The 62,332-nt window shown below is 42.5% G+C and overlaps 2 protein-coding genes across 2 annotated transcripts in view; both read right to left on the reverse strand.

The window, feature by feature from the left end:
* The window catches only part of NAE1 (NEDD8 activating enzyme E1 subunit 1), a 77,591-nt gene extending 73,129 nt beyond the window's left edge, over positions 1-4,462 (reverse strand). Inside the window, exons 1-2 of the mRNA XM_085894907.1 lie at positions 4,319-4,462; positions 3,984-4,131 (exon numbers count right to left, since the gene is read on the reverse strand). Coding sequence (XP_085751033.1) covers positions 3,984-4,048 — 65 coding nt within the window. The 5' untranslated portion in view covers positions 4,049-4,131; positions 4,319-4,462. The remainder of the gene's footprint in view (positions 1-3,983; positions 4,132-4,318) is intronic.
* An 8,478-nt stretch (positions 4,463-12,940) lies between these two features.
* On the reverse strand, positions 12,941-60,535 carry LOC147020001 (protein-glutamine gamma-glutamyltransferase K-like; the record flags this gene model as incomplete). The annotated part of the gene is made up of 13 exons (XM_085894910.1): positions 12,941-13,773; positions 14,164-14,300; positions 14,409-14,569; positions 15,656-16,048; positions 16,214-16,367; positions 20,565-20,653; positions 21,703-21,806; positions 22,649-22,787; positions 25,424-25,604; positions 28,367-28,468; positions 55,691-55,809; positions 58,753-59,001; positions 60,286-60,535. Coding segments are annotated over 13 exons (2,226 nt in total), but the record flags the coding sequence as incomplete, so codon positions are not given.
* Between the last annotated feature and the right edge of the window lie 1,797 nt (positions 60,536-62,332).

Raw genomic sequence — 62,332 nt, forward strand, 5'->3', positions numbered from 1 at the left:
ATTATTGAAATCTTTCTCCTTTACTGATCAAAACAAGTTTTCATGTTTTTCACAGAAAATTTTGTTCAGAAATGTTAGAGGCAAACATGGTGTTCACACACATTACAATGGCAGAAACACCGCAACAAAACTTTTTTTCAAGAACTTTGGTCTCTATAGAATCATATGAACTAAAAATTCACAATTCTAAAATTTGACGTCATGTCCACTTGATCATGGAATTGTTCATCTACGCAGGGGTCGCCAACCTGCGGCCCGCGGGCCACATGCGGCACCTTAGACGGATTTATGTGGCCCGCGGTGCCATATTAAGTTTACATTACAATGCGGCCCGCGATACTGCCAATTTGTCAAGGTCAATGATCAAAGCGTTCTGTAATTTTTATGATTTTGATTCATATTAGACACGTGTTTTTAACACGATTATTCATGTATCATATTCGTTGGCAAGAAAAATATATTCAGCACTAATTTTTGTTTAAATTTCCACATATTAATTATATATTTTTTTCTTCGGAATTTAGCGTCCTTTTTTGGGGTGCGGCCCTCCGCCCCTCACCACTTTGGTTTTGTGGCCCTCCGCCCAAAAGGTTGGAGACTCCTCTACAGAGACCAAGGAAATGACACCCAAGGAGTGACGAATCCTTAGTCTCATCATACGCTCGTTGACCGGTGTTACCTCAATAATTATTGGAGTCAGCTTATTGGACACAGCTACAACTCCTTGGGCATGGTAACCATCAGAGCGACCAGACCAATAGTAGGTGTAACCACCCACCATAATCTCACCGCAATCCGGTCTCCGAATCTCAGAGAGTGCTGCAATACCGATATTCAAGGGCTTGAGCTCAGATGATAACAGAGACAGGTGATCATCCTCTGTTAGGGATGGGACATTCCAGGCACTCACCTGAAGGGACTGCCTCGGATTAACCCAAGGAGACCACCATCTGGTGGACGACACTTCAGCACCACCCTGACAAACACTAACGCAATCTGACCCGGGAATGTTACTCCGTGGTTTTCCTCCTGTCAAAGAGTGGGGGTCCCGAAGGATTTGCCCCAATCCCATCATCTGGTGAGCTGTCCTGTGAAGGGAAGCAGCGCAGGAGGTACTCCCGCGGAGTGAGTTTTCAGTTTTTGTTTGTGTTTATGGGTTTTGTGGAATGAAGGGTTTTACAGTGGCCAGAGTGCAAATCCTGCCACCAACCTCAAAAAGATAAAAAAATCCAACTGCAGGAGGAAGTCCGCAGACACAGTTGGGCACTAGATATGGATGGCCGTTGGCTCACAAGGAGCTCTTCTGTCCTTTGACATGTTTTGTTCTTCATCCTGCTGGGTGTCCATATCATACACCCTCCTCACCAAGAAACCTGGTGGGGGACATGGTTTAGTCGCTAACAATCCGACCATGAAACAGGTTAGTAGAGGTTTACATTGTACCTGTAGCAAGTCACAGATCTCATCTGACCTGACCTGACACCCTCCAGGCAAGAATATGCAATAAATGAATGGACCGCAGAGAAGTTATTTGTCTTTCTGAAAAAACAAACAAAAAAAAACAAAACAGCCAAAGCCTTCTTGACAAGGAAGTTAGATCTACTCTTTGAGGGAGCCCGCCAACACATTTGAGGAATGGCTTTATTGAATACTTGTGCTTAGTTTGCACCGCATTTAGAACCATTCTCAATGACTGCCTTTGCACCTAAACTTTTCCTCCTTCCCCTAAACTCCACCTTCAGGATGTAGACATATTAAATCCGGCTGATAGCACGAGTGAACAATCATCTTGCATGGCCTATGTAGCACTGTACTTCACTATATTTTCCCACCAAGTTGTCAGTCAACCTCATGACATGAATTCACCCATCCATCCTAGTTCTCGCTTGTTATATTTTAATTTACTCAATATTTACAGATCGTGACCAAGCTCGAAGATTGTAAAGTCCTAATTAATATGCAATTACTTCCATTGTGAAGAGTAGATATACAAGCATAAATCTGAAAGAAAGACATCAAAGCACTGCTTAACAAAATCATGAATCTCACACTGAAGAGGATGAAAGAATATTGCAACGTGTGTGTGTGTGTGCGTGCGCGTGTGCGTGTGTGTGCGTGTGTGTGCGTGTGTGTGCGTGTGTGTGCGTGTGTGTGCGTGTGTGTGCGTGTGTGTGCGTGTGTGTGCGTGTGTGTGCGTGTGTGTGCGTGTGTGTGCGTGTGTGTGCGTGTGTGATCTCCAAATGCAGGTTTCAGAAGGTAGAACGGAGACCTCCCAGGTCTCAAATTGAAATCCCCCAATACAGATAAGGATAAAATTGTGTGGACAGGTTGGGAGTGTGACGAGAACGAATCGATTTGGGTGAAAATGTTTATTTATTATTTTTAAAAGTGATTCTTCACCATTAAGGAGAGGAGGAGATTGGGACCATACTATGTGCAGAGCATTGGTGCTGCTTAAGCAGTCTCCTTGGCTATTGGGCACAATCCTGGACGGGTCGCCACTCCGACGCAGTATACCAGCATGCTGGCACTCATTTTGCTGACCTCAGAAGGATGACAGGCCGAGTTAACCCCACCTGGTATTAATTCAACAGCTGAGCGGGATTTGAACTCAGGACCCGAGGATCCAAAGCCCACCACCCTAACCATTAAGCCAACACCAAGCATACCATTAAGAGATGGGGCCAACAAACGAAATATAGCATTTCTCAAAAAGTTGTGGACAAGTTATGACAGAACTTGGTGGATGAGTCCGTTAGGTGACAAGAACGAGCCGATTCGATTTCGGTTTAGGTCTGGATCCAGATCCAGCCCATCAGTAGGATACAGAATGTAAACTGTGCAGCTTGGCAGAGGTATGTGCTCCACCGAGTGGTCTATGTACCTCCACCACCGAGGGTGGCCGAAGGTCATGTTCTCACCCCTATTTGTCTGCCAACAGGATATCTCAAAAAGTTGTGGACGGATTCGGACGAAATTTGGTGGGCAGGTTGAATGTGTCATAAGGACAAAATGATTGCATTTTGGTGAAGATCCGGATACTAGAATTTTCAGTGATTCTTCCTCATTGAGAGATATGGCCAAAAACAACGAACGACATGATTTCAAAGGTCAATGGCAGTCCCCATCGGTGATACCCAACGCCGTGCAACTGGTCGTCCAAAGAGAATTTCAAAGGTCAATGGCAGTCCCCATCGGTGATACCCAACGCCGTGCAACTGGCCGTCCAAAGAGAATTTCAAAGGTCAATGGCAGTCCCCATCGGTGATTCCCAATGCTGTGCAACTGGTCATCCAAGGAGAATTTCAAAGGTCAGTGTGATGGATTTAAGGGTGAGGAACGATGAGATGGTATGGATGCTCAACACAAGACAGACAACAACGGTGCAGCTGTGAAATGACGTGATGGATCCGCTTGTCTTTTGGAACACTGCATATGTGACAGACAGACACACAGATACTGGATAGACAGACACAGATAGACACACAGATACTGGATAGACAGACAGACACAGATACTGGATAGATAGACAGACACAGATAGACACACAGATACTGGATAGACACACAGATAGACACAGATACTGAATAGACAGGCAGACACAGATACTGGATAGATAGACAGACACACAGATACTGGATAGATAGACAGACACAGATACTGGATAGACAGATACTGGATAGATAGACACACAGACATCACCAAGGTAACATCCCAAAAGTCGACCCTTATGAAAGATAAAAAGGGTTCAAGGAAACTTGTATTATGTAAAGGACATTATTTAGTTTTGAACATATAACCGATTAACATTAATGAACGGCCATTCCTGTTAAGGTTGACAAGGGAGTTTTTATTTTTTACTAGAGAACGTTACGATTTCCTCAGGAAATTAATTGAAGAGATTCGTTTTTCGAACTTTTCATGACAAATCGGTTAACTCAGTCCGTCCGCAGCGCGTCATCATTATTAACTCGTCTTCTTACCGGAGCTGACGGTCATATCGCTGTTCTTTGTTCGCCAATTGAACATGAACGGTCGTCTCCATCATGAGGCGCCGAAACGAGTGTGCAGATTCGTCGCCGAAACGAGTGTGCAGATTCGTCGCCGAACCGAATGTGCAGATTCGTCGCCCTGCGTTTAAAAAGGGTGATCTCACTGAATATATGTCGAGTAAAATTTGAATTAGCACCGTTTATCAGACATATTATAAGTATATTACCGTCACATAACTGAACTTATAGTCGAAGTACGTCACGATACATGAATGTTTCATTCCAAACGTGAAAAGAATGAATGAAAGAACGAATTACACACTTACTGATTTAAATGTGAATGTGAGAACGCGTCGATTGTAGAAAACCAAATACTTCGAGTTAATGACAAAATTTAACGCATTATATGTATAATGACAACAATTCTCTGTAACCGAGCGAAGTCATGACAGTCAAAGCTTTTCCACACTGTACGTACGTTAAATGTTTCACATGATTTTTACATCGACTTTCTTTATTTCAACATAATTTAAGTACTCCTCCGAGAAGATAATGTATCACGACAAGTCGTATTTCTGTTTCAGCGACGTCTGAGTACTTTAGTTTAAAAAAAAAATATATATATAATTCCAACGGAAAACTGTATTCTGGAGATCAGCTTGGAAAACAGATATCGACCAAACACACCGCTCCTAACTCTGCATCCACATAGCGTCATCTGTACCACAGTGAACAGCAAGATAAAGTAAAAACTGAAAATAAAAAAGACTGTACAAGTGAAACGAGGAACAAAATCTGTGCAAGGAATATTAATAAAAATGTTTTTATAATGACATGAGTAAAATGCACAGGTTTTTTTTTTCTCCCCAATTAAAGAGGTCACAAGCACACACCATATATAGTATGTCGGGGGCCAGTGGGACTTACCTTGGAACCCCCCCACCCCCTCTGCGACAATTATTCACTGATACCACAGTGTTCATATATATTCAAAGTATCAGAAAAAAGATGTTCCCAGAAAAATAACTCATTTACACTATGCTTTATTAAGCCGTTTCAATTTTTGCATGTAATTAAGCTATCCAAACATTATTCTACATCTCTGACAACAAAGGAAATATGTTCACTCTATTCCTTGACCCTCCAAACATATGTGTAGATTGCTCATTTACAAATTTCCATGTACCAGATGTTGAGATATTTTCGAAAATGAGAATTTCCATAATGGCGGATCCTAATTAGCATATCAATGCATTTAAAATTATTTCCACTACTTTTACTCAAACAGAAAATAGTTATGTTTCCCTTAAACACCAAGAGACATCATGAGTCGCAGTTATGTATTATATCAGGCCAAGGTAATTGATTCTCTTGATCAATCTGATTTCGCATGATTTTCGAACGATTCATTGTGCTTTGTATTTTATGCTAATTAGCCTACTTTAAAAAAATTCAAAAATTTTAATACATTTTTCGCCAACCTGGCTTGTATCTGGCAACACGTAATGTTTTTTTGACAAAAAACTGACATGTGTGGTAATTACAAGGAAAGAAAATGGAAATTCTTGCATTTTTGTGGGAATTTTTGTCTTCAAGTCAAATTTAATTAACATGCAAATGAGCTAATTAGCATAAGCAAAATATATTTTAATACGTAAATGTATAAGCTTCAATTTGACACCAATTTTGTGATTTTATGTTTATATTTGACGGAGATATTGACATTTTGCCGATCATTGTGAGATTCGCCTATTTTTGATTGGTTGCCATGGAAACAGCTTAATAAAGCATCGTGCAAATGAGTTATTTTTCTGGGAACATCTTTTTTCTGATACTTGTGATATATATGAACACTGTGGTATCAGTGAAAAATTGTCGCGGGGGGGGGTGCAAGTTAGGTCCCACTGGCCCCCGGCCTATATACATATATAGTGTTGCGAATTCGCGCCTGCCGGCGTGCGATCCGCCACCCGACTCGAATGGCGGCCGCCTCGCCCACCGGAACGGACAATTCTGTCGTGACCCTCTCGGAACAATGCCGGGAAATAGTCACGGGTGGGGGTTTAACCCCACCGCGACCGTGCCAATTGCCCACCCGCGCAGGATAGGGTTGCTCGCCAAATTCGATCTACCTAAGTACCCGCGCGGATGGTCGACCGGGCGATCGTACCTCGCCGCAGGCTGACTTCAGACACGAACCGCTTAAGCGGTCCGTTCCGTGCTATCGGGATAACCGAGCGGTGTTATTGTCAGCCTCGACAGTTCCGATTAATTATCGGGCGTATTAAGCCCACTACGAACCCTTTACGTGAAGCAGGATGGAGGGTCAATAAAGAAAAGACGAAGCGAAACGGGAAAACAGTTCACACAATGCACATTTATTACGCGACACACGGAAAGCACACATATACAGCCAAACAGTCAAAATGCACATGTAGCAGTTACAACAAGAGAAACAATGACGTAGAGTGACTACCGACTACGCCTACACACGGCAACACTTATACAGTTCTACTTTACAGACGTCGCCAACACACATTTACTCAAAAGCAAAGGAAAGAAGCCACCCTCATAGACAAGGGGGCAGACGGGCCTGTAGGCCAATATGCGCGCGTGACCTGAAGGAGCGGCCAGGTCCGCGAGACCGGGTGGATCCTACCCTCGTCTTCATGACGCGTTGGCGGATGAGCCGCAGATGTGGCCGCGTGGCTGTGCCCCGACTCCGTGCTCCTTGGCGGGTTTCGTTGGCACGACGTTTGGAGTGGGGTGGGAACGGGGCCCCCTTTGTTGCACTATCTCAGCGCGGGGGAAAAGGGGGAATTGTTGATGCCCTGGGGGAGGGAGAAAGGCTGGCTGGCTTGGGTCCCGCGGCAAGCGATCTCCCACCGCGACCTCGTCGCCGACCTGCTCACCTCGGACCAGAGCTCCTTGGCCTCTTCCCCCAACTCTCCTCAGCCGACTGCAGAACCCAACTCGATGCCTTCGCCACCCGACTCCACTCTCTGCCACACTCTGCTGCTGCCACACTCTGCTGCTACCACACTCTGCCCTCCAACCAAAAACTGACTCTGCCCCCTATTCGCCTTGTGCTCGCCGTTTTATAGGCCGGCAGGAGAAACAATATGCAAATTTCCGGATCAGGATCATATCGGGGGCGGAGCCACGCTCGCCCATTGGACGGAGGAAAAGTGGGCGTGAACCTCCCCTGATCCTAGAATTTGCATATATCGATTTCACACCGACGCGCCTGGAGGCGGGGCCAAGCCGCTCCGCGCTTGCTAATTGGACGGATCAGAAGTGGGCGTGTAGCGTTCCTGATCCGGATTCTGCCTCGGAAAGGCCGCTATTTACACTCGCGGCTCGGTGCGTATCTTGAACGAGCCCAAGACAGCCCACGCTCAGTGTTCACAGGTGGTGCGGGAATGGCCATAGAAGGAGAGAGGTGAAGGTGGTGGAGGGTCTATCGGTGGTGGTTTGATGGTTATGGCGGTTGAGACGTGGTTGGTTCAAAATAAAGATAGAAGAGAAAACGGCTATCTGAAAGCATCGCAGCCCGAATGAATCACATAAATTCCCTCGAAACAACGGGTTTGGGGCTAACTACACATGTACTTAGAGTTATCTCACCTACGGGCCCTGAATGGTGGTTTGCGAATTTCCACAGCCGTAACAATATATATATATATATATATATATATATATATATATATATATATATATATATATATATATATATATATATATTTGCTTCTTTTTTCAACACCCAATCACATCTATGTCAAATTTGAGGGAACATACAATTAGCACTCACCTCATAAATTATCCCCTGTTACCTGGGAACTTTATAATTAACCCCCCCCCCTGCTCTTATTGCCAAAGAAAGCTGCAGAAAGCAACCAAGAAAAGCCACACAAGGTAAGCCCTTTGCTGTTTCAAACCCCACATGGGTTCCTCTACAGCTGCAGACAATCACAAGTAGTACATCCTGTATATAATCGTCACCATAAAAATAACTGAACATGTAGAATTAATGACGTAATTATTGGGCTGTTCCAGCATTCATTCCAATTCCTTTTTTTTTTGCAACAAGGGATGTACAGAATGCCTGATTACAGGTTTCCATGTAAAGTAATTCTCTCTTTCAATAATCGTTCAGCACATGCAACTCATGCATGCTTAGGTTTTTCGAGGTGACACGAGGCATCCTGAACAAGTTCAAAACAATCTTTCTGAGATATCAGTCCATGGATCATCCAAAAATACACTGATTACATTACTTAACTTGTAGGGTACTTGGGAGAGTGCATACCTAATCCCAGATCCATATCGTCACCAAAATCTTAATCAATAATTATTCTCTGTCACACACTCAACCTTTCCACCAATTTCTTCTGAATTTGTCCATAACTTTTTAAGACGTCATGTTACATATAGTTTTAGTCCTATCTCTCAATGGTAAAGCATCACTTAAAAATTCTAGTATCTGGATCATCATATCACCAAAATCTAATCAGTTCAACCTTGTCACACACCCAACCTGTCCACCAAATTTTAGCACAATCCATCCAAAACCTTTTGAGATATCCTGCACACAAACAGACAAACAAGCAGTCATAGACTGGTACTTACGAAATCGTCAACTTGACCACTGACCTTGTCTAATAAAAGCTGTCTCGAGAGAACGTAGCGACGCAAACCAGAAGTTTCTAAGATGATTCTGTACCAAACCATCAAAAATCGAATGTTTTCGATGTTTGACCTCACTGTGACCTTGACCTTTGACCGATTTTGACCAAAATCTAACCAGCGCTCGCCACCACTCTCCTGAATCACGTGGTGTAATTTGACATTGGTAGCTTCTTCTGTTCTCGAGTTATCGTGCCTACAAACAAACAAACAAACAAGCAGTCATAGACTGGTACTGACCAAATCGTCAACTTGACCTCTGACCTTGTCCAATAAAAGCTCTCTCTTGAGAAGGTAGCGACACAAACCAGAAGTTTCTACGATGATTCTGTACCAAACCATCAAAAATCGAATGTTTTGGATGTTTGACCTCACTGTGACCTTGACCTTTGACCGATTTTGACCAAAATATAATCAGCGCTAGCCATCACCCTCCTGAATCACGTGGTTTAATTTGACATTGGAAGCTTCTTCCGTTCTCGAGTTATCTGTACCAAACCATCAAAAATCGAATATTTGACCTCACCGTGACCTTGACCTTGACCGATTTTGACCAAAATCTAATCAGCACCAGCCATCACCCTCCTGAATCACGTGGTGTAATTTGACATTGGTAGCTTCTTCCGTTCTCGAGTTATTGTGCCTACAAACAAACAAACAAACAAATAGAAACGGAAGGCATCAATATATACTGAACAAAAATATAAACACACCAACCTAAATATCTAAGTCAAGATTGCCATGATGGGAAAATGGTCAAACTGATGATATGTTTGAGCAATGGTTCCTTTGTTTTGCTCAAGACAGATGTTCCCATTGAAATTGACCACTCTGAGTGTGTGGACTCACACATTGAGTAATCCTTCCCATGAGCACCATGGGGCTTGACAGAGTGATGGTCAGTGAGCGTGACCAGGACACAAACACTCCCTATAGCTTGCCCTATAAAAGGCCTCCCCAAAATGTGGACTGGTGCCAAATGTCAACATGCCACAGATGTCACAAATCTTGAGGGAGCGCGCCATTGGCATGCTGAATGCTGGGACGTCAGTACGGGCCGTTGCAGCACACTTCAATGTCCACCACTCCACCATTAGCCACCTGAGAACGCGCCTCAGAGAGACTGGAAGCACCGTGAACCGCCCACATGTCCGGCGACCACGTGTGACCACCGCCGGTCAGGATCGTCACATGAGGCTGCAACATCTCCGGGATCGACTCCGACCGGCCACGAGGACTGCCGATGAGACTGTCGGGCTGCATAACAGGCGCATTTCAGCCCAGACGGTGCGTAACCGCTTGAGGGAGGCCAACCTCCGAGCCTGCCGACCACACCGGGGACTCGACCTCACTGCAGTCCGGCGTCAGACCCGACTGAACTGGGCCAATGTTCACTTGCGCTGGACCCTCGCACGATGGAGGAGAGTGCTGTTCACCGATGAGTCGCGGTTCCAGCTGTATCGGGCTGATGGCGGACTCCGCGTCTGGCGTCGGGCTGGGGAGCGCTACACTGACGCCAATGTCCTTCGTCGGGTGTCACACGGTGGTGCCAGTGTTATGGTGTGGGCAGGCATATGCCATGGAGAGCGCACTCGGCTTCATTTCATTGAAGGCAACTTGAACGGGCAGCGGTACAGGGACGAGATACTCAGACCCATCGTCGTGCCGTTTGTGCGCCTTCACCATGTGACGTTTCAGCACGACAATGCTCGCCCCCATGTTGCCAGGATCTGCATGGACTTCCTCGGTGAGAAGGACATTGATGTCCTCGACTGGCCTCCATATTCTCCCGACATGTCGCCCTTCGAGCACTTTTGGGACGTTCTTGATCGACGCGTACGACAACGTTACGCAGTCCCAGAGAACGTCCGCCAGCTCCGTGTGGCTCTCCAGGAGGAATGGGAAAACATCCCTCAGGCCACCATCGATAATCTGCTGATGTCCATGCGCCGGAGATGCACTGCTCTGCGCGACGCCAACGGTGGTCACACCCGCTACTGACTGTGTGAACTCTGACAGTGACACCTCGGTTGTGTCGGCTGTTGTAGCGCAAAGACTGTCGCCAGAATTCTCAAGGAACTCTTTGAAATTTAATTCTCAATTGTCATGGATTCTATAACCAAATTGTTGTGAAGATTTAGTATTAATGAGTTCGAGGTAAAATAGTAACAATCGCTTGGTGCGTTTATATTTTTGTTCAGTATACTTACGAAATCTTTAGCTTTCGTAAGTAACAAGAACAAGACGTCGTGCAGAGCACGATATTTGCAAAATCTACCCTACTCTCCAAAGGTTGCCATGGATACATCAAATTGTCCATTTCATTAAGATTCAAATTGGCAATCTTAATTAAAGCTCAAGTAAATCAGATGAAAATTGATAAATTTTCAGATTGAAATGAATGATTTTAGAAGTTTCACCTTGAGTTCACCTTTGACCTTTTGATCTCAAAAATAGTTGGATTGCCAATTCAGGAATGTACTATGCAATTGCTGTTTAAATTTCAAGTCAATCGGATGAAAATTGACGATTTTTCAGATAAAAATTGATGATTTTAGAAATTTGACCTTGCATTGACCTTTGACCTTGCAACCTCAAAAATAGTTGGTTTTCCAATCCAGTGATACAATATGCAAATCTTGTTCAAATTTCAAGTCAATCGGATTTAAAAAAAAATGACGATTTTAGAAAATCGACCTCAAGATGACCTTTGACCTCAAAATTAATCAGCTTCTCAGGTGAGACGACCTCTACAACTTGGTAAAGTTTCATAACGATCAGTTTGGAATTGTGATCTGTAGGTGACAGACAGATAGACAAACAAACAGACAGAAAGGGGTGAAAACATTACCCCTGTCGATTGCAGATGGCAGAGGTAACAATCCATTACAATATCAGGTCTGTCACAAAATGAGAGGAATCAAATAATTGGATACCTTCAAGCAGGGTCTTACATAAACAATAATGCAAGTCTCTTTAACGTGAAGAGAGTAACTGTTTATGACCTCAGAAGACATAAGGCCACTGGATCAACAAGAGATATACCAAGAAGTGGATGCCCCGGGATAAAATTGGACCGAGACATTCTCATCTAAGCAGTCGTTTTTAAACTGGCCAGAGAGGATGATAAAAACACTCCCTGCACATCACAGGATAAGTGTCAACACCATCCTGAGGCATCTCTCCATGTCCATCAAATCCATGCTCGTTGTCCTGTTCAGTGTCCAAGACTTGCACCGTGACACATCCAAGCACACTTGTAGTGGTCAAAGCAGTGCATTTGATGGACATGGAGGCAATGGGCAAGTGTTATGTCCAGTGATGAATGCAGGTTTCTCCTTGAAAGGAATGATGGCCGTGCATGGTTCGACAGGATTTGCAATGAGCGATATACCCTAGTCTGCGTGGAGAAAGCTACAAATTTTGGACGTGAAAGTGTCATGACGTGGGGTGGTAATGCCAAAACCTTTGCACCAACTTGATCGTTATCCATGGCAATCTGACAGCAGATCGATACATGAATGAGATGTTACAGTAACTTGTGTAGCCTACCTTCAACAACATGATCTCGGAATCATATTTATGCACAATAATGCTCTTGCTCACACGGTCGTTCGAACAAGGAACGTTCTTCTCAATGCCAACGTCAATTTCACATGACACCCTGGCCTGGCATCTCCCCAGATTTAAATCCACTTGAACATTTCTGTGATATCATGGATCATTACGTTAGAACTTTGATTAGCCAACCAAAGACTCTTGAGCTGGACCAGGAGTTGATTCAGGCATGGAATGCCATTCCCCAGACTCAGATATGAGTGCTCATACGGTTAATGTGATGACGATGCAATGCAATGATTGCTTGCTACCAGAAGTTGACATACCCGGTATTGAGAATTTTACTTCCACGTTGGATCCCCATGTGAAAACCTTCACCACAACGCAGCATTACATGATGAGGTCACAATGAAATGGACATGTAATTATTCATCATTGATCTCTGTCAGAGGTTTACCCCTCATCTGTGTCCCATGATGTTCCATAAATAAATTGCATCAACAACAATCACGAATTCGGTTTTGTTTTTTTAGTGGCAGAGAGCGCACACGGATGAAGGAACACTTTCTCTATCATCGAGGTGTGGCGGTCTCGTTCCTCGATCATCTTGTACATCTACGTACGTTTTAGTAAAGGTCAATTCATTTTTTGAGAATTTTATTTGGGTTTTGATAAAATCATTTACATTTCAAAATCACAAACCAAAAAAACCAAATGTGTCAGCAATGTGTTCGAGCTGCAGAATTATGTAGTTCAAAACTACTGACCACAAGTAAACAGCAAAAGTTTATTGTTGATCATTTTCTTGCACATGAAAAGGTTTTGCATTCATTTTAAAGCCTCTCAATTATTACATTACAAATCATAAAGCTTATCTTTAAATGTAGCATCCTGGCACCACTGAAAGTAGTTTTCCTTTTCCAAAACTATAAAAAAAAAACTTAAAATAAAAGCCAATGGGGGTTACCTATGTTGTGGAATTCAGCGAATCCCAAACAAAACTTTGTTTTTGCGTTGGTCTATAAACATATCCTTTGGGATTTGAGGCCATCTGGAGTTACACATGCAAAATGTAATAATTTTTGATCCACGCCACCCACCTCTTACCAAATATTCCTCTCTTGGTCTTGTCTTCTCCTGGCCTCCTTTTCCTTCTTCCATTCCTTTCTCCTCCATTCTCCACACTTTTTTTTTTAGGTGTATGGTTGTTTGAGCACGTGTGTAACTGCATAATCAATATCTATTTGAAACTATTGTCTCAAATTTTTCAAAGTCTATCCGCACACCCTTCTTTGCATGTGGATTTTAGTAGACCCTTTCATGATACAAAATATCAAGCGCATTATTTGTTGAGAGGTAAGCATCATTAGGTCATCTGCACGACTGGATTCATTGAGGAGTAAGTGCCGTGAGGCTGACTTCCCCGTAGACGTGAGGAAGCTGAGGGCAGTCAAGGCTTGCGAGCAAAACAGCTGGGCCAGGCCTAACAGCCACGACAGGCACCTGCAGGTTGATTGCCTTACCCTCTTCCACCACCCTGAAATGGACGTAATGCAGTAGCATGATTGTCTGGGATCAGCCACAGCTATGTACAGTATATAGGACCACGACAATGATCATAAATATCGTTCTAAGAAAAGTCAGTTCATTTGTAGTCAGTTCAATGCACCTTATAATGCATACGATGCATAAGTGTGAGAACTTGCATTGAAGGATCTTTGTTAATCACAGTTATTTTGCTGTGTCATTGTAAGTATTAATAGCCATCAGAATATATATTGCATAAACATTAACTGGAGCTGGGGTATGAGGGGCATTGTGGAGCTGGTAAAATAATCCAGATGTTTCACAAAGATTGGATCTATCAATTGGATGTGGGGTTAAGTGGAGGTTGTTGGAGTAAGGAAATGATGTGAAAACACATTACCCCAACTTAATACAGCTGGGCACACAAAGTCCTGCTCCCTCCAATCTGAGCACCGCGTCATTCAGATGGCACGGAATCGGGTTCAGGAAGCTCAGCTCAGCCACAGCCTCACGATTCACGTGCACTTCCTGAGGGAGCTGAAGGATTGGACAATTGAATGAAATATCAGAAGAAGAAAGATCATTAAGATCAGTGAATCACATGAAAGGAAGAAGAGGAGAAAGGGAAACAGAGAGACTGCTTACGGAGATATGGAGTCGTGGAGAGCGTAAGCGGTATGTACGAAGGTGAAGCAAAGCTTGACCCGTTTTGGCTACTTGAACACTGACCGACAAGACCATAGAAAAGTGGTCCACCAGAAAGGAAAGATATTCTTTGGGTTTTACCTTCAGGCAAACCGATTTTTCTGTGGAAAAATGTAAAAATGTTATTACCACCACCACCACCAAAGGTGGACGGAGGTTATCTTTTCACCCACGTCTGTCTGTCTGTCTGTCTGTCTGTGAACAGGATATCTCAAAAAGTTGTGAACAGATTTAGATGCAATTTCGTGGACAGGTTGGGTGTGAGACAAGGACAAAATGATTAGATTTTGGTGAAGATCCAGATCCAGATTGGAGAATTTTTTAATTTTAAGTGATTCTTCACCCTTGAGAGGTGGGGAAAAAACCAATATATAGCATTATATTTCATAAAGTTGTGGACGAGTTATGACAAAACGAGGTGGATGAGTTGGGACCATACTCTGGGGCAAAGCATCGGTGCTGCCCCAGCAGTCTCCTGGGCTATTGGGCACAATTATGGACAGGTCATCACTTCAACACAGGATACCAAGCTGGTACTCATTTTGCCAACCTCAGACAGATGACAGGCTTAGTCAACCTCACCTGGTATTAATTAAACAGCAAAGCAGGATTTGAACTCAGGACCCCAGGATTCCAAGCCCACCACTCAAGCCAATAAGCCAACACCAGGAGGTGACACGAACAAGCCGATTTGTTTTTGATTCAGATCCGAATGCAGATTCGGCCTCTCATTGGGATACAAAGTGTAAACTGTTCAGCCTGGCGGATGTATGTGTCTTGTGCTTTTTGTGTGGCGTGAGTTGCTAATCAAGGTGGTCAGCCAAGTGCTGGTCTAGTTTTTGATGTTGTTATTATTATTATTATCATCATTATTATTCCTGAAATAATTTTACAAAACATTCACCTTCCATTGTTGTGGAGTTTTTGAAATCAAAGCAAAATTTAGGGGCATGTGGGACAACCATGAAAGTCAGCTTTGGTTCTTATCTCAAGAAGCACCGATTTCAACAGTAAGAGTTCTTTTCTCTGACACCAAGCTAAGATCATCATCGGATTTTTCATATGTAAGGAGTCTCCAAGGATCTATATAACTGCATTTTTGATCAAACAGACAACAATCAAATGACATTAACTGCACTGGATCACATACACCGTAGCACATGGAGAACATGGTTTAAAGTCCTCACCCTCGCCTGGCATGATATCAATCTTCACGCATTCTTCTCGGACCTTGCCCAACAGCAAACCAGTGTATGTTGAGGCATAACCTCGTACACACACCTGCACTTCACGGCGTTTCCCTTTTGGCTTCCCATGAGAAAGCAACACAAGAGCCTCAAAATCACTTCCCAGTAGGACACCATCGTCTACCTTCACCATCATAGCCAAATCAGCCCCGCTATCTCTGGTTTCAAGCTCCGCAGAAATCAAGTGGTCAATCTTCTTCTGATGGATATTTTCAGCTGAAGATGAAACCACAGTGCTTTCTGCCCGCCTGGGTCCATCATGTTCAGGGTGGTTTAGTGAGGATCCGACTGCTTGTACGGCTTTGCGAACAGCCTCCCGCTCCTCGGATGATCCTGAACAGGTGAAATAGATGTTGATTTAGTAAGTGCTCCATCACTATATGTTGAAAAAAAAATCTCTCATTCGACCATTTCTCTTTTGATTATTTTTTTTTTTTAGGAGTGTATTTTTGTGCGAGTGTCATCTTCAGAGCATTTATGCATTTTCGAGAGCATGACCTTCAGGATATTTGTACAAGTGTGTAATGTCCTCTCTCTGGTTGCTTCCCACTGCTTTGGTGCTGATAGCCTTTCCCACACCATCACTGTCTACAAGCAGGTGCTTCATGCTCCCATCACGCTTGCGCTCCCAGAACACGCGATCTGAGTTCACCTGTTAAGGCACGCAACATCACAAGAGGGATGCATTTAAAAAAAGAGAAATCAAACCACAGCAAAGTCGACGGTGTGCCATCGCAAATCCCCATGCTTCCCAACTCAAGCAAAGTTGAAAGATGTCAAAAAGTTCCATCAGGAATGACCCAATGTCAAACATCGAGTTAAAACTTTTTTTTCCCCAGTTAAAAGAGTCCTGACACCCTGGAGTATGAACAGGCGGTCAAATGCAAAAAAATCATTGCATATATCATGCGCCCGCAATGTTGATTGCATATACAAGATTTCATTTTTTAAAAAAATGCTTTAAAATACGTATGCCCATAATTGCATCATCAGTTTTTTGGTTCCGTCCCCAGAGGGTGGGACCAAAATTGATACTACTTTCACACTTTCTTGCCACGTGGTGATCATAACTACCAAGTTTGGTAAATTTCTGCACAACCGTTTCGGAGGAGATATCATGACGGACGGACAGACAGATGAACGGATGCAACTACGGGCACACGGAGGGACAGAGTCAATTACGATGAATCCTACTTTTGCCACGACAGCTTTGTTATGATTTTTCTTTCAGCAGAGTGCTAATGCACAGACACAGTCTTATCTAACCTTAAACTTCATCCATTATCCATTCTACATCAACCCGAGTGCACCACAGGTTCGTTAATAAAACTTCTCTTTATTAACCTCCTTCAGTTCAGGCTTTCTGCTTTACCTGCAACCACTTATTCCTCTCTTCCCCATCTTGAAAACTGCTTCCCAATTGTCAGTCCAATGTCAATTATCCCTCCGGTCCTCTAAGTTGCAGCATCGCCTCAAGCCAATCCTCAGTAAATAAATAGCCTCGAGTGGGTTGACGGTCAGCTCTTGAGGTTGCAGTTCAGACCTCTGCTGAATCTAAAATCTGGGAAATGTCACAGACGTTAGACTGGAGTGGATTTGGGGGAACCCCCCCCTGGGAGCCTCCCCTCATCCAAAAATCAAAGAATCTAAGACCGAGCAATCCTGTGGACCATCGGATAGAAGCGCTGTATTGGGTTTCAGAGTAATCAGTCAGTAAATAAGGGACAAGTAGGGATCCGAAACTTCAAGGGGTAACCTCACCACCCCCACCTCCCCCGGGAACCCTCCTGATCTGAAATATAAAAATTTAAGCCCGCGTGATTGTGTGGGCTACTGTCTTGTATTCATGTGTCAAGTTTCAGAGCATTCGGTTTTTAAATAATGGACAGGTAGGGATCTGACGATTTGGGGGGTAACACTCTCTGAGAGCCCCTCTGATCGGAAATCTAAAATTTAAAAATATAAGAATGAGCGATCCCATGGAACATCAAGTGGAAGAGCTGTCAAATTTCAGAATAATCGGTTGGTAAATAAGGGATGAGTAGGGGTCTGAAGTTTGGGGCGGTAACCCCCCATGGGAGCCCCCACGTTCCGAAAACTAAAAATCTAACCCTGAGCGATTGCGCGGTGTACGTTTTGTATAAATGTGTGTGTGTCATGTGACCAGGGCTGTCTCTCTGGACATATATCGACCTATCAATGCAGTCTGGTATCCTGCCTCACTCTCCAAACTATGGAATCCAAGGCCAACTACACTCTTGGATTGCTGACTTCCTCCAATCTCGTAGTCAACGTGTGACTCTCAACAGAACCATCTCTTCTCTTCTTCCTTTCAAGGCTGGCATGCCCCAGGCGGTGTTCTCGGACCCATTCTATTGCTAATCTTCATCAATGATCTCAATGACTCTGAAAAATCCTCTTTATCTCTTTGCTGATGACTCCACTCTCTTCTGTGACATCCCTCATCCTTCTGACAGACAGACACGCAGCAGCCTCTTCCTTTTCCTCAGACATTGACAAAAATCACAAACTAGTCAAACACTTGGAATCCGTCTCTCGCTTTCTGAAAGGACCGTTACGCAAATCCTTCCAGCTACTTTCTCAACAACCATCTCAAAGAGGTCCAGTTACTCAAACGCTTGGGTCTCACTCTCAGCCATGATCTCTCTTGGGCAAGCCACATTTCAAAGCCAAATGCCGACTGGGCATCTTCCGAAGCCAAATGTCGACACCCCATCATGGAAATTCCTTTCTTGGCACACCTGAGCTCCTATATACCTACAAGTCTTTCAACCGCAGTTTGATGGATTACTGCTCTCCCCTCTGGGCTGGCTACCCTGCCTTACATCTTGCTCAGCTTGACACCATGGAAACCAAGGCTTTCTAGGTCATTGGAATCTCTTGCAATAAAGTCGAGTCGATGGGCCTACACTTCACCATTGCTGACAGGTCAGTGGTCTCTCTGTCTTCTTTCACCTCATTTCTGATCTTGCACCCTCTGACCTCTCCATGCTCCCTCCCCCCCTCCCAAGTATCTGAACAATGCATGCCATCCACCAGCAACCCCCTCCGAGTGAAACTGCCTAAATCCAGGAACACTGCTCACTTCCAATCAATTATTCCTCTTTTTCCCCACCTGTGGAACGGCCTTCTACAATCTCTTCAACCTCATTCTTCCCTACCGGTGTTTAACCCTTCGTTAGTCCCATGGGGTGTTTTGGCACCCCGCATTTTTTTTACCTTTTTTAAAAATAGCAACATTATATGCATTTTCGCATTGGGGTGTGTATGCACCCCACCAGACTAACCACGTTTGAATGACACAGCAGACTAACGAAGGGTTAAGACAGCTGTTCATCACCATCATGCCATCCATCCCCCATCCAAAGCCATGATCTTCTCTACACCCATTAAACCACCCACATCCTTCCCAAAATTTTGCTTATGTATCCATCTTGTCCACACCTTGTGGTCTCCTCTACGCCTCATAGTTACTGCCATCCCTTGTTTGTCCATCTCCATCTACCTTCTCCCTCTGCCCTGCTATTGGTGTTTCCTCTCCCTCCGGCTATTCCTTTTGTTATGTTGTGTCCTGATCTGTTCTGTGTCTTGACTCTTCTTCTTTAACGTATAAAAAAAAGAAAAACAAAAATGCTCACTATTCCAGGGTATTGTATTAATTCCAAGCATTAATTCCAAATCCAGCTGTTGACCGGGTATTTTCCGTTGTGCAAGGTATTTCCTTGGCCAATCTGAACTTTTTACAACCTCCTACAAGGCCTTCATTTGCAGCTTGATGGAGTATTCCTCTCCCCGTTGGACTGGCGCCCCTGCCTTACACATTGTCCTTCTTGATGTCATGGGAAATAAGGCCCTCAAAATCATTGGGATCTCACATGATAAGGTTGGGTGTCCTGGTCTGTTACTATTGCATCACAGACAGGTTTGGTGGCCTGCGTATTCTACCCGCTCCATTTTTGGTGTTGCACCATCTGCCTTCTCTTGGCGCTTTCCCTCCAAGTTTTATGCAAGGCGCACATGGTCTGCCAGTAACCCTCTTCTTGTTAAACTTCCAAAATCCATGCTCTGCTCACCTCCACTCATTTATTCCTCTGTCCTCTCACCTGTTCCCCACTCTGTTTAGTCCCATTCTTCCCTTCAGGGCTTCAAGACAGCTGTTCTCCATTATGTCAGTATTCAGGTTCATACTATCCCCCATCTATACTCATGATCTCTTCTACCACAAATTGTGATTTCTCTCCCCGCCCCCCTCCCACACCCATTTTCGTCTGCTAGATGTTGGTCGGTTTGTTCCCTTTCTGTTTCATCGCCACTTTCCCCTTACTCTTCTTGCTGTGTGTTGCATTTCACACAGTTTCATATTGCTGTGTGTCTTCCACGAGTCTTGACCATGTACTGTATACAAAAATAAATAAATAATCGGCCTATTTTTTAGCTATAAAATCAGTGGAAATTTTACAATTTTCTTTTTTATAAAAGTACAACCATTTTCATTCATCATTGCCTTCAGTCCAATTGATCGAGATAGAATGGGGAACCCCTTATGTGCAATGTATTGACTGACAATGACCAACAGACCGAGTTCCATCAAAGCATATGTTCAAAAAAAATCATGGCAAAAACAAACAAAAACAACCAGGAGAGAAACAAAAATCAGGGATAGAAAAAAACACAACTCATGATGACACATTTTCATCTTCATTCTAAGTATGATTAATTAATTTCCCCAATTACTGATTCATATGAGAGCGCAACAGGTTACTAGTTACACAATGATATGGAATTTTTTTTTTTTAAACGAATCACAAACTCATTTGTTGGTCTCCACCTCGGCAAAAATGAAGGCAGTGTCGTAGGCTTGTTGAACATCACCGTTTTTCACTGCCACCAGGGAGGCTGGACCACACCGGAACATGCCTGCAAGGTATTATGGGTACACATTGCAAAGAAAAGTACTTTAAACGACAGAGTTATGTGAGAAGTAAAGTCCAGCCAAATTTCTTTGAAAAATGTTTATTTTGATGTGATAGTGGCATAGCCAATGTTTAGTTATCCTGTGATGTGTTTGGCTGGGAGAGAAACTGAACCCCATTAATGCCTTTCTTGTTTGTTACCCCACACACGCGAAGTGAAAAGTTAGGTTAAACAATTGGTTCACTTAGTCTGTCTGTCTGTCCACAAACCTCAGGTTATGATTGAGCAACAACTTGACTTCAATTGAGTGTTATATTTTGAACATGAATCGAAATGTGAATCGGAAAACAAACCTGTAGTTTAACAGTACTTCACCTCTTTATTTGTCCCGACCACACAAGCGCAGAGAGGAGTGAGAATTTTTTTTACTCTGTCTGGCTACCTGGCAGTCAAACAAAATTGAAAATAATTCTGAACTGGAGCCTTACTGTTTTTTAAGGATGTCATAAAGGACACAAACAACAGGCATGAAGAACTAATGTAACTTGTTAAATAAGGTGGTGTAAAAGACGCTGCATCAATGGCCGTAAACTTCCGGAAAAAAAAAATTTCTACAACTTTTAAAATCTCTCTTTTATTTCAACGAATTATACTTATAAACAATGAAGAACAAAAATCACCTTTTTCAAACTGTCAAAAACCTTTCGTTTATCACTACTTGGTCAAAATATCATGGCATTTTACAACACCTTGACCAATCAAATTTGCTGTTCGCAGACCCCACCAATTTCCTTTTTTCTCAAGACTGTGCGGGGCAAGGTGGTCTATGAAGTCTCTAGTTACTCATGTAATAATATTTGTTGAGTGAGGGGGAGGGTTTTTATGGGGAGGTAAATGAAAATCTGGATGCAATGCATGCCAAGCAGCAAGAAAGCAATGGAGTTGAAAACGATGTGGACGGTATTGAGGGCAATGCGTTCGGGAATATACGAGCACGTCGTACCTATGAAAGAGCACCGTAATCCTATCGTTACAAAAAACCTGTAACCTACCAGAACTTGGTTCTTGAGGCGTCGCATCCACTACCTGCCAGCCATCATGACCCGGTGGCAGGTCTGGCCTCCTCATCCACACATCTGTCCAACTGTGAAAGTTCCTGCAAACAGTGAAGACATTGTATACATTATCACCTGAAATACCCGGCAAGTACAATTCGTAACAGGACTGAAAACAAGAACCAGCGAACCTGCACTGGTTCTATCATCAGAATAATACAAGGAAACTTCACGCAAGAGTACATTTGGTCCACCGTGCCTGTGCAATGTTCACAATTCAGCACTCATCTCCGGCAGGGTAATACAAATTACCCAGACAATTCCAGCAGGGAATTTGGTCAAGATACAAATACACAATGGTCAAGATACAAAAACACAAATACTCTTTTCAAAAGCATTCTTGGATCTTTATCATTGGCAATTCAAAATCTGACAGAGCAGCTGGATTTACGTCCCAATGTGAGGCACGGTCTGCTCTAAGATGCAGCATAATGTCTGGCATTATGGTTGTTTTGGGGTTAAGTCCAATTAAGCGGTCAGGGATCGAATCCAGACTAGATGATAAAAATGGCAAGCACTCCAACTGAGGCATCCTGCCCCACAATGGCAAGCACTCCACCAACTGAGGCATCCTGCCCCACAAAAAAGTTGAAGTCGCGTACGTGCATTCACACGTCTTGCCATCCCAAAGCTGAAATTATACCATCTGACCCCGCATAAGTACCAAGCACTGTAAAATAATCTTATCCAAATGAAACAATTTCCCAATAAACAATATATTTATGAGGAGAGATGTGGATGTCATGATGGTGTTTCCAGATGTAGAATAGTCATCATCAACATCAGTAATACTGGTCCATGGCAGAGCAGAGACCAAAACATGACTGGGATAAGGAACATGAACAACAATCCTGAAAACTTGTTCTTTTTTCCCTGCTCTTACCAGATGGAGTCTCGGTTAAGGTCTTCCAGCATATTCATTTTGCTGTCCACGTACACGTCGGTTCGCAGGTTTCCGTCTGTGTCATGTGCTGATGCAAAGTTTGTAACAGTGCAGCAGGGAAGACCGAGGCACCGAAGAACTATACAAAAATAGAAAAAGGAAAATAATGGGATAGGTAATGTGGACATCAACTACCATGCCCTATTGCAGCATCAGTGTTGCTGAATCAGTCTCATGGGCAGGAATACACTGGGTTGTTTGCCTTTCCCTTCCCCGGTGGTAATCAAGGCAGCGATTTGTAATTTGTTCAGGATGCTGGCAATAACTCAGCTCTGAGCTCTTTGTTGACATGACACCGTGGGATCTTTACCGTCCACCAGCTGATGGTCACAGATGGGACACCCAGTTGAAAGTCAGTGCAAGGGACAATGTGCGTTGTAACACAACACCCTGCTTGTGGCAGTGGAGGGGGGTGGATAGGTACCTGGAGGCATTGGAGATAGAGGGGAATGGGCATATTGGCAGGACTTGTCGCTAACTTGTGTGTGGATGGGTATAATGGATACTGGAGTTGATGCAGCGCAGGCATGATGGGCCAAATGACCTCGTGTGCCAAAGTTCCAAATTGTGTGTATCGTCGCGTGTAACACGTATTTGCTCTTATTTCAACCAAACGTGCAATGGAAATCTTTTAGAAAATTAAATTCTGTGACGATTAATATTAAACCATGAGCTTCTCTCAATAACAACTAGCATCCGTTGAAGACAAAGTCTTCGATATCCCCCGCCATAGTAAATGAGGATGAACAAACGTATTATATATTCCCTAAGCGTGTGCAATATGTATGTGAAGTTTCCCCTTGATCTGACCAGCCGTTCTGGAGAAGAAGACGTTTGAAGGTTTTAGGGTAAATTAAATATGGCCACCAAACCATGTGACCTATCAATTCGAAATTACCAAACTTCTGAAAGGATGTCTTGGGGAAAGTGTACGTGAAATTTTGCCTAAATCTGTCCAACCGTTCTGGAGAAGAAGATTTTTAAAATTTATTAATTTTCAATCCAAGATGGCTGATGAACCATGTGACCTATGACATTATAAATTTACATTCTGCCTCCAATCCTCCAGTGGAATACGTGTGTGAAGTTTCGTGTTAATCGGATGAGGTGTGTTTTTCTATCCAAGATGGCCACCAAACCATGACTTGTGATGTCATAACTTTTACTACGTATGCAGACATGATGGAAGATGATAGTTGCAAATGTTTGCTTCGTTAGGTTATGTGATGCCAGAGAAAACATTATTTAATATTTTCTTGAATCCAGCATGGCTGCCAAACCATGTGACCCAGCAATTATAAAATATCAAAAGGCACCAGTTCACCACTTGCTTGACATGTGTACCAAATTTCGTAAATATATCTTGAGGGGCTTTGTAGTTAAGCTCCGGAAACGAAATGTGACGGACGGACGGATGGACGGACGGAACCCATTTCTATATCCCCGCCAACCAACGAAGTTGGCGGGGGAAAAAACAATTAAAAGGCTCAACGAAACTGAGAGCGATGAGCCTGATTGATGGTCCTGCGAGATCTATCATGTGAGTGAATGGTACACACAATTCTTTAATTTTCATTGCAAACATGTTCATGTTCCCCTGAATTACCCAACTGTTTGTTTGTGTTGGTTATTCTGATTCCCTTAGATTTACACAGGAAAACACTTTGTTTCGGTTGTTCTTAATGGCGTGTGTGTAATTGGGTTCCTGATTGGCTCAGTATGCTGAGCATGAGTATGATGATTTGGAAAGTGCCAATTCAACTCTCAACCCAGAAGGCACAGTGATAGCAAACAATCAACCTTCCTTGCTGTGAGGCAGCTTTGGCAACACCTACCCTCCTATTAAGGGAAATGGAACATTATAGTACAAGATTGGAGGATACTTGAACTTTATCTCTACGTTTGTGTTAGCATTGCTGTCTTGTGCTTTTTGTGTGGCGTGAGTTGCTAATCAAGGTGGTCAGTGAAGTTCAGATTTAAAGATGGCCGAATTGGTCTTCATTTGTTCCTTTTTAGATCCTCGCGGAGGATCTCTAAGTCTTACTCACGTTGTTGTTCTTGTGGACTTTTTTGTTTCACAGCCTACAGTTTTCATCGAAACTTCTTGAAACTTGGCATATTTATGAAAAAATTCCCTGCACAGACAGTAACCATCTCCGATTTTGAAAATTCCTCCAAGAAAAAAAGTTATGACGTCAAAATATCTCCGCTAATGAGAATCGCCTGTAAAATTATCTCCGAAACTAGGCAAGCTTTTTGAATTCTGTTTGTGGGAATCGAACAGGGCATTAGCAGAGATGAATTACCGTGCATATGATACATCACGATGACGTCATATCAATTTTTATGACGTCATTCCTATTTTTTGACATTTTTTCTTTCACAACCCAGAGTTTTCATCGGATCTTCGTGAAACTTGCCACGTATATGCAGAAAGCCCACGTGCAGGCAGTAACCATCTCCGATTTTGGAAATTATTCCTAGAAAAAAAGTTGACGTCATAATATCGCCACTAATGGAAATCGCCTGTACCATCATCTCCAAAACTAGGCAAGCTGTTGGAATTTTGTCTGCGGGAATAAAGCCGGGCATTAGCACAGATAATTTATCGCAAACCTGATACATCACAATGACGTCATATTCGTTTTTATGACGTCATCATTAAGAGGACGAGGATCTTCGCTCATTTGAGCTTGTTACAGATGGTATTCTCACCAGTTGTGGTAAGTCCTGAAAACACCCAACACTGGCCGTAGTTGACAGGCTTCTGTGTACGTGCATACTGCCACAGTATCTCCACGCTGCCATTCCACGCCGTGGGTGCGGTGCCCCCACTGTACGAGTTATTCTTTTCCCATCGTCCAACCAGTACACCACCGTCATCATTTGAATTTACCTGTAAATACATGAACGTGAACACTCAAAGCACATCGGAAATCTGCTTCACCTTCTAGTTTGTTTCATGCTTTCACTTTTATTGCAAGCGGAGTTGAAAACGCTGAATCACAAAGGTAGGAAGATGAAAATTGAATGAGGACTTGAAGAGCTACAGCACATGGCTCGTCTTCGGGAATACCAGGAGTATCTTGGCCCAGACATTGGGAAGGCTCATGCTGGGAAAATCGCCACTTTAAATTATACATTAAATTAAAATTATTTAATGCAACCTAAAATTAATATAAATGTTGACGTAACTAGCAGGGGTACCCAGCCCAGTGCTGTTCCAATGTTGGTGGCATTTTAAAGAAATCAATTTTGTTTTTCCATTTTTTGCAGGGACCTAAAGCACTTCCATATACCCACTAAGGAATTGGGTCAGGTATCATTTAATATTACCTTTCACATAGCTACAAAGGCTTAGTCACTATGCAATGATTAAAAACAAAAAATCCCCAAAAATCCAATTTTTTTTTCTTCAAAATTTACAACAACGTTTTTTTGGCCTCAAACACTCCCCAGCACTCGCTGATGAACCCCTAAAAGTTTGATAAAGATCCATTTGGCCATCTCTGAGAAAAATAGCGACATACAGACAGACAGACAAACATCTCTCTTATAGCATAGACGAGCAGGGTCTACCTGTCGCTTAGTGACAGACCAATTTGTCATCCTGTTTGCCAAAAATTGCTATATTGGTCACTATGGCATCACGTTGCAGACTCAAAACAGACTCTGAAACCATGGCCACATAGTCCATATTACTTCTCTCACAAAGTTGCAACTGTACCCTGAGTTCAGAGTTTGTAGCTTCCACCTCTTTCCCCACTCCCTTCACCCCGGCAGCACATCCCTTGCTGATAGAAATGTTTCCCTCACAAGGACGAAATAACCCGTGCAAAGAGTGCTTTAACCTCAGCCTTGTCCAGGTAAAAAGGGAATTGGAATATCTTCTGCCACCACCAGCAGGTGGTGCTCCACGGTACAGAGAGAGAGACGGATCGAGGTGGGGGAGAGAGGGAGAGAGGGAGAGAGGGAGAGAGGGAGAGAGGGAGAGAGGGAGAGAGGGAGAGAGGGAGAGAGGGAGAGAGGGAGAGAGGGAGAGAGGGAGGGAGGGAGAGAGGGAGAGAGGGACAGAGGGAGAGAGGGAGAGAGAGAGAGAGAGAGAGAGAGAGAGAGAGAGAGAGAGAGAGACAGAGAGAGAGAGACAGAGAGAGAGAGAGAGAGAGAGAGAGAGAGAGAGAGAGAGAGAGAGAGAGAGAGAGAGAGACAAAGACAGAGAGACTTGAAAGCGAGATAACAAAAAAAAATTGATTCGAAAGCAAGTGTGCATTACCCACCTGGATATCCCAAATTAAAAACTTCCGAAATCATCCAGCAAAGTCAAAGAAGGAATCAATTGTGAATATTCATGATTTTATTATGGAGGTCAAGATTACACAAATTACGCAAACGACAGATTCAGACAGACAGACAGATTCATTATGCAAACCCTTCCATCTACTTTGATTCCATCTACTACTACTTCCATCCAAAAAATTGATTCGAAACCAAATGTGCATTACCCACCTGGATATCCCAAATTAAAAACTTCCTAAGTCATCCAGCAAAGACAAATAAGGAATAAATTGTGAATATTCATGATTTGTACATATATTACCTCTTCTCACTTTATATCCTGAACAAGTACCAGCCTAAACAGCATGCATGCAAGCACACACACACACACACACACACACACACACACACACACACACACACACACACACACACACACACATATATATATATATATATATATATATATATATATATATATATATATATATATATATATATATATATATATATATATATATATATATATATACATATAGTTAGACAGAATACAGTGTTGCTTTAATGAGCAAAAAATTGAGATGATGTGCAAAGATTTGAGTCAGACAACAATTTAAAAATGTAATGAAGGGCAATTTTATTTAAATGTATCGGTCTGCTGACGCCTGGAAACATAATGATTCTTAAGCTGGAGATCGACATCTCCTGGAAGCAGAAGGCCACATTGCCCCCTCCTCCCTCCCCAAAAAGTTAAAAGGGTGATGGAGATCCCACAACTGCACAAAGGTCAATGGGGTGCCATGGGATAAATCGTTGACCAAATACATTTGGTGGTGTCCATCTTGCCCACAGGCCAGATTTAACAGCAGCCATCAGAATCGAACCCATTCCAGCGAGGGCAATGCAACAAGGGCATCTCCTCACTCTACCTGCTGCTTGGTGATAATTTGAGTTAGACACATTACCAGATTTTGATTGTAACTCAGCCAAAAGTGAATGTCACAATCCCTGCTGAACATGACCTGTATTGCCAAGGATTTCCCACCTTTGGCTCAGACCAGTCATAGTGTATTTTGGTTATCACTATACTGTTATAGCAACTTTGGTTGCCAACACTTGTAACCATTTATCAGTTATTACAGCTATTATTATCCATAATTTGAAGTTCTTATTGTATGAGTAACACCTTTGCTCACATCATTGGCTTTATTGGTAGAAACACACACACACACACACACACACACACACACACACACACACACACACACACACACACACACACACACACACACACACACACACACACACACACACACACACACACACACACGACACCGTAAGATATTTACGAATGAACCATTTCAGTGTCCCATAGGTACTGACCATTGCAGAGATGGTGCGGACCACTGCAATTGTATCTCCCCTGTGAGACCATTTGAGACTGGAAAGCAAAGATGTGCAGATTGGCAAGATTCCAGGCTCAAACTGAAAATGAACAACAAATATAGGTTAATATGGAATTCAAGAAGTACACCAAAACTATGTCCACACTGGATAAGTGATGATGATAACACAAGCAGTAGAAAAATAAATTCATAATCTATATCTTCTATATTCTACAATACTGTGACGGGGTTTGGGTTTCTATTCTGACCCCAGCTTGATGGACATCGCCTCCGGATAACTCCGAGAGGAAGGCAAGTCTTTAAAAGACCACAACCGCCAGTTGCCCCAGAACTCCCTGCTGGTTCCCATGCCCAAAGGTGTGTTACCATACAATAAGCCTGACCCTCTTGTCTCCTGCTCCCTTTGTTATATGTACTGTGTGCTAACTTTTATATGAGTCTCGACAATACAAAAAAGGCGCTTCGACAATGGATCGACTCAGGGGTTGAATACTTATGTAAATTAGATTTTTCTATATTTCATATTCAATTGATTTGTAAAATATTCTAAAAACATGTTTTCACTTTGTCATTTTGGCGTAATTCGTGTAGATCGGTGACAATTTTTTTTTTTAATTTCATCCATTTTAAATTCTGGCAGTAACAACAAAATGTGAAAAATTCAAGGGGTGTCAATACTGTTACGTTTGAGGGGGGGGGGGTATGCATTCAAAGGGTAATAAGGATGTTTAATTAGGTATGCCATGCTGTTCGAGTTTACCAGGATCTCGATGTAATAAGTAGCAATTCAGTGGTGATAAGTTGTCTAGTAAATGTTCATTTCTTCAAGGGGAGAAATGATAATTGTCACGTAATTAGAAAGGGACACGGGATAGAGTAAGTGTGTCTGCGTAAACCCCTTTTGGTATTCTCTGGAGACTGGCCGTGACGTCACAGGACAGTGCAGCGGATGGCTCCGCCCCGTGATCACGATTGGCAGAAGGCGACGGTGGTGGGCCAATAAACGGCTCAATTGGAAGTGACGAGGACAGGAGGATAAAAAGGTTCTGTTCGGGGTCGAAAAGGAAGAGGAAGAAGATCGGGACAAAAACGATCGTGTTTTTTTGGGTGTGGAGGCTGTTGCGCGGAGAGCGTCCTTGTTGTTGTGCTGGTTCGATCGTGTTCTTCATCGTGTCTTGGAGCCTTGCTGAGCCTCGTTCCTCACCTTGGTTGGCTCTGGGGTTCTGCTGACTCGGAGTACGGGGTCGAATGGCGGGCGGACCTGCCTCCCTCTCCTGCTCGCAACTTGGCGCCAGAAGTTGTTCCCTGGTGGCTGTGAGCGGACTTGGGCCAAGACCAGGAGGTCGACAGCACCACGGTTCCTCCTGCCCCCCCTGAAGAGAGCAAGGCCAGCTCGTCCGACGCCGATCCAGGGACAGTTGCGTCCACACCACGGTCCAGCCTGACCACCAGAAATAGCTACGTTTTGTGTGTGTGTGTGTGTGTGTGTGTGTGTGTGTGTGTGTGTGTGTGTGTGTGTGTGTGTGTGTGCTTGGCGCCTTAGAAGGTTTGAGATCTCTATATTCATTGGAATTGTCTGTGTTTTTCCCGACGCCCGAACCCACACCATCCCGTCGAATCGCCCCGGATCCCTCTTCTTGCCGAGTCTTGTTATTTCTGGTTAATAGTAAAAACGAATAAACATCATCAACTCAGTGAAAAGTGACTCGTGCCACCTTCCTCGTCCCGTTTGCGGTAGAACGATTAGAACCGCCATGTTTGGGTTATAAATAAATAAACCGCCTCCATCGTTTCGGCTCATTCTACGTTGGCGGGACTGTTCAAGTCCCGTGGACGTCACATTGGTGTCAGAAGTGGGATGTTCGAACCCCTCTAAATTATATTTGGTATCGGGAGAATATACCAAGATTAAAATCTCGCCACGAATTGGAATATAAAATTACTACAGAAAATGTGCGAGCACGGGAAAATTTTGGCGGGATTTTTCAAATTTAATTTGATTGGCGACAAACGGGACTTCTGCACCTTGGCGGATGTGCAGATGTTTGAGGAGGAAGGCCACGTGTCTGGCAGCGAGTCGGGGGAAGAAGGGAGAGACGGGGGTAGGGTTGGAACCTCCCCCATTCCGAGCGTGGACCGTGCTTCATCGCCCGTAACGGAGCCGGCAGCGCCAGAAACCGGTACGATGACGATCTGGACAATGTTGGAATGTTTAATGAGTGCAATTACAGCACAGGGGGCAAAAATGATGGCACAGGGGGCACAAATGGCAGATATGACGGCACAAATGGAAAATCAATTCGTGACACAGAGGGCAGACATGACGGCACAGTGGGCACAAATGGCAGAAATGACGGCACAAATGGAAAATCAATTCGTGACACAGAGGGCAGACATGACGGCACAGTGGGCAGAAATGACAGATCAATTGGGGGTAATGGGGCAACAGTTGGGTGCACGGATTGATTTAATGAGGGATGAATTGGGGGAAAAGATGGAGAAAATGAAAACTGAGATGCAGGAGTGTGTGGATGTTAAATTGGGAGAAATACAAAGTAAATTCGAGGATAGATTGGAGGAAACAAAGGTAGAAATTACATTGAAGGGGGAAAATATACAAAAAAAATTGGTAGATAAAATTGATGCAACGAACATTCGGGTTGATAAAGTGGATGAAAGCCTGGAACGTCATCGTGCCTGTGTGGATGCTCGTATGCAGCTGCAGGTTGAAGAGTGGGGAGAGCTGAGGAAGCAAGGGATGAATTTGGCAGAGGAGGTAAAAGGATTGGAGGCTCGTTTGGACGAACAAGATAAAATTATGAGCCAAGATGAAGTCTTGGATAAAGGCCTGGTAGAGCCGTCTTTTGTAAGTAGAGTGTCCGTGTTGGTTGAGGAGCAGCTACAAACTCGCGACGGAGCCTTGGAGGAGGTTGTGCGGGCCCAGAAGATCCTGCGAGAAGAGGTGAATCGGTCCATTCAACGTTTGGAACAGGAGGCAAAATTGACCCATGAGACCCTCACCACAAAACATCTTTGGCCACAGTGGGCTCCGAAATTGGATACGCAGCCACAAGGGTGTTTGATCCCTGGGCTGGATTCGGACAAGGGAGAAACTGAGAAGCGGGCCACCGTAAAAGTGATCCCCCTGGTAAATTTCGACGGGTCAGGGAGCGTTGAAGCTTTTCTGACGCAATTTGAGTGCATTTCCCGACTAAACGGGTGGAATGAGCGGGAACGTACAGGGAATTTGGTGGCAACGTTGCGGGGACCAGCCGCAGATGTGTTAAACGTGATCGCGGAGGGGATGTTGACCAGCTCCCACATTTGCGAGGCGTTGAGCCGTCGGTTTGGGTTCGCGGCAAACTGTGATCTGGTGCGGGCTCAGCTCCAGCACCGCAGATTAAAGCCGGGTGAGACAGTGCAGGAGCTGGCACAGGACATTTACCAATCAGTCAGGATCGCGTATCGGGACCTTACAGTGGAGGCGTGGGACAGACTGGCATTAGAGAAATTTTTAGCTGCTCTTCCGGACCCTGAGGTCCGAGCGCTAGTGGAGCTACAGGATCCACCCACCGTTCACCGAGCGGCTGAGTGCGCAGCCAGGCTGGCCTCGTGGAGGCGGCCGGGTCGGGTGCCCGAGAGGCCATCGGTGACGGTCCGACAGGCGGAGATCCAGGATCAAGGAGAGGGGCTGGGAGAAATTGGCATTACCCAAATGTTTCAGGAAATTTGCCAGAAACTGTCAAGTTTGATAAAGGGTAATCCGGTAGTTAGTGCGCCAAAGCGGCGGGGTCCAGCCCAGCCAATAGAGCAATTCAATTATGGCCGAGGGGGTCCGGAACCGGAAGAGACATTTCACCGATACTCACGGGGGCCTTTTATGGGGAGTAGTTTCCGGTGCGGGCGAAGAGGACACGTGCAACGATATTGTCGGTACCCGGCGATGGAGGGACCCTCCAATAGACTTTTAGACTCGGAGAGGGTGAATCCTCCTGCTGAACCTCCAGGTCTATCCGAGATGCCCTTTCATAGGTCGGGTCCTGAGATCACTGTCGGGGGTCGGGGAGACTAGATTGGGCTGAGCATATACGACCATGCTCGGCTGCTGAGATTGTGGCGAAGTGCCCTCCTTTGGTGAAAAAAAAATGAATTGTGGGAAAAGTGGCATGGGTTTGTAAGTTCTGCTGGGTTTTAGAGTGACAATCTGGACAGTGGGTAATTGGAAACAAAGCGGGCACGAGTGGCTGTCCAATGGCTGGTGCGTGGATCGGGTGAGAAGTGCTGTGTGAGTTGTTTTAAGTGAAGAAGTGAAACGTATGGTGCACACATTGTTTTTTTATTGGGCATGGTGTGGTAACAGGGAAGGTCATGGTCGGTGAAGTGTTAGAAATGCAGGTGTCACATGTAAGGCCGATGGGGTGGGGGAGTCATGTGGGTTTTGTGGGTGGGGATAATGTGCTTGTCCACAGGGATTGCTGAAGCTCACGGTGAGCGGGAATTGCGACCCCCTTCAAGGAGATTCACCCCTGGTGGCTAATGGTGACAGTGTCTGGAGCCAACTGGGAGAGGGTCTGGTTGGGCGACCAAGGCGGATAGGACCTTGGCGACCCAGGAAGGCCAGAGGAGCCAGTGAGACCCTTTCCAGTGTGTTGTACGGGATGAGAGCTGATGGCTACCAGGGGGGTGGGAATCAAAGGGAGCGGGGCGGAGAAACGTCTGGGTTGGACTAAAGCTTACCTGTGGGCATGGTTGCACCTGAGATGCCCCCATCATCTTGTGGTAACCCACCCCACGGCCATGACGGGATTCAGCCTGCATGATTAAAATGAGGACCATGACATAGAAATGTGATGATGACCATGGTGTGAGTGTTGTGAAGATGTATGAGTCCCACTCGATCCCGCACAACTTGACATGTGCAGCAAGGGCATGATGTCCGCATAATTTTGGGGCAAACAAATTTGAAAATTGGCTCCCCAGGTAACGCTGGGTCTATTAGCATCCACTGGGAGAGGCGGTCAAGTGTAAATATCCTGTGAATAGTGTCGTTAAGGCTTAGAGTAGGAATGTAAAGTATAAGTGTTGTGTTTTGTGGAACCTTTTGTTTCCCCTCCCCAGATCACTGGAAGAATGCTGGGCAAGAGCGATGACCCAGAGGATGGAGTGCAACTTCGCTCAGTGCTCTCATGTGATAAAATAAAATAAAAAATAAAAAAACCGAATAATTGTTTAGGCGAGGATAAGGCCATAAGGGGGTAGTACATTAAGCAGGATAGGTAAGTTAGCTGCGACTCGCTGCCCATTGCCCCTCCTACTTTATTTCGTTAGGTTAATTAGGTGTGAGTCAGTAAGTGTTAAGGCTGGTACGGTAGCACCTGTGATATACCTTGCAGGAGCTGCGGTACCAGAGGAGGGGGCAGTGTTACGTTTGAGGGGGGGGGTATGCATTCAAAGGGTAATTAGGATGTTTAATTAGGTATGCCATGCTGTTCGAGTTTACCAGGATCTCGATGTAATAAGTAGCAATTCAGTGGTGATAAGTTGTCTAGTAAATGTTCATTTCTTCAAGGGGGAAATGATAATTGTCACGTAATTAGATAGGGACACGGGATAGGGTAAGTGTGTCTGCGTAAACCCCTTTTGGTATTCTCTGGAGACTGGCCGTGACGTCACAGGACAGTGCAGCGGATGGCTCCGCCCCGTGATCACGATTGGCAGAAGGCGACGGCGGTGGGCCAATAAACGGCTCGATTGGAAGTGACGAGGACAGGAGGATAAAAAGGTTCTGTTCGGGGTCGAAAAGGAAGAGGAAGAAGATCGGGACAAAAACGATCGTGTTTTTTTGGGTGTGGAGGCTGTTGCGTGGAGAGCGTCCTTGTTGTTGTGCTGGTTCGATCGTGTTCTTCATCGTGTCTTGGAGCCTTGCTGAGCCTCGTTCCTCACCTTGGTTGGCTCTGGGGTTCTGCTGACTCGGAGTACGGGGTCGAACGGCGGGCGGACCTGCCTCCCTCTCCTGCTCGCAACTTGGCGCCAGAACTGGTTCCCTGGCGGCTGTGAGCGGACTTGGGCCAAGACCAGGAGGTTGACAGCACCACGGTTCCTCCTGCCCCCCTGAAGAGAGTAAGGCCAGCTCGTCCGACGCCGATCCAGGGACAGTTGCGTCCACACCATGGTCCAGCCTGACCACCAGAAATAGCTACGTTTTGTGTGTGTGTGTGTGTGTGTGTGTGTGTGTGTGTGTGTGTGTGTGTGTGTGTGTGCTTGGCGCCTTAGAAGGTTTGAGATCTCTATATTCATTGGAATTATCTGTGTTTTTCCCCACGCCTGAACCCACACCATCCCGTCAAATCGCCCCGGATCCCTCTTCTTGCCGAGTCTTGTTATTTCTGGTTAATAGTAAAAACGAATAAACATCATCAACTCAGTGAAAAGTGACTCGTGCCACCTTCCTCGTCCCGTTTGCGGTAGAGCGATTAGAACCGCCATGTTTGGGTTAAAAATAAATAAACCGCCTTCATCGTTTCAGCTCATTCTACGTTGGCGGGACTGTTCAAGTCCCGTGGACGTCACAATACTTTCTGAATTCACTATGTATACATACTGTATATATATATATATATATATATATATATATATATATATATATATATATATATATATATATATATATATATATACACACACACATATACCTCATCCCTGTTATTCCTCCAAGTTAATCTCTATCATCCATATGGCATATGGGTAGCTTTCCTAGTAATAACAAAACAACAACAGCACGTACAATGTTCAACACCTCATTATGACCACTGCTGCTATCTACCTATGTAAAACACAATGTGCATTTGTGTATGTGTATTTGTCTCTACCCCTTCATAAAGATGATTTCAGAAGGGTTTTAAAGGCCAATCTTTTAACATGAGTGTGTGTTCACTTATGCTTTATTTTTTTCAGGATTAAAAAAACACTTGAAAAACATTTTTCATTAAAGTTTAATTTTGTCCCTTCTATGTGAATTGCAACCGGGCCTCAAGGGTGGTATACAGAAGCGTTTAAAAAATAACAATAAATACAAGGCGTAGGGAGCTGAAATTCACTGCACATGATGTGCAACACACGCAGAGTAAATGAGTGTTCATTTACGTCCGTATGATGCATAATAAATAAAGAAGATATAAGCACACCTGACGCTAGGCCAAGGCTTCAGACTTTGGCATGCTCATGAGGCTGTACTTTTATCATGAAACGTCCCAGAAGACAAAGAGAATATGGTCACATTTGTACATGTAGTGTTTTATAATAACGCTTCTTGCTACGAAACATCATATCTTCCAGTCTCTTTGAATATTTCGAATAAATTAATTCCAACCCATCATTTTGGATGTGCTTTCATACCAATACAAGTAATATAACCACAGTAGTGCAACAATGCTGCTCCCTGAATAATGAGCATATAACATGATCAACTATGGAAAAAGAATGTGTGTGAAATGAAGGTACAAATTGTCTCGTCTCACTTCTGAGTTTCCATGCAAGTGTCTCCAAACAACTACAATTTACTGCAAGTTTTGAAAAAGTAAAAATCAATGAAAGCTCATTATCACCTCTATTTCTGCATGTGGTTTATCACCGATGCTGTACAAAATGATATGTACAGTTCTAGACCGGTCAAAATAGTGAGTTACCCACCACAAATTGCAATAGTAATCATTCATGTTTTTTCCACTCCAAATATGTTGTAGAACGACATACTAAAAGTCACCTTAAATCGGAGCATTGGAACATTTCCATTTTGACCTCAGTTTGAGGCAGAATTTTTCCACAAATATCATAGAATAAAATTTTGGTGTAGGGTCTCGATTTATGGTAATATTGTGAACAATTCAAAACTTATCACTAATATAGAGGTATCAACAGATTCATAATGAAAATACATTTCTAACAATACCATATGTTATGGTATTGGCCAAAGATTAGTGTTTTTAGAGTTGATAATGTTTGGAGAATCTGACCAAAATAGTTATTTTTGGATGTATGACCATTTCAGATTTAAATCCCCAGTAAAGATAACTGAATGGTCTATTTACTTTGTCCTATGTTATTGTGGTTGCCATAGAAGATACAATAAATGTACTAATGATTGAAAGGGGCTGAGGGCTGTTCAATTAAATATACATCGGGGAGAGAGAATCAGAAGGGTGTGGGGGTAGGGCAAAAGTATATCCAGTGGATAGGTAAGAATTTTGAAAAGGTTCTCACTCACCTAAAAGTCTGGAATATCTTTATTTACAATTCTAATCATGTTTTTGTTTCTCTCAGGTTGAAGTAATCTATTAAAGATGGACAAGTGTGTCTTCTGTAAGAAACCTCTATTGAGTGGACAAAAAACTGCAACGTTAGGTACCAAAGGATGTGAAGGCATTGCAAAAGCTAATGCATTGCGGTCTAGCAGTATAAGTACTGTTCCTGGACAAGTTGTGCATGTCAAGTGTAGCAAGGACTTCTGTTCTCCAAAGTGTATAGCTAGTGCCAGCAGAAAGCGAGAATGTGACTCTGTTTCTTTCAGTAATACATCAAGTACACGCCAATCCACAGGAAATACATTTATTTATAAAGATAACTGCATATTTTGTGGGCATCCAGATAAATTCCATGGCAAGGTAAAAAGTCATAAACTTATTCCAGTCAGATCAATGGATTTTCAAGATAAAATTAAGAAGTGTTGCAATGAACACAAGGATTTGTGGTCAGAAGTTGTGAATGGTAGACTTGAGTTTGCACAAGATTTGCATGCTGCAGATGCAGTATACCACAACCTTTGCAGCACAAATTTTGGAACAGGAAAGCAGGTACCACAACAGTTCATGGCAGATGATAAAATCCAACCAAACCGATTTAAGCAGGGTAGACCTGATTCGGCAAGGGAAGATGCTTTTAATCAGGTGGCCATATATTTGGAGGTCGATGATGAGGAACAAATCTCAATACAGGATCTTATAAACAAAATGGAAGAGATATTGGTTGAGACTGGAATTGAACCATATGGATTTACCTACATGAAACATAGACTTGAGAAACATTTTGGAGACAAGATAACCATCACTGAGATTAGTGGAAAAGAAAATGTGGTTACATTTCGACATAAAGCATCTTCTATCATCCATGACTTCTACTCCAAACCCAAGAAGTATGACCATGATGAAGAGAAATTAAGAATTATAGAAACCGCAGCCAAACTTATTAAAAGTGATGTAAAATTAGTGAAGCAGCCACAGGAATTTTATCCAAGCTCAATTGAAATATCTTCTACTGACAAGGCTATGTCATCAATGGTAAGATGGTGCCTGTGGACACTAACTTGAAACATGCACCTGTCAATCTTCTGGAAGCCTTCAACTGCAATTGCAGAACTAACTGTAGTACACAGAGATGCTCATGTGGAAAATTTGGCCGAGAATGTTCTCCAGCATGTGGAGAATGTAAAGGCCTACACTGCTCTAACGCAATCCTGCCTGATCCAGAAAGTGATGCTGAGGATGTATTATAATGTGTAATTTGTGACTGTTTTTTCAAGGTGTTGTTTAGAAGTGAGTTACTTGAAATAGTTTAAATATTTATTTTTCTTCATGAGATATACATGTCAGCTCTTGATAGCACTATAAAATAGTGATTGTTATGTAGTTTTAACAAATAGTGTAGTACTAGTTTACTAGTTACATGTAGTATTGAAAAGAAAATGGCTACCCTGGAATTGGACTGTTAAGATTCACATGTACATATTAAAAAATATGTTGTATATTTGCTTTTAGTAGCTTCGTACTTCTGGCTAGAATCGCTTTTTAAGTTTGGTGTTTTTGCTACTTTAAATTCCATAGCAATAAATGGAGATAAAGTGTAACATATCAGCACCCAGGAGGATTCCAAACTTCTAAGCATAAACTAATTGTCTGATTTATTTTATAGGAATATTGATTCGTGAAATTCCAGTAACAAAATAATTGTGTTTTCTTTGTATAATGATTCATCATAGTATTTTATTTATGTTGGTAACTTTATATTCTGTAAATATGTTGAGGTTTTGCCGTAATATGACTTATGCCGAAATGGCCATTTGAAGGGAAGAATTTTGGAATATGTTAACCCTCCTTCAATCTTCAGTAAATTGGTTAAAGGCTTGTAGCAAGATATTATGGACAAATTTAGGACATGGGGGACCAAAAAATGAAAGTCATTGTATGATTAAGTTTTGCATATCATTTGTTAGCCAACATCATGGGGATTCAGGATCTATTTGGGCAGAGCTTAATTCTTCCTCTTTCTATTGCTCTGACAGGTTCAAGGTCAAATAGACCCAAAGAGTATCAATTATCTGTATCAAAGAACCACTCATATCATTCTAAAATTGGTCTGATGGCTTAGATATGTATTATACACTAATTGGAAACCACATATATGGAGAATATTTTGTTTACCTGATATTTGATCTTGAGGGAAGAGGTCAAGGTCATATGAAATTAACAAATTGATCAAATTGATCAGTGTTCATTCAGGTCATAAATATAATATGCACATAAACTTAACCATAGAAATACATGCTGTGATGAACCAAACTAACATCTTAGGATTAAAAGTGCAGATTTCTTTGAAATGTTATGTACTTCCTAATGACCTTTGATGTTCTGTATACTGAACACAAACTGGCCTTTGGTATTGATTTTTATATCATAGGGCCATCTTGGTAAACTTATTCTATGGTTATAAAATCAAGCTTATAGCTACCAGTAATTTTGAAGCGGCTTGGTAACTGCAATTTGTTACGCACTTCCTAACATTTTTGACCCAATCATGGAAGTGAACCTAAAAACTGGTATGTAGTAATGATCCATGTTGAAACTTGCCATTTTAAATCATCACTTTATGCAGAAGTAAACTGCTACTTAAAATGTTCTATCAGATGCATTTCAAATTTCTGGAATAAGATTTTGTAAGCTTCACTATGACTGGGGGAAATTTTTCAAAATCTGAAATTTTACACATTTGAAGGTGCCAAGATATGCAGAAGGTCATAAGAAATGTACTGTTTCGAGGAATTGTTCTATTCCTATGTATAATGATATATATATATATATATATATATATATATATATATATATATATATATATATATATATATATATATCAAACAAAAAAATGCATTTTCAACCATTTTGGACAACATATACAATCATACATGTAACCCATTTCTAAAAAATGAGCTATAAAAATGGAAAAAATAGCCTGTGTTTGGATAAAAAACATGCTTTGTAAGCAATTATATCCATAGGACCCATAGCAAAGTATACATTTTCTGAAAGCACAGACACTTGGGCATTATATAACATTAAGATTGTTTATCTTATTAAAACTGGGTTCAATTTCAAAGCTTTCTTCTCATTTAGGACCACAGTGTACACAATACCATGCTACAAGCCTATATCTCACTAACTACATTACATATTGGCAAAATTTAAAAACTGTGACAGTCAGAAAACATGTATATAGATATTCAGACCAATTGCGGACCTACTTTGGAAATAAAAAATTGTGAAATTAAAAATGTCAACATATACGAGGTGTGTTCAAAAAGTATCCGATCTTTGTTCATAAAAAATACTCATATCCAGATACAACAAACTTACACTAATCTCCTTCAAAGTAGTCCCCTTGGGCTGCCACACACTTCTCACAACGGTTCTGCCACTGTCAGAAGCAGCACTGGAACGCCTTTTTTGGGATGGCACGCAACTGGTCCGTCAAATTCCGCATAATGTCTTCTCTGGACTGAAATGTGGTCCCTTTCAGGGGCATTTTCAGCTTGGGGAAAAGCCAGAAGTCACACGGAGCCATGTCGGGAGAGTAGGGAGCCTGACGAAGCACAGGTGTGTTGTGTTTGGCTAGGAAACTCTGTATCAAATGTGAAGAATGGGCGGGTGCGTTATCGTGATGGAGCTGCCAATTGACCGCTGCCCACAGGTCCGGCTGTTTGCGTCGCACAGCGTCACGAAGGCGACGCAGTACCTCTTGGTAGTACTCTTTGGTGATGGTTGTGCCGTGTGGTGCGTACTCGTGATTAACCACGCCACTGGAGTCAAAGAAGACGGTCAGCATGACTTTGACATTGCTGTGGACCTTCCTTGCTTTTTTTGGCCTCGGGGATGTTGGATGCTTCCATTGTGATGACTGGAACTTGGTTTCTGGGTCGTACCCATAAACCCAGGTCTCATCACCAGTGATCACTGTGTTGAAGAAGTTGGGATCGCTGTTCACAGTCTCCAGCATGTCCTGTGCGATCTCCAAACGGAGGTGCTTCTGCTCGATCGTTAGCAGCTTTGGCACGAACTTCACTGAGATTTTCCTTAAGCCCAAATCCTCAGTCACAATGGAATGAATGGATCCAATGCTGACGCCCGCCTCGTCTGCAAGTTCTCTGATCGTGATTCGACGATCCTGCATCAGCAGGGTCCTCACTTGGTCAATGACAATCTCATTTCGGGATGTTGAGGGCCTACCAGAACGTGCTTCACTTTCCACTGATGTGCGACCATCTTTGAAGTGGTTGTACCACTCTTTTATCTGTGTTGTGCCCATTGCTTCGTTCCCGAAGGCCTGTTGAATCTTGCGGATCGTTTCCACTTGGGAATCGCCAAGCTTTACACAAAATTTGATGCAGTAGCGTTGTTTAAGTTTTTCCGCCATTTTGTCAAAAACGAAAATCCGACGGCGCTCACTTACACTTCCTCACTCATCGGTGGTCTGTCGGCGACTGACAGCTTCTGCAGGCGGGAAAATATTCACGCATACAAATTAGGATCGCCTACATACGTGCTCCAAACCACGCCTCCCTCGTTTAATTTGTTTTTGCACGAAAAATTAAGGTTGGATACTTTTTGAACGCACCTTGTATGTCTTAGTATGTCGACAATTTTTAGTGATAGGCAGAAATGTTTTTCTTCCGTCGTAATGTTAATTTTAGCTCTACATCATTACTTGTGGTGTTGTTTCAAAGGTAATTTTATTGTGAATCTACTGATATCTTAATATTGAGAATTGGCCAGTAATTTGTCATGATATGGTCATGTTACTCTATCCTCTCCCTATATTTTGGCTGTCAATTTTTTCTTCAATGTCACCTTAAACTGAGGTCAAAATGAAGCTGTTCCAATGCCCCGATTTAAGGTGAATTTTAGTATGTCATTCTATGATATTGTGACGTCCACGGGACTTGAACAGTCCCGCCAACGTAGAATGAGCCGAAACGATGGAGGCGGTTTATTTATTTATAACCCAAACATGGCGGTTCTAATCGCTCTACCGCAAACGGGACGAGGAAGGTGGCACGAATCCCTTTTCACTGAGTTGATGATGTTTATTTGTTTTTACTATTAACCAGAAATAACAAGACTCGGCAAGAAAAGGGATCCGGGGCGATTCGACGGGATGGTGTGGGATCGGGCGTGGGGAAAAACACAGACAATTCCAATGAATATACAGATCTCAAACCCTCTAAGGCGCCAAGCGCACACACACACACACACACACACACACACACACACACACACACACACACACACACACACACACACACACACACACACACACACACACACACACACACACACACACACACACACACACACACACACACAACGTAGCTATTTCTGGTGGTCAGGCTGGACCGTGGTGTGGACGCAACTGTCCCTGGATCGGCGTCGGACGAGCTAGCCTTGCTCTCGTCAGGGAGGCAGGAGAAACCGTGGTGCTGTCGACCTCCTGGTCTTGGCCCAAGTCCGCTCACAGCCGCCAGGGAACCAGTTCTGGCGCCAAGTTGCGAGCAGGAGAGGGAGGCAGGTCCGCCTGCCGTTCGACCCCGTACTCCGAGTCAGCAGAACCCCAGAGCCAACCAAGGTGAGGCACGAGGCTCAGCAAGGCTCCAAGACACGATGAAGAACACGATCGAATCAGCACAACAAGAAGGACGCTCTCCGCGCAACAGGTTACAAACGTAACAATATATTTTGAGTGAAAAAAAACTTGAATGATTACTATAGCAATTTGTGGTGGGTTTGACCCTAAAATGTCCTATTTTGACTGGTCTATTAAGACAATCTGATATTGTATACACAACAATTCAATTGCAGGTTACCTTTGGACGATACTGTCAAGAATCTTTGGATGATACTGTCAAGAATTACATACATCTATACAAATAAATGTCAGTGTGTGGCAGTCAGTCTGTCAGTGTTTCCTCATAACTACAAAACCATGAAACCTGGTGGCCCCAAACTTTGCAAGCATATTACTGGAACTCTAAGGTAGTGCATGAATGAAAATTTAGTGTTTGGGTTAAGTTAAACACCCTATTTGAAGATAATTAACAGCCTTATTTAATTACCCCTTGTCAAGGCATAAACCTTGGTCAGCCCCCAAGTCAGCCTCTGTCAGCTTGCTGGGGTCTTAATTTGACATTTTGTTTGGCCTGCTAAACAATGCCTTGACTTGGAAAAGGCCGCAATGGTTTCTTCATGATAAAATGCTCAAAAAACTTCTTTTTTCACTTTCCTCACTCATTATATTGAATGCCTCATCTTCATACCCATGGATCGCTGGATACATCGCAATGCTTATAAATGCCTAGAGACACCATTGTTCACGGCTTTATTTAATTTCCTCGCATGCGATAAGCTCCAGAATCTCTTAACTTGAGCCAAATTTCAAAAATGAATATGAGTAATTGACCTGAACAGCAGTCCCGAATGTGAAACAAAGTGTTCATTTGTCCAATTTACACATTGTTTGACAATCTGGGCGTCAGGTCCAGGTGGTGTTTAATATCACCGATTGGCAATTGCTAATGGCTTGCCAAGCCTGCCATTCCTTATCAATCGTTTCAGAGAGGAATATGAGTGGAAGAAAGAGGGAGAGGAGTGGGAGCGAGAGGGAGAGGAGTGGGAGAGAGAGAGGGAGAGGAGTGGAAGAGAGGTGAGAGGGAGGGAGGTGGGAGGAATAGAAGGAGAGGGGTGAGAGACAGGAGAGGGAGAGGGTGAGAGACAGGGAGAGGAGTGAGAGACAGGGAGAGGAGGGAGAGAGGGATGAGAGAGAGAGGCAGAGGGAGAGTTGTGGGAGAGAGGGAGAGGTGTGGGAGAGAGGGAGAGGTGTGGGAGAGAGGGAGAGGTGTGGGAGAGAGGGAGAGGTGTGGGAGAGAGGGAGAGGTGTGGGAGAGAGGGATAGGGAGAGAGGTGAGAGAAGTGGGAAAGAGAGAGAGAGGGAGGGGTGGGAGAGGGGTGAGAGCAGAGAGGAGAGTGAGGAGGGGGAGAGGAGAGGGGGATTCTGGCAGATATGAAGTCCAGTTTAATGTCCATCCAATAGACAGCACACACATTGATGAATCACTGCCTGTGAAACAGTGGGATGACATTTTATAGCTGAGTCAAGATTCAAACCCAAGCTAGACAGCTTAGAGCCAGCGTGTGTACCTCTCAGCTATGCCGTCATGATGTGGTAATTCATTGTTTTGTAAGAGAAAAAGAGAAAAATGAAAACATTTTTTATTCATTATAAATCATCTAATTTATTTTGCCTTCCCAACTCCGGAGATGTCCCCATGGAGAACCGAGCCGCCTGCCCGCCGAGCCGAATCACCTTCAAAGTTGTTAGTTGAAAAGAAACTTAAAAATGAATCATTTAATTCTTTATGTGTATCTATCTATGCCAAAGTGACGGGTTGTTTCAAGAAAGAATATCATACAAAAATGGGAAACGTTGTGTAAAATAAAATTGCACATTTTCAGTGAGTGATGCACCATCTGATGCACCACCCGAGGCACTGCACGGCCAAACGAGCCCTAAACTTTGGTCAAGTTGATCGATATATTCAGTGACAGTGTGAATATTGTAAAGCACTTGTCAAGTGCCTTAAGTACTCAAGCAAGTGCTTCAACGAAACGGTTGATAAGGAATGTCAGGTTTGGCAAGCAATTAGCGATCTCCGATCTGTCATATTAAACACCGTCTAGAGATGCTCGGAAAGTCAGGCAACGTCCGAATTGTACAAATGAACACTTATTTTTGCAGTCGGAACTACTGCTGAAGTCGATAAAGAAGTTTAAATTTTGTAATTTGGCTTAGTTTAAGAGATTCTTGAGGTTATGGCATAAGCGGAAATGAAATAAAGCGACAAACACTGGCGTCTATGGGTGCTTATAAGCACTGCAATGCATCCAGTGATTCATAGGTATGATCAGGCATTCGATGATATGAGTGAGGAAAGTGAAAAAAACTTTATCATTGAGAAACCATGCCAGCCTCTTCCAAGTCAAAGCATTGTTGAGCAGGCCAAAAAAATGGTGAATTAAGACCTTAGCGAGGAACATTGAGGTGACAAAGGATGAGCCTTGATAAAGGATAATTAAATGAGGCCATTAATTTTCTTCAAAAGGGGTGTTTAAATAAACCCAAACACCCAATTCTCATAACCTTGGGGTTCCTTTTGTATGTATGCATGCAAAGTTTCAGGCCCCTATATTTCATAGTTTTTGAGGACACACACACGCGCACGCACGCACGCACACACGCACGCACGCACACACACATTTATGAGAATAGATGTATGCAGTATATGCTTTTTCTTTGTTTTTGGTTTTGCCCAGTCAAGCTTTAACCACTTCTGGTACCTTGCTTGAGCTGTAACCTTCCAAATTAAAATTGACGAAAAGTGCCACGCCTTCATAAACCCCTGAAACGATCAATTAAATGAATTAAAACTTAAGTTCATGACTTATCGTGTCTGGAGGAAAATCAGATCTCATTTCATGTTTTTCAATCATTTGGATTTTCTTGATACGAAATGTGAAACTTTAAAAACTATTCAGAATAAGACTCTTCTATTATTAGGATTAGCTAAAAAAAATTTATCTCATACACGTCGTTATATGGATGATATGTGTGTGGTTAACTATAATTTTTTTGATAGGCAGTTTCACAAGATTTATCCAGATAGCCTGATTGTAATCAGTGGTGGTAATGATTGTACAGTTGCTGAATATCTGGATGTGGTGGTTAGAGTTGGACAGAATGGTTTTAGTACAAGTGTTTATCATAAAGTTGATCATTTCAGTTTCAATGTCGTCTTGTACACCTTTCCAGGTAGTACTAATTAAAATGGGTTACAAAGTCTTTTCATCTCAGCCACTTAGATTTGTAAGAATTTGTTCAGTAAAGGATGATTTTGTGGAACGTACTGAGAAGGTTTTTTCCATCATGTTAAAGAGAGGATATTTGGCTGATTGTTTCATCAGGTCTTGTGAGAATGTCTTTAGACTCCATCGTCGCCGGTTATTTAAGTTTGGTTGATTTTCATGCAAACAAGTTCCTATTGCATTGCATTTGATATCATAATGATGAATTGATTATTTTAATGAGGTAAATTATTTAATTAATATTGTTGATTTAACATATATATGGTGTATTTATAGATGGTATTAAATAATGAAGGTATTTTGATTAAAAAAAAACATAAATAAAGAGTATTTATAAATACATTATAAATATTAAAGCGTTAATATAATTTATTGGTGGTTGCTAAAATACACAGTGCAGCATGTTAAAATTGGTTATTAATGACAGTTTGAGTCTCTGGTTAGATGGAGGTGCTGTGTGATGGACATGTTTATCAGATAAAGTGTTTATTGCTTAATATATTGTTGTGGTTCTCAGAACCGCATGCATACAACAGATAGGTGTCCCAAGACAGTTATTCCATTATTATATGTGTAGATAGTTCCCTTCCTTTTGTTTAGCAGGACAACAAGGGAGTGCGTAGCGATGATCTAATAGCTAGGTTTGCTTAAATAATTTTCTCCTTCATTTCGTCCCCACTCTTCTTTTCTTCTTTTTATTCCTGAGGTAAATCAGCCACGTGCGCCTTTGCTGTGAGGTGGGGCCTCATGGAGACCAGCGCGTGCGGCGCCGCTGTGAGGAAACTGCTGCACAGAGGTCCTCGTTTCCGGGCGAGCCCTAAACCCGGCGTGTGCGGCGAGTGATGTGCACTTGGCAGGGCGGGGTTATCGACTCAGCTTCCGATGGTCTGGGGAAGTTTGCCGGTTGCATTGAAAAGGCATCCGAATAAATATACCTCTTAAGAGGCTGCACGAATGGTGTTTTTCACGGCACAGGAAACACGGCCAGCACGACGCCCACGCTGCACGAAACACGTACGGAGGTTGATAAAGCTGACTCCATGCCATGTTGGGTGGGATAGGAGTGTGCGGGTAGAAGCGGCTTGTTCCTTTTCAATCTCAATACCCGACACATATTGGTGTTCACCCCGCGCACACGCTAGCGGAGTCGAGTGAACGCGAGTGCTGGCCACGTGCGTAATGGCGGAACCGCGCGCACTGTATGGAATGTGCTCAAAAGCAGACATGTACGCCACTCGTGAGACATGCACGGATTTATCCATGATGATGTACCTTCGGTCCTCACTGGCAGCAGTGGATTCTCCACGGATGGTGAATGTCTTCTCTTCTCTATAGCCAGCAAAGCTGCGATCGAGCCAGGGAATGTACAGTGTGGGCCACGTTGGCACGCACAGAACGAGCGTGTTGATCGATGCTGGTCGAACGCACGAGCGGACTTGCGGGATCCTCGACCGGTTGCCCAGGGGTTTTTGCAGGACGATTCACGTGCCACTTTCAGTGTGGGCGATTCGTGTCATGTCGTGGGGTCGCAGTGAAATATGTTCACTGTCTGGGATGGCCTTGCCGGAAACGAAGTGAGGCGGTTTCCAGCACAAGCTGGCGGGCCATGTGAGGGGACAGGGCCAATCGGAGCACCCAATTCAGGTGATGATGTTACGATTTGGGGTGGCCCCTCCCCCCGAGCCGTAAATCATATAAAGGTCGGAGAAGTCCCTCCATCTCTCTCTTGCTTTTTGAGTTTCGCCGCCTTTCTCTCTCCCCTCGCCTCGACGACACTGCCACGACCCGCCTCCTGCTGCCTGGATTCTGCCTCGTGGTCTCCGCCTCCTCGTCTCTCGTCTCTCTCCGAATCCTAGCTTAGCCAGGACTTTATTCCCAACGATCCGTTCCTTTTAGCCGGTACATCCATTGGCAGTGTCAGCCGATTGCATCCAATCCGGTAAAGTGATCCGGTCCAGTCGAGTGATCCGGTTCGGACAAGGCGTACCGAGGGCGTGTTCCCCGGTAATTAAACCACGTGATTAATTAGGTAATCCGATTAACCCATAGACAGAAGGACCCTGGGTAACGTGGTTGAGTTATTGGCGTCCATGGTTGGTTAAGCGACCCGCCGTGTCACGGAATTATCCGTGTGTGACGGCCTACAATTCCGGGGAGTCTCGTGGCAATCAACATAGCTTCCCCCACATAGTGGTCTTCTCACCCGACACCCCAGCTCGCAACAATATTATCATATAAAGTGATGTATGATTAAAGTTATTCATATGTAGTAATACTTTAAATAAAAATAATAATTAAATAAGTTTGAATAAGGATATTGCATTGCTGTGTTGACTGACTGTCTGGATGCAACTTTGAGGTTGTCGGTCCATTGATGTTGAGTAATCTACTGATGTGGACCTGTGGCCGTTGTTGTGGATCCGTCGTTTGGAGAGGTTCTGGGCTGAAGGGATCGAAACCTCGATGAAAAACGGTGCCCAGCTGATGATCCCGGCAGTTGGGAAATCAGTCAATTGCTAATAAGTTAAGGTTATAACTTCAAATAAAATAACTTTTGTAAGTACTTATGAGTACATAATATATCTGTGTTTGTGTGTTTATATGTGTGTTTGTATGTATATGTGTATGTATGTATGTACTGTATGTGTGTGGAATGTGTGGGGTGTTTCTGTGTGTGGTGTGTCTGTGTGTGTGTGTGTGTGTGTGTGTGTGCGTGTGTGTGTGTGTGCGTGTGTGTGTGCATGTTGTTATGTCTGGCTTCCTTCTTGGAACTACAGTGCAGTAATTCGTCTTCGTTACCCTCGCCAGAGGAGAGGGTATTGTGTTTGGGTCTGTTTGTTTGTCCGCACAAAACTTTTGTATTTTTCTCTGCAACCGCTTGTTGGATTGAGACAAAATTTTCACCATTGGTGTGACTACTCATGTAGAATATTTTAATGATAATTATGACATCATAGGTCAAGTGGTGTGGCAGCCATATTGGAAAAACCTTGGACCTCTGTATCTCTGAAACTGCACCAAGGAAAAAATTGAAACTTGGCACACAGCAAGTACTCTTCATGGGGAATGAGTGATTTTTTTTTTTACGACATCATTTATAGATGCCCTCGTTATGACGTCATAATTGCATATGTAGAATCCGATCATACACATCCGATGAGTATGAAAAAATTTGAGGGTCATCTCGGGATAAAATGGTCCACAGAAGAAAAAAATTCATGACGTTATCGGTCAAGTGATTCTGCAGCCACATTGTTAAAACAAAAAAAAAAACTTCAAAAATCATATTCTCTGAAGTGGCTTAACAAATCTAGGCGAAATTTTACACGTATGACTGCTTGTCCACGAGGAACAAAAGGTTCACACATATGATGTCATTGGTCACATTGTTTGGCAGCCATATTGGATTTACCCTAAAACCTATAAAGATACACCACTCAAAAGAAGTCCTGGCGAGGGTCTGCAATCTCTGATTTCTCTTTTTCTTGTTTTGATTATGAATTATTAATGGAAGGAGAGTATTCCTTTATGTACGTTGAAACAAAGAATAAAAGTTAATGTGATTGGAAAAGGCTCTTCATCATGATTAATCTGAAGAAAGACTTGGAGGTGAGATAAAAGAGTTAACGGAGGAGTCTCGGTGTGGATTTTGTGGAATTAAGAATATTTAAGAGCAATCGTAAAGTTAGATGGGACTGTGTTCCGGAGATTATAGGAGTTATTTGAAGTGAAACATTTATTACATTTCACAATTATGGTTCCATAGATTGATATTTTATTCGTAGAGTTGGTAAAACCATGAAAGAACATTGTATCAATACTCGGATAAGATTAATATGTTGTCCATGATTTGAATGCTTTGGTCTCTTTTAATCTCATTTTCTTTTGAATCAAATTATTGTATGTATTACATTCTTCAAGTTCATCAGATGTCAGTTGTAAAAACGTAGCAAATGGCATCCTTTGGTAATCAATGCAGGATATGATGTATGGTATTGCAGGTCATAAGTAAGAAAAAAAAGGAATGGTAATTCAATATTGTTGTCAATGGTTTCCCACGGTCATCACTTTTGAGATGATTGTAAATTATTTATGGTATGTGAATGGTACTTTTGTAAGGAGAGTGAGTTGCTTACCGTCTAAGAATTAAAATTCCTTCTCCAGTGTCACATTTATTATTTTACAAAGTAGGATCAAAAAGCTCCTGGAATGAGATTACATACACACTCTCGGTAATTAAATAAAAAAACCGAACATGTTATTGTTACCTCTGCCAACGAAGGTGGACAGGGGTTATGTTTTCACCTATGCCTGTCTGTCTGCTTGTTACTTGCAAGCAAGTATATTGGTTGGTCTGGTCTGTTATTCTGTTGGGTCGCCGAAATAGGTGACCCTTATTGTCAGTAATTCTGTCTGTTTGTTTGGATGTTTGTTTGGATGTTTCTTCGTTTGTCATCAGCATAATTGGTAGTAAACGTGGGCCGATTTTGACCAAACTCGGTTGGTAGGTACATCTTATGACCTAGTGCTTTGGAAATTGTGATGGTTGCTGGGGACGCTTTGGTTCCCGAGCAACAGCCGAAAAACCTTCAAAATCGGTACCGTTCACGCGAAATCAATTCCGAAAGCCATTATCCCACGTAGGCTTATGAAATTTGGCATGCATCATCTACAGGTGAGGCTCTACCAAATATATTCCGTTTTTTGTGATATATGGAATAGTTTACCCGCAGCACCCCCTACAAATGGGGTATGCCCGAAAATTGGCGAAAATTGAAGGCCCCCTAGCGACCAGGTGAGTGCATCGATCCGAATGAAACTTTGCAGGTTCATAGCACGTAATGAGTACTACAACTTTGCCTCAGGACATATTTACCCATATTGCTTAGGGAGGGGTCTAAGGGCAAAAATCGATAATATACGAGAGCTGGAGGTGCCTTCGTGCCAAATGTTACTCCTCCTAGGGTTATGGGCAGATGGTCATGAAAATTCACACTAATCATCTGGAATACATTGTGCAAAAACACTCGAGCTGGATTTTCGATTTATAACTTTGTTCACCCACAGCACCCCTCGAACTTTGGGGATTTCCGATATCAAACTGCATTTTCGGTACTTTTCATTCAAATTGATACCGAGTAGTTATAAGTAGATGGAACTCGATGAGATTTGGTATGCATAATCATAAGGTGATTCTCTATCCGCTATATGACATCCATTTTTTTCTATATCTTATAGTTTCCAAATGGTAACCCTCTCAACTTGGGTGTCCGACGGCCATTGAGCATTTCCGCTGAAAATTCAAAGTACACGAGCTCCAAGACAGTTGAACCGAATTGAATGAATCTTTACATGCTTATAGACCGTAATGAGTACTACAACTTTGCTCATTTGCATAATGACCTATCTCGAGTAGGTCAGGGGTCAAAGGTCAATAAGTGCATTTTTTGGGTGAAATTACCATTCAAAGCCCCCTTGCTCATACACAGGTTAACCGATTCGATTGCAATTTTGTAAGTACTTAGTACTAGATTAACTCAGATCAGGGGTCAAAGGTCATCGGATGCTCGGCAACCCATGGCCGCCTACTGGCTTGTCTGTTTGTTTGTCTGTATGTCAATCACCTACAGGTCACAATTTTAAAGCAATCTTTATGAAACTTCACAAAATGGTAGAGTTAGTCAAAAACAAGAAGCCTATTCATTTTGAGGTCAAAAGGTCAACATAGGCTAAAAGTCAACAACTTTGTCGAATTTCTAAGATCATCAATTTTCATCCGATTGACTTGAAATTTGAAAAGGATTTGCACAACAGGACAGTAAATTCAACCACCAATTATTTTTGAGATCAAAATAGACCAAAGGTCCAAAACTTGGGTGCAATTTATAAAATCCTCATTTTCATCAAATTGACTTGAAATTTGAACAGGATTTGCATGTCAGGTCACTGAGTTCAACCACCAATTATTTTTGAAGTCGAAGGAGCAACATAGGCAAGATTTCAAAAATCGGCACTTTTCATCCGATTTACTTGAAATTTGAACATAACAGGGTTTGCATATCATGTCGCTGAATTCAACCACCAATTATTTTGAGGTCAACAGAGGACAAAAGGTCAAAATAGGCCAAAAGGTCAAAAACTTCGGTGAAATTTCTAAAATCCGAAATTTTCATCTGATTGACTTTAAATTTTAAGAGGATTTGCATATCACATCACTAAATGCAACCACCAATTATTATGGTCAAATTTGTTTTTGGGATTACACAAGTATTGTGCTCTGCACAATGTCTTTCTTGTTTGTTTGTCTGCCTATGAACAGGATATCTCAAAAAGTTGTGGACGGATTTGGACGAAATTTGGTGGACAGGTTGGATGTGTCAAAGACTAAATGATTAGATTTTGGTGAAGATCCGGATCTAGATCCAGATACGAGAATTTTAAATTTTTTATAAGTGATTCTTCACCATTGAGAAATGCGACCAAAGACGATATAAAGCACAATATCTCAAAAAGTTGAGGACGGATTCGGACAAAACTTGGTGGACAGTTTGGGTGTATGACAAGGAAGAAATGCTTTGATTTTGGGGAAGATCCAAATGTGGATCCAGATCCGAGAATTTTAAATTTTTTATCAGTGATTCTTCACCATTGAGAAATGAGGCCAAAGATGAGATATAGCATGATATCTCAAAAAGTTGTGGATGGATTATGACAAAACTTGGTAGACGAGTTGGTTAGATGACAAGAACAAGATGATTTGATTTTGGTTCAGGTCAGCATATCTGGCCTATCATTGGGATACAAAACGTGATCTGTTCAGCCTGGCAGAGGGATGCGTTCTACCAAGTGCCGTTCTTTTTGTTGATGCAATTTATTTATGTGACATCAAGGGACACAAATGAGGTGTAAACCTCTGATAGTAATAAATGCTGAAAAACTACATGTCCATTTCATTGTGACCTAAACATATCATACTGTGTTGTGTTGAAGGCTTTCACATAGAGATCCAACGTGGAAGTAAAAATCTGAATACCGGGTAAGTCCACCTCTGACAGCAATCACTGCATTGCACCGTTGTTGCATTGACCATATGATCACTCAAATTTGAGCCTGGGGAATGGCATTCCACACCTGAATCAGCTCATGCTGCAGCTTATCGAGGGCCTGTGTCTGTCTTGACAAGGTTCAAACATGATGATCAATGATATCCCAGAGATGTTCATTGGACTTAAATATGGTGACGACAGGCTAGGCTGTCATAACTGGGCGTAGTGGCGTGCGCCTGTAATCCGGCTACTCGGAGGCTTGGGTTGGAGGATCGCTTGAGGATGGGAGCTCTGCGCTGGGCCGCGCTATGAGAGGGTGTAGGGCAGCCCGGAATCATGGCGAAACCCAATCCTTATCCCTTTGTCGTAAGAGGCGACCAGGGTTGCGTCAGGAAGGGCATCCGGTGTAAAACCTATGCCAAATCAGTATGCGGATCATAACGGAAGATCTGCTGTGGCGACCCCTAACGGGCACAGCTGAAAGACGAACAACAACAACAGGCTAGGCTGTCATAACATTAATGTTGGCATTGATAAAAATGTTCCTTGTTCAAAATAGCCCTGTGAGTCAGAGCTTAGAATGTGCTGTAAAGATTCCTGGACCACGTTGTTAAAGGCTAGGCAACACATGTTGCTGTGAAATCCCATTATTGTGCGGATCTGCCATCTGATTGCTATGGATATGGATAAAGTTTATGCAAAAGGTTACAGCAATACCACCCCACATCATGACACTTCCACGTCCAAAATTTCTGGCTTTCGAAACACAGACTGGGCATATCACTTCTGTATACCAATGCACAGCCACCATGTCTTTGAAGGAGAAATCTGGATACCTTATTGAACATTCCATTGCCTCCATGTCCATCACATATACTGATTTTACCACTGCAAGCATGCTTGGATAAGTTGCAGTGCAAGTCTTAGATGCCAAACAGGACAACAAATACAGGATCCCTGCATCACGGTTATGCCTTAGGATGGTGTTCACACTTATCCTGGGAGGTCCAGAGAGTATGTTTGCAGAAATTTTAGCAGTTTGAAACCGATTGAAACCGTCTATGGTTCATACAAGTTTATCAATCTTGTATATGACCGTTTTTACAGGCATTTTTCCCTGCTGTGCAGGGGTTAGGCTTTTTCTTGAGGCAATGTTTTTTATGGCCGGATGCCCTTCCTGACGCCAACCCTGGTCGCCTCTTACGACACACAGGGATATGGTACACCTATTCTAACCGGGGCATACACCGGGACCAGTACACTGGTACTCACTTCGCCGACCTCAGATGGATGACAGGCTGAGTCAACCCCCTGGTGTTAATTCAGCAGCCAACGGGGCTTGAACTCAGGATCCTGGGATCCCAAGCCACCACCCTAACCACTAAGCCAACACCAGGCTTAAGTTTATCAATCTTGTGCAGCAGTCATTATTCTGGGATGTCCACGAACTGGCATATCTCTTGTTGATCCAGTGGCCTAATAATGCCTTCTGAAATCATAAACAGTTCCTCTCCACATAAGAGCCTTCACACATGGCTAATGGAAGACCATGCTTGAAGATGTCCAATTATTTGATTCCACTCATTATCTGACAGACATGGCATTGCAATGGATTGTTAAAGAATGTAATTGGTGTGTATTTTTGGATGATCCATATGGTAGTGCCTTGGAAAAACCATTTCAAAGTTGCTCAAATTTTGTGTCACCTTCATAAACCTAAGGGTGCAAGACTTACACGTGCTGAATATGAGGCAATATCATTGCATGGCAACTTGCAATCAGGTGTTCTGCACATCCCTCGTGCCAAACAGTGACTTGTAATGAAAGCTGGAACAGTTCTTCAACAATTACACAATCAATTCTACAAGTTTGGTTTTTTTATGGTGGATAGTATATTAAGTAACATCTATGACACTTACTCGCCCCTTTTCCTCTTAAAATTACTCTTCTCTACCTCGTCTAGTGTTCCTGCAACCTCTTGAAATGCCTTTTGAGTCATCGTTTTTTACAGCCCTTGCAGAACTTGCAGAACTACAACAATTTGGAATTGGTAAAGTGCCGTGGAGTAAAGTCTATCGAGATGACCATGACGGTGACAGCTGGAATGCCATGTTTGGTCCAACTATGGTGTGGATATTGCAGTGTTTGCTTGAGATTTGTAATCTTCCTGGCAAATTGTTTGAATACCTATTTGGGCAGCATTAGTATTTGGTGTCCAATTAAAAAAAAAACTTTGAGACATCAATGAAAACCTGATTCGTTGTTTCTCTATTGGAAAGCAATTTAAGGTTTCCATTGTTTTCATGTACAATTTTTACATGTGCATTGTCTTGTGTCTCAATAAATATGAGAACACTGAAAATTTGTAGAATGGAAGTGTGAACTGTCCAATTGCACATTTTTGTTTGAGTATTGTAAAACCTTCCATGCACGATGATCATCACTCTACTGAACGTGCAGCTACATGCCCCACGTCAGATGAAGCAATACAGTTGAGGACATCATGTCATCATATGTGAGAACATACCACTCTACTATGTAGTGGAAGATTATGTCAAAACGATCAGATAATAAAATCAATTTTGGAACGTTTTGATCACAACTTTTACAGGTTGATGAATTTTCAAAAAAAAATTACACGATGTAATTTGTTATTGCAGCAATGTAGTATTCAGTATTTATTAAATAATAGCAGGACTTAGGAGAGGAAACAGATTTGTGGCACCAATGTTATCGATCTAGGTCCTTACAGTCTGGTTACTCTTAATGTTGTATACTCCAATTACTCATACTATTATTATTATTACGGCCTGGGAAAGTTTTTGGGCCACGTCTTTCATGAAGTTGCTGGCCAGGAATGAAGTTCAACTGGAGTTCATTTGGACAGGAATTTGAAATTTGGCAAAGCATTAATCTGACCATTTGTATACTCAGGCTGGGAATTGAACAAAGAATAGACAGCTTAAAGGTAAATGCGATATCTTAATACTATTCTGTTAGACACCGTGAATGCTGCAATACCTGTCCATAATTCCAGCCTCGAGAGCCGATTTGCTTTGCAGTGCCATAAAATATTCTCCCCGTGTCGTTCAGCACGTATTCCTGCCTCAACTCCTCACCAGCCATATACTCTGGAGCATCTGCTTACAAAAAGGAAAGAATATTATCAATTATTTTTACATCAACGATATCAAAGGGGAGATGATGAAATGACTAATTGTGTAACTCAGTTCATGGCAAATGAAATACAGTACAGTACTGCTAAGCACTTGTGAGGTGCATAACAGCAGGAACTGATGGATACATTTGAAAGATAGTAGAAACCAAGCTAGAAGAGCTACATTGGATCAACATTGACCCAACAGTGTCCATTCTGATAGGCCGTTGATTTGATCACTGGTTGACCATTATGGTCGATCGTCCCAAAGTTGGTCTGTCATTGGCATCTTAACATCCAGCATCGGCGGAACGTCATCGGTATTGATGTGGATTTTTTTAACCCACCTTGTTGTGATCATTGAAGGATTCTACCTGGCTGATTGTGGAATCCTATTTGACTTCAGACAGAGTTTAACGTTTGTCCGATTTGGTTATAAAATCCTGCATAAAACCCATTGACACTGATAAACCGATGTCCACACAAGTTCTTCCTTGTGAAACAATTTATTATTCTAATTATACACCATATACTTCTCACCCTCGTACAATGAACTTAAGAATCCCCATTGATTGCAATGTTATTTGGTTCTATTTCATCAATTCTTACTTTTAGTTAACAGTTAGACCAAACCGATTCTATCCACTTCCACATTGCATCAGAGAGTTTTATTCTAACTTGGTACTTGGTCAGTTCCAAGGAGCACAAGCCACTGAGATTCTATACTTCCTCAGGTACTTGCACTGAAACAATTTTACATTTCAAAGCATTTTATACTTTCATGAGAGAGTGGTGGGGGCTATCAACCCAGACTGCAGACGTGTCCTTTAAACGAGAAGCCACTTCGTACATTTCGAGGCAAAGGTTCGCTGTTATCAGCTCAGGTCACACCGCTCCAGACCAAGACATTTATCAACATTTAGGGCAAAAGTCTCTTGGCCAGAAAGGACAGACAATTCAACTTATAGCATAAAACTTACATTTCTAAAACTCCATTTGTTACAATTTAGAATACATTAATATAAATTTTTTCCCCCACGGTATCCACAAGGCCAACCGTTTCTTTCCGTCTAAAAGTCAATGTGAACCAACGTTGGCAATGTGCGATCCCACATAAAAGCCAATATGACCAACCACAATGGTGCCAACCCAATCCAAATCCAACCATTGGTCCAACGTCGCTGTGCCAGCTGGGAAGATTTAAGACATGATAACTCACAGGACGATTCCACAAGCTGGATTTAAGACTGGAAGAGAGAGAAATAATTCAGGTAAAGTTCAGGGAACGTGATCCACATTCGGTATTGGGCAAAGAAGATGGAGTTGGAAAGATATAAAGTGAGAGGAAGTAGTTTGTGAAAAAGAAGTTTAGCAACCAGTATACCATAGGTTTAATGGAGACTTCCAAATTGAATAATGTGCAATTGTTTTCAAAGTTTTGCGATTTGGATTGTTTGTAATCTCCTACAAAGAGATAAGTAGGAAAGCTCCAACCCAAAGATTTAAGGACTCAGTGTCTTAAACTTCCAACAAATTATTCGCAAACTGAAAGAGACATTGATAAGAGTTTCTTCATTCTGTGGAAGTCAAATCGAAATCTACAGAAGTACTGTGTGTAAATCTGCTTACCACATCACAGCGATATTTCTCCCCTCACTTTCATTGGGGCCATGCACATATCACGTGTGCAAAATGGGAAATTTTAATCCCACCCAACCATTTTCATCTTTAGTTTCTCCCTTCCCTTTACTCAACGATGTTTTCCAAACCTCCTTTCTTGGTCCTCTCTCATCCTTCCCAACCTCCCTGAGGACTCCCGGCCCTACGCTATGCCCTATATATATCATTCCTCTCCCGACCATATGCTATTGATATGGAAATACGACCAATGAGGCTAAAATGGGTGTTTTTGTGTGCACAGTGCTGACTGAATATACTGGATATGAATCGACAAAAATCAGTTTTTCAATCCTCGTAGAGGATCTCGAAGTCTTACTCACGTTCTTCTTCTTCATCTTCTTCTTGTGGACTTTTTTATTTCACAGCCTACAGTTTTCATCGAAACTTCCTGAAACTTGGCATATATATTTAAAAATACCCTGCACAGACAGTAACCATCTCTGATTTTGAAAATTCCTCCTGAAAAAAAAAGTTATGAGGTCAAAATATCTCCGCTAATGGAAATCGCCTAAAACATTATCTCCGAAACTAGGCAAGCTTTTTGAATTCTGTTTGCGGGAATCGAACAGGGCATTAGCAGAGATGAATTACCGTACATATGATACATCACTGTGACGTCATATCAATTTTTATGACGTCATTCCTATTTTTTGACATTTTTTGTTTCCCAACCGAGTTTTCATCGGATCTTCGTGAAACTTGCCATGTATACGCAGAAAGCCCACGCGCAGACAGTAACCATCTTTGATTTTGGAAATTCTTCCTAGAAAAAAAAGTTGACGTCATAATATCGCCGCTAATGGAATCGCCTATACCATTATCTCCGAAACTGGGCAAGCTGTTTGAATTTTGTTTGTGGGAATCAAGCCAGGCATTAGCACAGATAATTTATCACAAACCTGATACATCACAATGACGTCATATTCGTTTTTATGACGTCATCATTAAGAGGACAAGGATCTTAGCTCATTTGAGCTTGTTTTTGAAGTGACTGCAGAATAGAATTTCAATTTAATGAAATAATCAACAACGTTTAATGTTGATGTGCATTCATGGATGATCTTTCATTGTTGAGATATAACCCAGTTCAAAAGAAAGAACAATTTCAGAAACTACAAACAGTCATCCTCAAAGGATCACACAAAGTTGTGTCATTATAGGCAGTTGTATTTATTTAAGCCTTTGGTTTATTCTCTATGCTCAATGAAAAGTTACAGTGTCTCCTTTTACAACACTTGATTCTTACCCTTATTCCAGGCGTTGAAGAGGATGTATACATCAGTGCTTGGATCCCGTCTCGTCCGACGCTCCTGGCCACCAGACACTGTCCGTACGTACACATCGTAGCGCCCAACAGGGCATGATGTTGCTGTGACAATGCTCAATTTCAGTGTCAAACCATCTTGGTTTACAACCGAAAGTCCCCAACTGTCTTTTGATGCTCGCGTTCCCAAAGCCACAAGGAATGCAGCAGCCGGCGTTGCTCCGGTTTGGGCTAGGTGTTAGGTTTAAATGTGTGGAGGAGAGGGAGAACGAATACCAGAAAGGATATTGAAACAGGAAGAAAGAAAGTGGGAGTGGGATATGGGAAGGACAATTGAAGCTTACAATATAAAATTTATAGGATTCTTAGATGTGTATGATGAGGGCAGCCTGTGGATCTTAACAGGCTTGAATTTGCAAATTATTGCTCTGCAAAAGACAACGGTGGATAGAGATTTTGAATCTGAAAACATTCAGAAATCATTTATTTTTTTGGAAACAAATCATGCATTAGACTGCCTGACACCCATCCTTGGATCTGCCTTTTCACTTGATGTGATCAGATTCGTATTGCCAGCTGGAATGAATGATGCATCCCAATCCTTTAGGTTGAGCTGCATTACATAAAGTTAGACACTGATTCTAATGGACACTATTGTTTGCTCGCGTTCATATTTTAATACATATCTCATAAAAATGAGGTAAAAGTATGTTGGTATTTCAGCCAAGTTCCAAAATCTTACGAGATGTGTACAAACCCATCTCAGCGATGCTGCTCATGGTATATACAGTATACTGGCTTGTTGATCTATGATTTACTAGTGACCATTGCTATGGGTATCAATGCTTTCGGGAATCGTTGTTGAACCTCTTGTAGGGTATGGCCCTTTGGCTATTTGTTCACTCAACAGTCGTGGATGTTTTCTCTAGCTATCTGTTAGAGAAAATTTTTGTTTTTGTGTACAATTGTTGTTGCCGAACAAATGCTACCGATAAGTCAGAGCCAATTGGCTGTTTGTGCAATCGTGGAGGAGTGTCAAAATTGGGCACGGAATTAGTCATAGATAGGGAGGTGTCTTGCTCTTTCTGTCACTCACAACACGACAGTTCTGCGTGGTTCTCAGATCTTCATCAACCTTGAATATGAAATGTGTTGTGAGTGATGGAAAGAGCAAGTTGAAATGCTCTGTTTGTTTTGTCAAATTGAGTTGAGATGGCCAGTATTTATAAAAACAAGGCTGGTTCATCGATTCACTGTTTATGTGTCACCGGTCATGTGTTTGAAGTTTTCTGTGATCTTTATGACTGTGAACCAATTCTGTCGAGATATGGTATTGATGTGCATTCATGTTTCATTTTTTCAAGTTATTCCACAAACTTTGTCGCTGCTGTTCGACTGACGAGTGAGACAAAAGTGTTTGTAGGTATGTGCAGGATTGAAAGTTCCAGCTTTCTGTAACTATGCCTTTACTTTTCAAAAATAGGTAAGTAGAAAAGCACATTAAATGCCAATCACCTGGTTTAAACTCAAGTGTCAAACCATCACTGGAGTCATCAAACGGCCGATTTAGGGTCAAGAAGGCATCAAACGGTTGGCCTCTTCGGACAACCAGCTCAGCACAGATGTAAGCTGCAGTGTGGTGGCGTGTTCTGTTATCCGGTTTACCATCCTCTGATTTTGCACCATTCCACTCCAGAGCAAGAACCTCCAGGCTAGATGCTTCTGTGGGAATAATTTTTAAACTTCGATTAGTGTAAATACATGTTTATCCCTAAAAATAAAAGGATATATATATATATATATATATATATATATATATATATATATATATATATATATATATATATATATATATATATATATATATATATATATATATATATATATATACACATATATATACATATATATATACACGGACCCAGGGTCGGGGGCGAGAAAGACTACAAGGGGTAAGCTATCTTGGGTTCCCACCAGACTCTCCAGAATCGCAGGCCGTTGCACACGAATAACTTTATGACACGGCAGGTCGCTAATCGACCGTGAACGCCAATAACTCAACCACGCGACTTCAGGTCCTCCGTCTGATACCGTTTACCGAAAGGTCGTGTGGTTTAATTACAGGGGGACACGCCCTTGGTACGCCTTGTAGACTGGTAAATATATGGTTGAACCCCCAAAAAATTGATACAAAAGGTTTTTCAATGGATTCTGGTACCATTGGGCATGCTAAATAACATACTAAAAATTTAGTAAAATCCGACTTCCAGAAAGGGGTCATTTCCAAAATGGCGTCCAAGATGGCTGCCGGGAGCTTACAATGGCTATATCTCAATAACTATTCAACCTAGAAAGGTGGTTTTGGTATCTAACCCTAGGTTTTAGGGCTCAAGAAATCCAACTGAATAAATGAAATTTCCATTGGTTGTACCCTGCGCAGGTTTTATTGATTTTTTTTTATTGACTGCACAATAAATTGATTATTTATTGACAAACATATAATTGGCATATTATATATAACTGAGGTATTATCATGTAATATAAAACAAAAACTAAAATTATTAGGGGGTTAAAGAGGACTGCTTGACCTCCCAGATGGATACAGGGGATTATTCTACCCTTAACTATGTCATCCATCTACATCGATATTTTCAATGTATATACCAAGGCTGAAGGCACCCAGGAAATTATCGAAATTACTTTAGTAACCGCAAAGTAACCATGGATTCCAGTAAGCCAGGTTTACCAGCCCATTAAACATTTGTTGTCTTATACAGTTAGTCGCTATTCATCATCATCATCTTCCTTGTTATGTGGATTGTCACATTCTTCAAGTTGGCACGGTCCACAGGCGGCAGTACATGGTAGTCCATGTCTTCTACAAGAGCAGTGGAGTGTCTTGCAGGCAGTGTAGCAGTTACAGTGAATGATCTTTAAGAGACTGTCTGGAGCAGCGTTCATTCTTGACATAAGTGGGATGAACCGATTATCCTGCAGGTTCCACCCCCAGTTCATGACATCCATACCCTCTTCTTTTCCCATCCAGACCGTGATCTGGTAGTACTCTCTATGACAGTGATGTTTGGTAGCAGATTCAGTTGGGGGCGTGGAATCTGTGCACTCGCCACCAAAGAGGACAGCCATTACTTGGCACCCAAGGTCATCGATCACCTCTGTACTCTGGTTTGGGACGGTGAATGCATTGGCACAAGACCGAAGGACAGGATTTCCTTTTACAAGCTTCTGGAAAGCAGTCTTTTTGCTTATACTGAAAATCCGAGAAGTCGTGTTAGAACCAGTCATGGCATGGATGAACATCAACTGAGAACACGTCATGTCCGAGGATTTCTTTTAGACGGTTGATGTCATACACTTTAAAACTGCCATCAGCTTTGGACTTGTCTGATCTGAAGTAAAGGCTCTTAGCATCTCCCTGTGCATAGTAAAGGAGTAAGACAAGGACATCGGTATCTTATTAAATCAGCGTAGCTGTGTGCAGAAGCCACACCACCAGTGACAACGTTCCTTTATGAAGAGTCTGGTGAGAAAGGTGAACATACAC

The sequence above is a fragment of the Eptatretus burgeri genome, chromosome 9 (assembly GCF_056783735.1).
Source record: "Eptatretus burgeri isolate ZD-2024b chromosome 9, Ebu_testis_v1, whole genome shotgun sequence".
NCBI classification, from domain to species: domain Eukaryota; kingdom Metazoa; phylum Chordata; class Myxini; order Myxiniformes; family Myxinidae; genus Eptatretus; species Eptatretus burgeri.